This window comes from Gastrolobium bilobum, unplaced genomic scaffold (genome assembly GCF_033153095.1).
Source record: "Gastrolobium bilobum isolate Gb01-03AN ecotype WA unplaced genomic scaffold, APGP_CSIRO_Gbil_v1 utg5188, whole genome shotgun sequence".
Taxonomy (NCBI): Eukaryota; Viridiplantae; Streptophyta; class Magnoliopsida; order Fabales; family Fabaceae; genus Gastrolobium; species Gastrolobium bilobum.
Genome location: NW_026899969.1, coordinates 472,704 through 544,792, shown reverse-complemented (window position 1 = coordinate 544,792; position 72,089 = coordinate 472,704). Strand labels below are relative to the sequence as shown.

At 32.6% G+C, this 72,089-nt stretch overlaps 4 protein-coding genes across 5 annotated transcripts in view; 2 read left to right on the top strand and 2 right to left on the bottom strand.

Annotated features, from left to right (window-relative positions):
* Nucleotides 1-16,934: 16,934 nt before the first annotated feature.
* Nucleotides 16,935-25,958, bottom strand: LOC133294546 (uncharacterized). The gene is made up of 3 exons (XM_061493234.1): nt 25,717-25,958; nt 25,482-25,587; nt 16,935-17,242 (listed from the first exon to the last, which is right to left on the bottom strand). The coding sequence occupies exons 1-3, from the start codon at nt 25,888-25,890 to the stop codon at nt 17,160-17,162; spliced, it is 363 nt and encodes a 120-aa protein (XP_061349218.1). The 5' UTR covers nt 25,891-25,958; the 3' UTR covers nt 16,935-17,159.
* Nucleotides 25,959-35,798: 9,840 nt separating this feature from the next.
* On the top strand, nt 35,799-44,613 carry LOC133294444 (peroxisomal fatty acid beta-oxidation multifunctional protein MFP2). Of its 2 annotated transcripts, none has more exons than XM_061493096.1 (18): nt 35,799-36,014; nt 37,574-37,645; nt 38,329-38,391; nt 38,482-38,541; nt 38,629-38,696; nt 38,777-38,858; nt 39,513-39,568; nt 39,876-40,178; nt 40,263-40,349; nt 41,233-41,407; nt 41,525-41,646; nt 41,752-41,915; nt 41,996-42,250; nt 42,330-42,451; nt 42,595-42,716; nt 42,835-42,983; nt 43,059-43,197; nt 44,150-44,613. In XM_061493096.1, exons 1-18 carry the CDS (start codon nt 35,912-35,914, stop codon nt 44,183-44,185), a joined length of 2,178 nt encoding a protein of 725 aa, XP_061349080.1. In that variant the 5' UTR covers nt 35,799-35,911; the 3' UTR covers nt 44,186-44,613. The 2 variants fall into 2 exon arrangements, with proteins under 2 accessions (XP_061349080.1, XP_061349079.1); XM_061493095.1 differs by having other exon boundaries at nt 38,329-38,394; nt 38,488-38,541.
* A 16,195-nt stretch (nt 44,614-60,808) lies between these two features.
* On the top strand, nt 60,809-62,817 carry LOC133294551 (uncharacterized). The gene has a single exon (XM_061493240.1). The coding sequence runs from the start codon at nt 60,903-60,905 to the stop codon at nt 62,235-62,237; it is 1,335 nt and encodes a 444-aa protein (XP_061349224.1). The 5' UTR covers nt 60,809-60,902; the 3' UTR covers nt 62,238-62,817.
* Nucleotides 62,818-71,984: 9,167 nt separating this feature from the next.
* The window catches only part of LOC133294560 (late embryogenesis abundant protein Lea5-like), a 1,264-nt gene continuing 1,159 nt past the window's right edge, over nt 71,985-72,089 (bottom strand). The window contains exon 2 of the mRNA XM_061493250.1: nt 71,985-72,089. This exon is cut by the window's right edge and continues 337 nt beyond it. The gene's annotated coding sequence lies outside the window, so the exon portion shown is untranslated.

Here is a 72,089-nt window from a genome sequence, read left to right as displayed (position 1 = left end):
GTGTCAGTTAAGAATAACAAACAATAATTCTCCATGCTTGGAATCTGATTTTCAGCCTCATTCAACAAAAGAGTTTTTAAAAGAGACAGGGGATCCAGAGATTTTATTTTTCTATGAAGATTTATTCTAATCTATAAAAAAAAAAAAAAAAAAAAAACATGAACAGTAATTTGTGTTTACATCCCAAAGTTTTAATACAAGAAAACTAAAGTATTCATTTTATTTTATATGAATTCTTTTTTTCTTTAGGATCCATATCACGATAATGAAAAAGATTTTCGCATATTTGCAAAGACCGATCAATAATATCAAGATCACATGAATCGGCCCTGGTTGACTTATTAATGAAATGTCTTAATAAATTACAAAGTTTGATTTAGTCAATAATTTAATTAGATGAATAATTAGAACTATAGTATTAAGTTTTTTCATAACAATGAATAAGTTGAATTTCCTTTTTAAAGGAGGGATGTAAAAAACTAATGAATTTCATTTATTATATTAAAATTAGAAAAGTGAATTCTTACCCAAAAAAAAGGAAATTATAACAAATTCATAATTATTTTGTTATGTATATATACAAACGTAATATTAATCTTTAGTTTTTAAATCAATGGTTAATATTTTTTACTTTTTCATTTATAGTTCATGATATTTATAAATAATTTTTATAATAATAAAACGCCAAAACATTTTCAATTGAGTTATATTTTTTTTTTAAGTTTTCAAAAAGAAAAAAACAGGGCTTATTATTTTTTATTTTTCAATATGGAACCGTCATAGTAATAACAGGATACTGCTCATATATCACGCATGATTGGTGAGACGACTGAAAAAATCTCATGAGTTCAACCATCAATTTATTGGCTGCCTTGAACTTGATTAATTGCAGCATCTCGCCTCAATACTATACAAAGTTACAAACATGGAACGTAGGTTCCTCCCTCCGATTCCCATTCCAAATTAAGTAACTATAGCAAATCAAAATGAACCAATTTTATTATATTCTTAATGGTATCTTTAATTAAATTTATATACAAAATTCAATGATTATTTTCATGGATAAAACACCATCTCAGTGAAGAAAATTACTTTTGAATTTCAATCTTCGTTCTTGTCTATATGTTTGATCCTGAGTGATCAAGGGTTGATATTGGATATGTGGACTGACAATACCTATGGAGGAGGTAGTTGCTGAAGTGACAGATCATTGTATATAGATAATTTCATACCTAAGAGTGGACTTAGGCCGGATCATGTGTCCAATTCTAAAGCATATTGTCTTAATCCATAACACTACAAGAAATTTACCTTACATTTAATACAAGGAAAGTTATATCCCCTATACTATTATTAACCTTCAAAATCTGTAATTTATTTGGTTATAAACTTAGCTAAGAAAAGATTGAACGAAGATCAAAATGCCACATTATTCATAAAAAATTATCTAAATGTCACGGATCGGAACTTTTTTTCTAAAATGCTATGTCATCCAACTCGTTACAACACCTCGCGAGTTACATGTGGCTACAGGTTCATGGTCACGTAAGCTGTTACACAGTGAAACGAGATTACATGGCAGACAGTTTCTGCCATAGCATGCCACGCGACATAAAACGCTAGGTAGCTTGGGGTGTTACGTGTCTGACAAGTGTCAAACTCGCTATGCTGCTAACATGTTATTTTTTTTTTTTTGATAACATTAAGGGGCGAAGCCCCAAACAAAAACAAACTAACAACCAGAAACAAAAAATAACTATCCAGGGTCTATATCCCTACAAGAGGAGATTCCCTGAAGATCGTGATCAAATAACTGAGCAAGGTGAAACGGCATAACTCTATGACTCCAGAATCCAGTATCTTTGTGAAGAGCAGACTTGGCTAACCAATCAGCACAGGAATTAGCTTCTCTTGGAATATGAGAAAGCGTTACCTCCCAATCCTGACCGATGAGTGCTTGTATCTTAGCCACTATACGAGGCTGACAAGCTGCATTGCAATCAGCAAGCAAAGAGAATACTTCAGAAGCATCTCCTTCTAGTTCCACCTTCTTAAATCCCAGTTGCCAAACCAATTCCAGACCTTTTAGAGTTCCCCAAAGCTCCGCCATTAAAGGAGTGCAAGCACCAATATGATACTCAAAGCCTCACAACCAAGAGCCATCATCAGATCTGATAATCCCACCACAAGCAGCCACCTCAGTATTCCTTTCAACTGCCCCATCAATATTAATCTTCACCCAATTTAACCTTGGAGGTTTCCATAAACTCATACGAGTTGGATGAATGCTAGTAGTAGCCATAGCCTTCCTACCCATGCAGTTACGAACTTCCTCTATATACATAGCAATTATGTGCGTTCCATGGGTTGGATGCTTGAAGTTAGTATCATGGACACTTTTGTTCCTCCATCCCCAAATGAACCAACAAGAGATAAAAAAGACATCACGCCAATCATCTGAATTACTTTGATTCCAAGCTTTTGAGATATTATTTTCAACCCAATCTCTAAGATCCAAGCTGTAGAATAAGCTTTGCCGATTAGCTGAAACCAGAGAATTCCAAACACTTCTAGCATGCTTACAATCTCTTAGAACATGGAGGTTTGTTTCCAACTCACCAGGACATATTTTACAATGACCAGATTCCCCACTCCATCTAGATGTGCGGTCTTTAGTAAGAAGGCGGCCATGCATTATGATCCACATACAAGATTTAACACGTTGAGGCCCATGCCATTTCCATATGGTAGTCCAAGAATTTTTCAACGGCATGAGAGGGAAACCAAGCATGTTATAATACGCGGTTTTAACTAAAGAGCAGCCAACCTTTTGATTTCTCCAAATAATGCGGTCATTTCCATCCGATGCGCTAGGAATGAGAGCAGCTTGGATCCTTGCAACAACTTGATCATTGAGATATTGACGAATATAGGGAAAGTTCCATTGACCAGTATTGCTGTTCACGAAGGCACTAACAGGGAGATTCAACTCCAAACCAGTTGGAGTACGAGTAGCCAGAGAGGCAAGACACTCAGTTAAACCCAACCAATTGTCTGTCCAAAATAATGCATCATTACCGTCTCCAATCTCCCATTGCATTGCTTGAAGAAAAGATGGCCAAACACTACACAGATTTTTCCAGAAGTATGAGTCATATGCTTTATGATTTACTTCCCTCCGAAGATCCAAACCTCTCTTATATTTACTTGTTACAACTCGAACCCACAACGAATCGGGCGAAGTAAGTATCGTCCATGCAAGCTTGTGAAAGAAAGCCATATTTTGGACACGAAGGTTAATCACCCCTAAGCCACCCATGCTCTTAGGCTTGCAAATATTATCCCATGCAACCAGATGAGATCTCCGTTGACCATTTTTATCACCCCAAATAAAGGCACGCTGCAACTTCTCTATTTCATCACAAATGGCTACAGGAAGCAGACTGTGTTGCATTTGAAATATAGGAGTTGCTGAAATAACGGAGTTGGAAAGTTTAATTCGACCGGCAAAAGATAAGACCTGGTTACTCCAACCAGATAACTTGTGCCTAATTCTTGCAACAACATCAGCATAATGGTCTTTGGTTACTCGACCATGTTTCATCATTGACCCAAGATATCTCCCTATATTGTGAGTTTGCTTGAAGCCACACACATTTGTGATATCATCTGCAATGTGAGCATCTGTATTTTTCGAGAAAAAAATACTAGATTTCGGAATACTAACCTTTAGGCCAGACATTGAACTAAAAGTCTCCAAGCAATCCACTATAACTTTGATTTGATCTAGAGAAGCTTCTGCAAACAACATCAAATCATCAGCATCTTCAATCCCCACACATGTTTGATACGTTTTGCTCTTGATCAATGCTCTCTCTTTTTATTGTTGTCACTTTATTATCATCAAAACATACCTTGTATCTACATTCTTATATTATTTGTAGGCAGAGGTAAGGTTATCTCTCTGAAAGTGAGAGAATGTCCACATACCACCCATTCTCCCTTGAGAGATAGTCTAGAAGAATTACCACTAGCCAGTTTCAAGGAGATCGTTCGTGCTACAGCGTAGAGAAGAGCAGTTCGTGAAACGGAATCAAACACAAGTGCACAAATCTGCATGATTCATTTCACTTCAAATCGCAACGGTCATAACGCTTCTTTCGCAAATACAATTGCACCAATATTTTAGTATTATAAAAAAATGAATTAATAGTTCAAGATTAAAAATTAAAAAATAAATTTTTTTTATTCATAAATGCAATATTTATTAAAAAAACACATCATAAAATATATATTATCAAACATATTTTTCTTGTGGAGAAACTCTTGTTAAGTACATAAATAAAAATAAGATAAAGGAAAAAGTGCATGTCATTTTAAAAGATGTAAAGTTGTGTCATTTTAAGAGAGAGAAAGAGATAGATAAAGGAGGAAAGAGAATTGACAAAAAAAATAAAGGTGTAGGTCTCACCTCTTTATGAAAGTGAAAAAATATAAGTTGTGTCATTTAAAAAAAAGATAAACACTTTTCCCTAACATAAAATGGCAAAACAATTATCATTCAAACGGAAACATATATCCAAACAGTCCTCCATAAATGGTACAACAAATGGTCAATCCACCAATTGGGGCTGAATCAATATCCCATATGAGTACTAAAAGTCTAATAGGATTAGCTTTGGCTGGTTGGAGAAAAGTATGTTTAAGAAAACGACAAACCTAAAGTGTTTATCTTCAAACGTTCAACAATGAAGTCCCACACACACAACCCATGCAGCGCTTCACCTAAAAGCTCTCACAAAAGTTAAATGCGACTGGACATTCAGTCATTCTTCCCCTAAACCATGAAAAAGATCACTAGATCGATGGATGGATACCCTCACCCAAAATGCTGCTACCAAACACATTAACACAACCAGACAAAACAGCCTTATAAAAAAAAATGAAAAACTAAATGGAAACTAAAAACAGTGGTACGTGGCGTTTGGATAGCAAAAACAGTCAAATCTTTGCCTATTTGTTACTGCTCCATAGCTGTAGGGGACCCACTCTTTCTCTCTTCGTACTATTCCCTTCTTCAATTCCAATTCCTTTTCCTTCTCTTCATTTCCTTTCTGCTATTTATGTTATTTCCTCGAAGATTTTTCGTTCACCACCAACTTTTTTAGAGACCTAGAGAGCGAACAATTAAAGAGTGACAGAGAAAGCAGAGAATGAATGATGGTTGGTCTGAGTGTAGTGCTGGAAGCCCAGAAGACTCCTCGAGTGATTAATAAAACCACCATGATGCTTTGCAGCAACAACAACAACAAACTATCCCATTCTTCTGCGGTTTCTTCCTTGGCTTCTTCCCATAATTCTCCTTTTCAGGCACCAACTTTTCTAGAACAATGCTTTCTCTGCAAGAAGAGGCTCTTACCCGGGAAAGACATCTATATGTACAAGTGAGTCCTTCGAACCAAAAATAAGCTTGCCCTACTCGTTTTTCTCCATGCCCAAATCTTCTAATGTTTTGTTCCTTCTTCATTTATCTGATCCTGACAAAAAAATCCAGATCTTTTATTCTTGTTCGTTGATGTCAAAAAAAGGTTATTGAACGTTGTATTTTTCATTTTTTTTCAATTTTTTTTTTTTGGGGTGTTGGAAAAATGAAATATGTGAAGAGGGGACAGGGCATTCTGTAGTGTGGATTGCAGGTGCAAGCAGATTTTCATGGATGAGGAAGAGGCTATTCAGAAAGCGAACTGTTCTTTAGCTGCCATGAAACCCTCGAGGAGCAAGAAACCGAGTTGGGGGTTTTGACACTTTTCCTTATTGATACAAAGACACCAAAAATGGGAAGATTGTTTTTTTTTTTTTTTTGGCAACCACATTCCAGTTTTACCCATGTTGTCTTTTGTAATGACCTCATAGTCCTTGCTCTTCTGCTTCCTAGTATGAAGCCAAAATGTCCTTTCGACTTTTTAAATTTTTTTTTTGGGTGCAACCTGTGCGAAAAAGCTGCGAGCATTGTCCATGGTGGCTCTTGCATTGCTTTCACATTATTGACCTGATCCCACGGAGAAATAGTTGATATTTTGTTTTGTTTTGTTTTTTCCCCTGTTAACGGTTGGAAGGGTATTTGTGGTATTTTAGGGTCGCGACTCGCTTTGTTGAGATGTGATTTATTCCTCAATTATTATTACCACCATTGGTTAAAAAATATGGTATAACCTACCAAGAAAAAAAAAATGGTATAAGGGAGTATTCGAAAGGGGGAATATTTAATAGTGATAGTTTTATTTATTCATGTTTGATATAAGATTTTTGAAAAAAAAAAATAGAAATCTAATTTTTTCTTAATTTTATTTTGTGTCAAAATTTTCTTTCAAAATGTCATCCATCTTGGAATCTTAGATGTTAGGAAAATTTATATATTTTTTTTAAATAAAATTTCAGTAATATTTTGACCTATTAAATAATTTTTAATAATATTTTGTAAAAATAAATTTTCTATTATATTTCTGGGAATTATTAAAAAAATTATCTATCAAACACACCTAAATGATAATTAAAATTGCGACGGTGATGGTTCTTGGAAGTTATCGTGCGCGATGCTCATGCACCACCCTGCCTTGGCATTGGGGCTTGTGGCAGAAACAGTGGTTTTTGTTTTTAACCAAAATGACAATGCCCGACACTGATCAAGTTTTCATATGTGACGCGCGTTAGTGGAGCTGTCTGGTTAATACAAAACTGTTTTTGCATTTCTTGTACGTATAAAATTAACTTTGTGCATATTTTTTATTTTTATTTAATGGTTTATTCTGTTAAAGAATTAAACAAGGGTTCCAAATTTCTATAGTTGCTGTATCATTTTTTCTGATGTAACAGATATAGAAAAAATGAGTCCTGTTGATTTTGTTAGAATTCATATGTGTATCTTGAATTTTCATGTGTTGTTGTAAAAAAAAATTTCTACAACAACGGAACAAATATAAAAGTCATTAAATAAATATGTAAAGAGAAAAACTAGTTACATGTGATAAATTTCTTTACTACACACCTTTCGATAAACGCATCATCTTTTTTTTTTTTTTTCAGGTGGTCGAGTCCACAAACTTGTCTCTATGATATGAGATAACTTATCTCCTTTAACATGAGATTAATAAAACTCACATGTAAAATTAGTTTTATACTATGTACTAACATGCATGTTAATCCATTGTTCTACTTCTTATAGGATGACACGACAGTAAATTGACGCGTGGTCAATTTGAAGAACCTTATAATATTTATTTGTATCTTAGGAATAATAATGAGAAAAGGAGATAAACTTATGGGAAATATTAATCTTCTGTCACATGAAACAACAAGTTTCTCCTACACACTTAAAAAGATATGGGTCTCACTTTAATATTTTCTTTTTCTTTTTTCGTGCAATGGGACCCACACAAAATTGTGAGTGCAACATGAGATAACATATCTCCTGTTGCATAAGAAAATATAATCCCTAAACTTATATTATATTATATTTTTAAATTTGAATATAATTTAAAAGAGGTAGGATCCTTTGACACCAGTGTCAAATTTGAAGTTTGACACCTTATCTGAGAGCCGTTAGATCAAAAAAGATCAATGGGGTCACATGTTTACAAATCGGAGTCGTTGATCTTTTTTGATCTAACGGCTCTCAGATGAGGTGTCAAATTTCAAATTTGACACTGGTGTCAAAGGATCCTACTTTAATTTAAAATAAGAATTTAATAAACTTGAAGGGGGCGATGGTCTTTCTAATCCCTCATTAAATCCTTAGGGCCTGTTTGGTGTGACGTGTAAGATCTGATAATATAAGCTTATACTATATGTTATGATATTTTCAGTTGATTGGTGTGATCATCATATAGTATAAGCTTATACAACAGAATTCCTTAATACATCAAAACGGTGTATAACTTAATACAACCTAAGGGGAATGGATTAGACCTGATAAGAGGTTAGTGTATTAACATTGTTGCAATTCTCAAAAATTAATATATTATTTTAATATTAATATATTAAAATAAAAAATTAATTTTTCAATATATTAATTTTTAAAATATTGAATATTTTTATTTTTATAAAAATTAATTTATTTTTTGGACACACTTATCAATAACTTTTTATAAAAATTAATATCATATGACATTTTTTGAAGAATTATATAAATTCTTTATTAAAGGATATTTTTATTAAAAATATTTATTTTTATCCTATATAGTATTATACAGTGCATTATCAAATACTAAATGATATCATCTTATACAATATATTATTTTATACAATACCTTGCCAAACGCTGGATAGTATTAAAATTCAATCAGGTCTTATACAATCAAGCCTTATACTATCAAGTCTTATGCTATCAGGCCTTATCCTATACTATGCATCAAACATACCCTCTTATGCTATCAGGCCTTATCCTAAGGCATGTTTGATGCATAGTATAAGATTAGGCCTGATAGCATAAGACTTGATAATATAAGACCTGATTGAATTTTAATACTATCCAGCGTTTGGCATGATATTGTATAAAATAATATAGTGTATAAGATAATATCATCTAGTATTTGATAATGCACTGTATAATACTATATAGAATAAAAATAAATATTTTTAAAAAATATACTTTAATAAAGAATTTATATAATTCTTCAAAAAATGTCATATGATATTAATTTTTATAAAAAATTATTGATCAGTGTGTCCCAAAATTAATTAATTTTTATAAAAATAAAAATATTCAATATTTTAAAAAATTAATATATCGAAAAATTGATTTTTATTTATTATATTAATATTAAAATAATATATAATTTTTTGAGAATTGCACTGATCAACAATTTTAATACACTAATCCCTTATCAGGCCTAATCCCTTTCCCTTAGGGCATGTTTGGTGTATAGTATAGGATAAGGTATGATAGTATAAGACCTGATAGTATAAGGCCTGATTGTATAAAACCTGATTGAATTTTAATACTATCCAGCGTTTGGCACGGTATTGTATAAAATAATATATTATATAAGATAATATCATCTAGTATTTGGTAATGCACTATATATATATGATAAAAATAAATATTTTTAATAAAAATATCCTTTAATAAAGAATTTATATAATTATTCAAAAAATATCATATGATATTAATTTTTATAAAATTTTATTGATCAGTGTGTCCAAAATATAATTTTTTTTATAAAAATAAAAAAAATTAATATATTGAAAAATTGATTTTAATTTTAATAGATTAATATTTAAATAATATATTAATTTTTGAGAATTACATTGGTCAACGATGTTAATACATCAATCTCTTATCAGGCCTTATCCCTCTTCCTTAGGCCGGATTAAGTTATACATCGTTTTGATGTATTAAGGAATTATGCTGTATAAGCTTATACTATACGATGGTCACACCAAACAACTGAAAATGTCATAGCATATAGTATAAACTTATACTATCATGCCTTATACGTCACACCAAACAGGCCTTTAGACCGGATTAAGTTATACATCATTCTGATATATTAAGGGATTTTGTTGTATAAACTTATACTATATATAGTCACACCAAACAACTGAAAATATCATAACGTATAGTATAAACTTATAATATCATGTTTTGTATGTGACCCCAAAGAAGCCCTTGTGTATTTGTTGGCTTCAATACCTTTATCCAGAATGGCAAGTTGGCAATGCCATGGTCGGTTGTCCCTTAGCCTGATAAAATATTACCAGTGCCATTGTGCCAATAGAATGTGTTGATTCGACTCCAACTTTAAGATGTTTGGATCGCAATGTTGGAGACTGAGCAAAATCTGAAACTCTTGCTTGTTCCGGGTAAAGTTAAAAGAATATTTTTGTTGAAATTTGTCTGACATTTGTGGATTTGAGGACTGTATAATTCCATTTCAATGAAAAAAATGACAAAAATATATTTAATTTAGATAGTTACCCATTCAGTTTAAAGTAAACAGAATATATTCTTCCACTTAATTAAAATAAAATAGTCCATAGAAAATGACCTTCTTATTTATGAATTTGACTTCTTTTAAAATAAGAACTGTATTTTAGAAAATAAAATATAAAGTTATAACTGAATTAAAAAATTGCAGTTAAAATTATAATAAGATATATATAGAGAGGCGGGTTATATTCACAATATTTTTTTCTTACGACTTCCTACCATTGTTTTGTTATGTTGAGTCAAAATTTAATCAATGACTTTTACTTACGTGACTTTATAACTGTTGATTTATTTTGTTCAAAGATGACAAAAATAATTGTAAGATAACAAAATTATAAATATAACTTCCTTTATATATAAATACATATAGAGAAAATTGTATGTCATTTTAAAATATGTAAAGTTATGTTATTTTAAGAGAGAGAAAAAGATAGATAAAAGAGGAGAGAGAGTTGACAAAAAAACAAAGGTGTGGGTCCCACCTCTTTGCGAGAGTGAAATGATATAAGTTGTGTCGTTTAAAATGATAAATACTTTTTCCATATATATATATATATATATATATATAATAAATTATAAAATTAATTTTTTACTTTATCTTTAAAATGTATCCCTCACTTTTAAAGAAATTAAATCTAATATTCATATACTTCATTTATCAAGCGTTATCTGTTTGACTTTTTTTTATTATATTTTATAAATGACGGCAACTTATGATCTCTTATAGCTTAGTATATCTATTCGATAATATAATATAAGAAGAAAGCTTTGGATCAAAGGGCACGTACGGCTTAAAATTTTTACATCAAAAGATTCAAAACAAGCAAGTGAGCATTAAGCAACCTCTTCTCAAATTGATGAGTCCGCGTAACGTTGTAACAAAATCAAACATCACTGGCATTTAATAATGTTTATAAAATGAATATTTTTAGTGACGAAACAATATTTGATTGAGTAATAATTTTTAAAAAATTACGTTTAGAATGTATTAATAGTAAAATATTATCTTTCATGCTTCGTTTGAGTCTTCGTTTATATCTTAAAAAGCATTGTGAATAATCAGCTTTTTTTATTTTAATTTAATCGTTTGACTGTCAAGACTCAAATCAGTATTGCTTTCATTTAAATGAGATATTGTTTCCTAATTGAATTCGAAAAAAAATGTTAAAAAGATAGTTTCTGGACATATAAATAGTTTAATACTGAACGCTCTAATTCAGCTTTTAAATTTAAATTGTAACCATATGAGTGTACGGTTGTCAATGTTAACACTGCAATACAAATATACTTAACACGTACAAATTTAGAAACGGGTCAAAACATTTTATACAAATATGATTTACTTATTTTGTTGATTAACATGGCATGACATAAATATTTCGTCAATTTTAAACTGTGTTACTTATTATTTGGATTTGACATAATATGCAATGATACAAATAATCTTTAAAAAAATTAATGCAGATCAATTTCGTGTTTGCTGTTTGACATATAACTTGACACGAATTTTTTCGTGCAATTTTTATCATCACAATTATGATGCGGATTTAAAAATCAATTCACCTGAAGAAGAATTTCTCGGAGTCTTGTCGAAAATTATTACCTCTATATAAATGATTGAAATTGTGAATGAGTGAGAAAGATAGAACTGAATTTTTTTTCTTAGTCCAAATTTCAGAGTATATGGGAAAAAACAACTAAATTAATCAAATAATTTTTTTTTTTGTTTTGGATATTTGAATAATGGGAAAAACAATTCTTCTGTTAATAGAAAAACCAATTGTAGGAGAATTGTTTTCCTTTACATTGATCTATCGAAATCCCCATCCTTCCTTATTCCTTTTTCTTTTTTTTAGGTAGTGGCGAGACAATTGATTTGTATATGTAGCATGAGATTATAATTCTCCTACAATAGAAGAATTATAAATCCCTTGAATAATATATTATAATAAAGTGTTCATTTTTTCTTCAGTCAATGTAGATAAGTTATTTATATTGAGTTCAAAATGAGGTTATTTTGAGACGAAAATCAAGATATTTTTGTAATTATAATTTATTTTAAGATATAATAATCTTTTTTATTATAATTTTTTAATCTTTAAACTCAAAACGACGTTACTTTGGGAGTGAATGTAGATAATTTATCTATATTCACCGTAGAAACATTAAAACCTATAATAAAACTAAAATGTAATACATGTATAGCACCGAATTAAATGAATTAATCAAATATTGTAATTACCTATGCCTAATATAATTAATCAAATATAATAATTAATAGCAATTTAATTCCATAATCATAATTACTATTATTTTAAATTTTGATAATTATAAATTACAAAAGATTCATACTAATGATCCTATATAAGTTTTCTCAGCTATATATCTTTCATTCATTTACGTTGGTTTATTTATGTACAATTTTATCTTTTTCATTTTAGTTCGATTCATCTTTCTTTGATTGAGAGTTTCATCTTTTTTGATCTCTTTATCTTCAGTTTTTGAGGTAAGTGTTTTTTTTTTGTAATTTTTTTTTTCAATTTCACATTTACACATGGGCAAATTTTTTTTTAATTATTGCATTTTAATTAAATAATTATGCATTTATTGCTGTTTAGAGAATAATTACAAATGTATTGCACAATGTGACGCCCCTTTTAGGCGTCACATGTGACACCCACATTCAGACGTCACACCCTCAAAAAGAAATGCCTCAATGGAACATCACATGTGACGTCAAAAAAGACGTAAGATGTTCTTATTAGTTATTACCCAGCTTTTATTACAATTCAAATAGTTATTCATCACTTATGCATGAACCGTCCAGGAACCTCGGCATTTGTGATAAAAGTAGCAAGTAGCAAGAATCCACTCAAATCCAGGAACCAAAATAATAATCTCACCATCCATCTCCTCGGCATTTGTGATAATTTTATTATTTTTTTGTTTAATTATTTTTTCTGTGTTTTCGACAGTTATATTTTTGTAATTTGTTATTTAAAGAGTTTACAAAAAAAATAAAACTAAAATATAATTTATTATAATCAAGCAAAAGTATATACTTATAATGAACAATTTAAAATCAATAAAAAAATGAAAAGGAAGTATTGTTTAAATATATTATGGGTCTCGACTTCTCCTACGTTGAAAGACAAAATTTAAATCGCAAGCGCAGTTTATTTTGTGATTGGGACTCCGGAAAATACTTGAATATTGCTGGTGATCTTAATAACTTATGATTTAAAAACAGCTGAAGTAATTATTTATTTATTTACACTTTAGCGATCCCTCTATGTATTAATAAAGTTCTATATATCTTGCTTACCAAAAAAAAAAAATTCTATATATCTTTTACCAAAAAAAAGTTCTATATTTATATTTTAGGTTTCTTTGCAGAATTAATGGATATTAGAAATTTAAATTTAATTTAATCTTTTTTTAAATTATTGAATATTAAATATAAAAGTAAAGTCCCTTTTGGATCTCTAACAAAAAAATTCTATTTTCATTTTAGTCCCTTACAAAAATTTTTAAAAAAAATCAACTTTTGGCCCATCTACAATTCTAGTTCTTTGAAAATATAATCACTTAAGAATTTAACGAAGATCCAATTTAATCTCTAAAAAAAGATTAATATGAACTTTTTTTTGTAAAGAATAAAAGTGGAAATCGTACTTTGTTAGGGACTCAAAAGAGACTTTATTCTAAATATAATATATATTTCATAAATTAAAAATATTATTTAATATCAAAACATGTCAAAATCTTAATAGAAATGTGTCAAAACATTATTTAATGTATCGGAGTGTGGTAATATCAGTATCAATGCAACGTAACTTCCGTGTCCAAATTACGAAAACAATGTATATATTTAAAATAATAATTAAAAAAAAACTTTCTTGAAGGAGTGCAGGATATTCTTAATTTCTATTATAAAATAATAAAATTTAACCCCTGTATAAGGATTATAAACACAGTTTTATAAACTAATAGTGGATAAGGAAGAATTTATTACAAATGCCGAGGAGATGGACGGTGAGATTATTATTTGAGTAAATATTTCTTTTGGTCCTGAGCAAATTTTACGATATTCGTTTTAGTCCCTAGCAAATAAAAAGGCCCATCGTGGTTCCTATAAAATTTAAAATGGATCCATTTTAATCTTTTTAAGGACTAATATGGGTCTTTTTTGAATTTGTGAGGGACCACGATTTCAACTAAATTGGTCCATTTTGAATTTTTTAGGGACCACGATGAGCCTTTTTATTTGCTAAGAACTAAATCGGACATCGTAAAATTTGTTGAGTACCAAAAAAAAATATTTACTGTTATTATTTTTGATTCCTGGATTTTAGTGGATTCTTGCTACTTGCTACCTTTTATCACAAATGCCGAGGTTCCTGGACGGTTCATGCATTTCTATAGGCAATGAATAACTATTTGAATCGTAATAAAAGCTGGGTAATAAGAATATGTTTTGGGAGTCACATGATGCGTCTGTCTTTGAGGGTGTGACGTCTGAACGTGGGCGTCACATGTGACGTCCAAAAGGAACGTCACATTGTGCAATACATCTGTAATTATTTTTCAAACAACAATAAATACGTAATTACTTAATTAAAATGCAATAATTAAATTTTTTTGCCTTTACACATACCCTCTCATTTAAAAACTTTTGTTCATTATACTAGGAGAAGAAAATTGCTAAACCTGTCATAGGAGACACCAGACCCCACCCGCGGTTGCATAAAAATACTTTGAGGAAGGGTATCTGGGTATGTTTTCCTTTTCTATTAACTATTTTCAATAATAAGTGTCTTTGTGATTTTCTTTCAGGACATAGCTATACTACCACATTAAAGAATTTTGAGCGGAATTTGGACATTATTTTAAACGACAAGAACGACACATCTACTATTAATCATTTAGATCACAAAATGTCACCTTTCCTATAACTGACTAAATAATTTTTTTTTTTTAAAAAAAAAAAGACTTCAAAACTATACGCTTTCTTTTTATTTAACAGATAGTTTTTTTTTTTAGTTTTGTCAAGTTGACCGGTATACTTCATGCTAGGGTCATTTTACCAAAAAAATAAAAATAAAAATGAATGAACTTAAATGTTGCTTATTTCTAAGTTCTTTATCGAGAATCATGGAATGAGATGGATGTATAACTTTTATTTAAAATTATACCACCCGTTTTTTAAAGGAACCCATCAATCATTTGAGTTGAGTTTAAGAAACTATTTAAGATTGTATTTGCCTTTAAATATATTAGTGAAAGATTTTCATATTTAAAATATCATATAACTTAATTATATGATGCTTGAAAAGTATGCAGATCATGAAAACGATTTATGTATGTGTCATTAAACTATACTCAAATGATTGATAGATTCTTTGAAAAATGGTTGGTACAATTTCAAATAAAAATTATATATCCATCTCATTAAATGATTATCAACAAACAACTCAGAAATAAGCAACATTTAAGATCATGCATTTGTTATTGGTGAAATGTCCGTAGCACAACGTATACCGGTCTACTTCGCAAGTGCCAGCGGCCCACCGCCGGCAACAACGCACTCTGGAATCACATTGCTCAAACGCTACATATTATTCAAAATAGGTGTTTGGAAAGGTGCACATGTAAATATTCAATTTCAAGATTCAAACTCCAATGCATAGAATAGCCAGAGTCAGGAATAAGAACCATGGAATATTATAATTGTACTATCATATGTGCCAGTTTAGTTCTTGATAGTTACAGCTGGGAACCACAGAAAGAGCACCAACCATATAGAGACAATTAAACATTGTAATAGGAATAAATAGGATTTGCCAATTCTTTGTCTTTATTATCTGCATGAGTCCTTAATTTCACCTCTTTTTCAAAATTTAGAAGTAGGAATTCACTTTACTTTTTCCTACCTCTTTTTTTCTTTTTCTTTTTCTTTTTCACAACATATACATATGGCCATGTGAATGATTTTAGTGAATCATTTCCACACCCACCATCATTTACTCCTTTTTTCTGCCATTGATTCGAAAGGCAGCCTTCTCAAATTAATGAACGAGAAGCGACGTGTTTTGTTCCTTATTTTTTCTTTTTACCGTAGGCCACCCCCAATTTAAACCCTAAAAACTGATGCTAGCAGCAAAGCTGTGTCCTTAATGAAGTAATTATCAGAATGAGAGAATACTAATGATCTCATAGCAGAGTAAAAAGGGAAAAATGAAATCTGATTAATAAAGTAAGAGTAATCAGCTTATATATAAGCTGCATTACATGAGTAAAACAGAAAAGAGCTAATGAACCTATTAACCAACTAACTAACTTGCCAGCTAGGCAACTAACTAACTAAGTAACAAACTTACAGATAACCACGAAATTAAATACAGGAGTAACAATTTGACTCAGTCATATCTATTTGAATAAATAGATATATAATAGTAATGGTTCCATAAAGATCGTCAACAACACCACAGCAAAGGCAACAAATGATAAATTCTACTTTCAAGTTATATGCTGCCAGTACTAAGAAATCAAAGAGCAGCGAGGAACTTTAACATTCTTGGATACTAAGTTAGTTGCTTCTTTAGCCTTAATTATTATTACAATTCTTATATCGACAACCAATTATTTGGTAGAATTATACCAAGCCAAAAGCATACTAGAACTTCTCTACCAAGCAGCAAAAGCACCATAACGAGCTTTTCAAGCAGTTAACACCACACATTTTCACTAATAGACCCTTTGCAACATCACATTTATCAAACAAGGATTAAGGAGAAACCACTCTTCGAGACCTAGCTAGTGTCCCATGTTAATTTGACACAATGAACACACAAAGCTTTTATGATCTGAAAAAACCAAATATTTGACATGATAATACACTCGGAACAAAGATAAACTTCAAGAAATAGCAAACAAAAATTCTCAAAACAAACAAATGATATAGAACACAAGGGGAAACACAAAGATTAAGAATATGATTCATATCCAAACTTGAGAACCAGTTTCCATGACATTGGATATACAAACACAAGAATGTCCTGCAAAGAGTTTGCGTTGCCAGTGGATTTAATACATACAAGAGTTAATATAGCAGCATAATCACAAGACAACTCCTGTAGCTGTTAACCTTTTTGTCACCATCAGATTATGGCTAGCCAGACTTAAAAAGTAAAACTGCTTTCTGATCCAAATAAAAATAGACAAAGTGGTTTGTTTCATGAGTCACATATGAACCTGCAAAATGAAAGAAAAGTCCATGAACACGCTTCAATTATAATCTGTGTTTGTCATTGTAAACATTACAACACTAACAAGAAGAATATCATAGGCTAATCTAATACACCTTGAGTTGGTTTAGAATCGTTTGTGCATTCTTAATGCCTGCGTCGTTTTAGGATTTTTCGTTCTTTTTTAATTCCAGTGGCATTTTCATAATTTTGTGCCTTTCATTTTAGTTGCCATTTAAAACTCATTAACACCATATAAAAGGGTGTTTAGGATTCCAATGACGGTGGTTGAATGCCCGAGGGTCAATGTACTTCAACATGAAAATAACAAAGACAATTATATCCATTCATATTACTAATTCTAACCTCTAAAAATAGAAAACATGAGTAAAGTTCAGGAGAAAAAGAAGTCACATTTTGACAAACCAGAAGGATATTATAATGTGGCATGTGAACATTTCAGACCTATCTATATCTTTCATCTATTATACAATTTGCAATAAATTTCTCAAGGCCTGTCCAGGATGGCATCAAAAGACAACATTTAAATCCCTTCTTTTCAAGTGTAAATTATTTAAAATAATGAATACATATGATTATCATTATTGATCTTTGCGGCTTCAAAATACCAGGGCTCCAGAGGACACCTTATAAAAAAAATGACATACCCAGTTTCGCTACATTGGAGAATTATTGGATTGGCTTATTCATAATATGATAAGCCCCAGCCCAATAGGGTGTACAAGAGAGACAAAAATAGAAAAGTTTGGGCTCCAACTTATGCTGATCCAAGCCCAAATTATGCGGCCAATGATGATCCAAACCCAAGCCTCACTACCTATGCTACTCCAAGCTCAACAAATGATGACTCAGCAAGTTTGTTACAACTGAATGGAGGGGCACAGCACAATGGAGGTTAAGTAATGGGAGTGGGAACGTGCATGGGGTATCTGGAATTTGGAAATAGAGAATGGTCCTTGGGAGAGCTTCAGCACCTCTCGAATGTGCTGGGATTTTATAGTTACTACACTAAGCTTTAGTTGATTTCTGTAATAGCCTTATTTTTCTACCATTAAATACTGTAGTTCCATTTCTTCTTGTAATTCAGTTTCTTCAGTCAATATATAAGAAAATCCAGATTCTTCTGGGCCCAAATAGCTGTGTTTTATTATTATTCTTCCGTATTCTTGGTGGTCCGTATCAAACTGGTATCAGAGCTCTGATCTAGGAGCTCTGTGGGATGGTAGTCACAAGAAACATGGAGAACCGAATCGAATTGATGGAAGAACGGCTGCGCAGAAACGAAGTTCAAAACGATGAAATACTCAGGAGGATGGACGCGAGTGAGACGGGAGTTGTGGAGATCATCCGGAGGTTAGATGAAATGGCGGAACGATGGAGAAGTGGCTCTCATGAAGAGCATGATGGTTCCAACAGGGAAGCACCAGGAAGGAGGTTCAACACGGTTCCTCCCATGTCCAGAAGGCTAGACATCCCTTTATTCTGTGGCGATGACGCGTATGGGTGGATTAATAAAGTAGAGAGGTACTTCAGCATCAATGGAATAGCCGAGGGAGAGAAATTGGCAGCGGTGATGGTGACGCTAGAAGGGGAAGCTTTGCAATGGTACCTTTGGTGGGAGATAAACAACCCCAGTGCGAATTGGGAGTTTTTTCGTAGGGAGTTGTTGAGCCGGTTTCAGCCTGATGCTCTTGACAACCCTTACAGAGCTCTCTATACCCTTAAGCAAACGGGAACGGTGGCTGAGTTTCGAACTGAGTTCGAAAGGGTAATTGGAGCGTTGCGTTTCGAGGATGAAGAGTTGTTGAAGGGGGCGTGGCTTAACGGAGTTCGGAGCAGCGTTAGGGAGGAACTGATGATGAACCCAGGTATAAGCCTGACTGAGATGATGAAATATGCCCTGAAGATCGAGAGGAGAAACGACGCATGGAGGGAAGAAGAGGTTGGCGCAGGGAGAAGGCTCGGTTGGACTGGGCCTGGAAAAGGAGGTCAAGCCCAACGCGGTTGGGCCAGCTCCAATCGAAATGGCAGCTGGGGTGGTTCGGGTTCACATAACCCATCCAACCCGGGTCGGGTTAATAACTCACCAAATTCATTTAATCAGAACAATCCAGATCCCCAAATTTCTAGGGCACCAAATGACGACGGACAGAGAGAGTCGACCACGAAAATACCTGGCACCGACAGTGGGGGTCCGATGACGGAGAGTCAAGGGAGCAACAACCGTCGTCTCTCACAGGCGGAGATGAGGGATCGTCATATGAAGGGTCTTTGCTTCAAGTGCAACGAGAAGTGGAACCCCAACCATCGGTGCAAATTTCGACAACTTCATGTGCTGATAGTCGACGAAGAAGATGATGACAAGGTAGAAGACCATGAGGCGGTAGCGACGATGATCGTTGGTGAAGTCAGGGGTGAAGGAGACAAGGACGTGGCCCTACAACTTTCCATGCATAGTTTGTTGGGTATCACTTCGAGCCAGACGCTCAAGGTGTGGGGAAAAATTCTGGGAACGGACGTCACAGTGATGGTCGACTGTGGAGCGTCAAGCAATTTTGTACGAAGGGAGGTGGCAGAGAGATTGGGTCTGCCCATAACAGAGACCACTGCTTACAACGTGGTGGTGGGTGACGGCCACAAGATCAGCTGTCAAGGGGTCTGTAAGGGGGTGGATATTCTGCTTCAGGGTTCACTGGTTACTCAAGACTTTTACCTTTTCGAATTGGGGAGCTCTGATGTCGTGTTGGGGTTGGAATGGTTGACCCAATTAGGAGAAATTAAGGCCAATTTTAAGGAGCTAACACTGAAGTTTGTTCGAGAAGGTCGTGAAGTTACAATCAGGGGAGACCCAGCACTATCCCGTTCTGTGGTCTCTTTGAAATCCATTGTAAAGGCTCTCCAAGACCATGGCCAAGGATTCTACCTGAAGACTGATGACAGAGAAGATGAAAGGAGCAACATTTAGTGGGTGGAGCTAGAGAGGCTGCTTGCAGAATTTGAGGATATATTCCAAAAGCCAAGGGGACTGCCACCGAGCAGGAGTCATGACCATGCCATCAATTTGAAGTCAGGAAGTCAGGTGCCCAACATACGGCCATACAGGTATCCCCATTACCAAAAATCCGAAATTGAAAGTCTTGTTGCCGAGTTGCTTAGTGATGGCATGATAAGGCATAGCACTAGTCCTTACTCCAGCCCAATGATTTTAGTTAAAAAAAAAGATGGGAGTTGGAGGGTGTGTGTAGACTATAGGGCCCTGAATAAGCTGATTATCCCTGATAAATTCCCTATTCCGGTGGTTGATGAGTTGTTGGACGAGCTTGGGGGCTCCTCCATTTTTTCTAAACTTGATCTGAAGTCTGGGTTTCACCAGATCAGAATGCGTGAAGAAGATATACCCAAGACAGCGTTTAGGACGCATCAAGGGCATTACGAGTACTTGGTGATGCCCTTTGGGTTAACAAACGCCCCATCCACATTTCAAGCCCTGATGAATGACGTATTGGGCCCATTTCTGAGAAAATTTGTACTGGTATTTTTTGACGACATACTCATATACAGCCAGAACCGCGAAGAGCACGTGGAACATTTGATTCAGGTTTTTAAGGTGCTGCGGATTAATTCCTTAGTGTGCAACAAAAAAAAATGTAGTTTTGGCAGGGACCACATGGAGTACTTGGGGCATATCATATCGGCTGAAGGGGTAAGTGCTGACCCTAGTAAGATTGACGCCATGACAAGATGGCCAGCACCCAAAAATATCAAAGGTTTGAGAGGTTTTTTGGGCCTCACAGGTTACTACAGGAGGTTTGTGCAAGATTATGGAAAAGTTGCAAAACCTCTGACGGATTTATTAAAGAAAGATGCCTTTCAGTGGGGTGAGGCAGCAACGCACTCTTTTGAAGAGCTCAAGAAGAAGATGGTTACTGTTCCGGTTTTGGCATTGCCAGATTTCTCTCAGCCCTTCACTGTGACCACTGATGCTTCAGGCAAAGGCATTGGGGCCGTCTTAATGCAAGGCAATAGACCAGTGGCCTTTTTGAGTCAAGGTTTTTCTCCAAGGGCACAGGCAAAGTCCATTTATGAAAAGGAGTTAATGGCTATAGTATTCGCAGTACAGAAATGGAAGCATTATCTGATGGGGAGGCATTTTATAATTAAATCTGACCAAAAGAGTTTGAAGTTTCTCACTGATCAAAAAGTTTTAAATGAAGACCAGCAAAAGTGGGCTGTGAAGCTACTCGGATTTGATTTTGAAATTCAATATCATCCGGGTAAGGAGAATCACGTTGCTGATGCCCTTTCTAGGCAAATGCATATGGCCAGCATCACCAGGTTACAACTGCCCGAGTTACAAGAGCTGGAGCAAGAGTTACAAGTTGACAACAAATTGAGGGCTATTTTACAAGACTTACTGGTTGGTAGCACTGCTCATCAAGGGTTTAAATTGAAGGAGGGCAGACTGTTCTACAATGATAGGCTGGTTGTCTCTAAAACTTCCAAACTCATCCCTATTTTGCTTCAAGAATTCCATGACTCGAGTTTTGGAGGACATTCGGGTTTTTTCAGAACCTACAAGCGGCTGGCTAACTTGGTTTATTGGGAGGGGATGAAACGAACCATCAAGGATTACGTGGCTGCTTGTATAGTTTGCCAACAAAGCAAGGCCCAAAATCTGACCCCCGCCGGCCTTTTGCAGCCATTGCCCATCCCTGTGAAGGTATGGTCTGATATCTCTATGGACTTTATTGGGGGGCTGCCCAAAGCCATGGGTTTTGATACAATCTTTGTGGTTGTGGACCGTCTAACAAAATATGCCCATTTTTTGCCCCTCACGCACCCATACACAGCAAAGGAGGTCGTTGAATTATTCATCAAAGAGGTAGTGAGGCTTCATGGATTCCCACTGACTATTGTTTCTGATCGTGACAGGGTTTTTCTTAGTGCTTTTTGGACTGAATTGTTCAAAAGTGCAGGTACTAAACTACATTACAGTACCGCTTACCACCCGCAAACGAATGGTCAAACGGAAGTGGTTAACCGGTGCTTAGAGGTATACTTGCAATGCTTCTGCAGTCCTAAACCCAAGCAATGGCCCAAATGGATCGCATGGGCTGAATTCTGGTATAATACTACCTACAAAGATGCCACAGGCATGACCCCTTTCAAGGCTTTATACGGTACCGACCCTCCTCATCTGCTCCGGTGTGATAGCTACTCCTCTGCAGTAGATGCTATTTCTCGTTCCCTGTCCGAGAGGGATACTGTTTTGCAAGATTTAAAACAGAATTTGGTTCGGGCCCAAAACAGAATGACAATTCATGCCAACCAACATAGGAGAGACGTTCATTTCAGCCCAGGTGACCTAGTTTATCTACGGTTACAACCTTATAGACTCAAGACTATTGCTAGGCGAGTTAATGAAAAACTTAGCCCAAGATACTATGGTCCGTACCCTATTGTGGAGAGGATTGGGGAGGCTGCCTACCGACTCCAATTACCTCCAGGATGCCAGGTCCATCCAGTATTCCATGTATCTCTTCTTAAGCCGGCAGTTACACCTGTTACGAACGCTCAGCCCTTGCCTTCCATGCTGACAGAAGGGTGGGAGCTCATAGTGGAACCTGAAAAGTTGGTTCAATGGAGGCGATCCAACAAGGGCAAGCTGGAAGTTCTGCTCAAATGGTGTCATTTACCCGAGTTTGAAAATACTTGGGAGTCCTTTGATGTCATCCACCAACAGTTCCCTCACTTCCACCTTGAGGACAAGGTACTTAAATTGGGGGGGAGTATTGATAAGCCCCAGCCCAATAGGGTGTACAAGAGAGACAAAAATAGAAAAGTTTGGGCTCCAACTTATGCTGATCCAAGCCCAAATTATGCGGCCAATGATGATCCAAACCCAAGCCTCACTACCTATGCTACTCCAAGCTCAACAAATGATGACTCAGCAAGTTTGTTACAACTGAATGGAGGGGCACAACACAATGGAGGTTAAGTAATGGGAGTGGGAACGTGCATGGGGTATCTGGAATTTGGAAATAGAGAATGGTCCTTGGGAGAGCTTCAGCACCTCTCGAATGTGCTGGGATTTTATAGTTACTACACTAAGCTTTAGTTGATTTCTGTAATAGCCTTATTTTTCTACCATTAAATACTGTAGTTCCATTTCTTCTTGTAATTCAGTTTCTTCAGTCAATATATAAGAAAATCCAGATTCTTCTGGGCCCAAATAGCTGTGTTTTATTATTATTCTTCCGTATTCTTGGTGGTCCGTATCATAATATTATCAGACTCCTAAGTTCAGCAAATAGCTCCATTGATCTAAGTCACTACTCATGCTATTGCATGTTTAAGAATAGTTCAGGCCGTGTGTGCACAATGGAAGGAGTATAAATTACCAAGGCAGATTTTGGATTTTGAAACTTAATACACACACTATTAAAGAAGTAAAGAGATTCAGAATGGACTTTCTTTTCCACATAAAAATCAAAAAGCATATTGGTTAATGCTGAATAGTACATCACTCTTGGAAAATATATGAAAAGTACGAATCCTACTGTCTTAGATGCATTATTTTTCATTTAGCAAATCAACACACCGAGTTGTTCTAGTCCGCAATGTTGAATGTACACTTTGAGTGATATATTACACTTTTATTTGTTTTCAACATCACCTTTATTCCAAAGTCCAAACTAGTTGGGGTTGTCGGTTGATGAACCCAAATAAAACACTTTTATTTGTTTTCATGAAACAAATTTAAACGAGGTGAAAACATAAAAACAGTAATTACTATCCCTGAAAGTAAAGAGCTCTCCATTCTGCTTCAATATCAATATCAACTAATTGTCTAATTAATGTCCCTAAAAGCTCAAAAGCTGAAAATCATAAAGAGGCCACAAACTAACTCAACCTTAAATCTTTATCATACTCACTTGTATGCATTACCATGATGTTTGCACTTTGGATATTCTCATAAAGTTGTAAACAACAAAATGTTGTATGTTGCAAAGGAACAATCTGGAAAACAGTTAACTGGTTCGGTGTAGTTATCATAGAAACTACTAAATTTGATAATAACACTCGTAAAAGTTCTTCAACTGATCAACTCCTTCCCCAAAAAACCAGCTATAGCCCTAGCACACCCAACTAACGTAATTGAAAATTAACAAGCTAAATGTTCTTTATTCACTAAGGGAGAAACCAAACAGGACTTATATATATATATATATATATATATATATATATATATATATATACTTCAAAGGAGCCTCTCTACTTTAGCATGATAAACTGACAAAACTAGATACTCTTCGAAGAGGAAAAAATACGAAAGACCCCTGCAATGCAAGAACCACAGGTGGTCCTATGATCAAACTCAGCTGCACCATTTTCAAATGTCAGCCTTGAGGTTTTCACTCTTGAATTCCTGATCTCCAAGTAGAAATAACTTGAAAAGCCTAGAACTCACTAAAGTCATTATTAATCTAAACAACAGATCATATGTTTTCCTCCTTTGTCGATACAGAAAACCAGCCAAGCAGAATTCCTCCAACATGATAGACCTTCCATGTATCGACTTCACATTTGAGTTTAATAGGGAACTATTATCAATTTTGATTTGAGGGTCAAAAACTTACATAGCGTTGTTCCCATGTAAAAGGTAAGTATAAAGAAGTTGATGTTATATTTAATCGTTCTCTCCACCAGCAACTATTGATTCAAGACAACAATTTCCAGACTAACAAAGAAGATAAAGGATCATGTACTATAGCTTAAGAGGTCCCATTAAAGAGTTAGTGGAACTCAAAATCACTGTCATCTCAGTAAATAAGTAACTAAGAAGCAAATTGTCAAAGTAAGCCAGATAAGGTAACACCTGCCTACGGTGAAATCATTCACACAGAATATACTACATAAAGATTAAAGAAGGCAATAATGTCTATGAAACCAAATGCAACCCAAAAAATAAAAAAATTCTAGGTTTTCAACATTACATCCAACTTACAACCATGAAAAAAAGCAAATAGCATTTGCAGCACCAAATCAATAATTTGAAGTAAACAAGGACTAAATTAAGCTTAGATCTACTCCATTTAAAGCAAATAAGAATCCCATGTCCATGCGACCATGCCCCAGCCAGAGTAACTACTAAGGAGAAATTAAGATTAGAAAATAAAAAATATCTGAGTGAACCCAAATGGGAAAGTGGAGAAAAAGAGTACCAAAATTGCGACCAACGATGCAATGCCAAGTGGGTCCATGCCTCTTATCGAACTCCTTCTTTATATTCTCGGCAACATCTTTCTCTACATTGTGCCTCTCAAAGGCCTGATTGTGTAGAAAAAAAAAAAAAAAAAAAGGAAACATCAATTATAAGTGGAAAAAAATTAAATTAAGAAAAAGAAGAAAGAAAAGAAAAGAAAAGAAAAGAAAAGAAATGGATGGGATGGGACTAACGGCTACGGCGATATCAACGGCCTCCTTTTGCATGTCGGGGAGCATATCAGCACTCTTGATTATCACTTTCTTCGTAGGAACTGGTGAGCCTGATAGTGATGATGCCTTTCGATCTTCGAAGTTGGGTTTCGCCATTACAGCACCTCCAATGTTCTTTTTCGGGTCCTCGCTCATATCTCTCTCTCTCTCTCTCTCTGTATGAGCTTAAACTTAGATTTTAAGGTTTTACCTTTCACTGACTTGATGTTAAGTTGGTAGCGTGGCTTTATTGATGGATCACACACACTCTCTGCTTTCACCGTGTATGTATGGAACATGTCGGTAAAAACAGGGATACATTCTTTATTTAACTTTTTCAGATTTCAGATACAGAACAATGTTTTAAAAATCATCCTGAAAATTATATTAGCAGAATTTAATTTCTGATTATTTGTAAATAATTAAAAAAAGAAAACTTATCAATTAATCTGGTTAATAATTTTAAGAGAAATATGTGTATCATTGGAGGTGAAGTTGTGTCGTAAAAGAAAGAAATAGATCGTGGGAAGAAAGTGGATAAGCAAAAATCTTTTTGTGATAGTGGATAAGTTGTGTCATTTAAATTTTTAAAAGGACAATAACTTTACTCTAATTTTAAAGTATGAATTGAACTAATTAATTAAATAATATAATAAAGGGATTTCCACGCAACAAATAAAATTAACAAATAAATAACTTCATTAGCTCTGAAACAATTGATAGATAATTAAGACTTTCTGCGTCATTGACGAAGCAACAATACAATTAATTTTATAGATATCTCAATTCACTGATGCTCGTGAACTGCTGGATGTGAGAATTTTTATTATATATACACAAACTTAAGTTAGGAATCGATTTTAGCATCAACTTAATTTATTTGGACTAATGATGTAAGACTTTGTACAAACAATTTGAGTTGTTGATAAAAGTTGTTCCTACCTTAAATTCATGCGTGTATGGTGAAAAAGTTCTCACATTGAGTAGTTGCTGAGCACCAACAAATTAAAATGTCTACAAAACTATGGTGATACGCCAGCTCTTGGTTTTTTATACGGACTTTTTTATTCGTTGGAAAGTAAATGTTGTTGTTCTACACGTCTAGATTTTGCAAAATAAATAATGAATCCAAATTAATAGAAATTATTTTTTCTCAATAAGACTATTTTTTATGTTACTTTTGTGTGTTAATTGAAATTTTTTTTTCATACATCTGTGCTAATTGAAACTAAGTATATGCTTTTATACATCAAATTTAAAAAAAAATCTCTTATTTACTTTTTAAAATATTTTTGTTTATATTTTTGCAGAATTTAATTTTTTATTAATTTTGCATATTTTTAAAAAATTCAAATTTTCAAATATTTGTAATTTTTATTTTTATTTTTTTTGGTACATGTAATTTATTTTTTAAAATCATAGACAAATTGATTACGTTATTGTACGCATTTTTTTATTAACTATCCTAATTAAATTTATGTTTAATAAAATTTCAAACAGAAAACTTTTCGTATATTACACAATATACTTGTAAATGTTTTAAATGAACTTATAAACTTTCTACATAATAAGATTGATTCAAGTGGTATATATTTGATTTCGCTTAAGCAAGATTTTGCGTTCAAATTCTTGTAAATGCAAAAAAAATTCTTTGAGAAAGTTAGCCTCATAATTATGTGAATATTCCTGACTCGAATATGATTGCTTCCTGAAAATGATACTTATAGTTTATCTAAAAAAAACTTAAGAATTTTCTTGTGAATTTGGTGTTTGTAGAAAAATTCACCTTACGCATAGGTGGGTTGAGGGAAAGGCGAGTATGGGTGGCCGCCCCTTCCTAAATTTTAATTTAATTTAATTTAATTTTATATATAAAAAAATATTTTTTAATGATAATAGGTTAACATCTCCTTAAAAAATATTTATAATATTAGTATCTCGTATTTGTCTTAATAATATTTCTAATTTTGAAATTTTATTTCCGCTCCCTATTATAAAGAATCATGGATCTGATCTTGCGAGTGAGCTAACCTTTATTTCAAGTAATTAAAATAAATTTATTTGGGTTTTTTTATGTGACAGCATCATATATCATTAATAAAATAAAGAATCTAGATATGAGAAGGAGAAGTTTCTTGAATATTGGAAATGAAAAGAAAATTAAATGCAAGTGTTATCGCAATTTGGCTTGACTGGTGTTTTGTCAGTCAATAAATATTAGTTTATGTCGATGGGAAATATTAATTAATATTAATTTAATAATTATAATTTATTTTAGTTTGTATATTACTAAATCACTTATAATTTTTATTTTATAAATGACTAAGAATTAGTATTTATTGAATGCAGAGGAACTTGTTCACAAAGAACAACAACTTATACATTTTAAACAGCGTATATAATGTATTTTATTGGTGGCTTCTTTGTCTAGGTACATATTATTTACTTTCTTATGGGATAAAGATATTCTTTACCTTCTTAGATAGATGATTATTTATAGGGAAATAATTATTTCATGTTGCATAAGATAATTATCTTATGTAACAGAGACAAAATAGTAAGATTCATTATTTATTTATTTTTCAAAAGGGTTATATTTATCTACTTTTACATAAGATAACTACATTTCCTACACACACAAGCTAGGTGGGTCCCATTTCTTTTTTTTTCTCTCTCCTCTTACTTATGGATCCCACTTACAATCTTGTTTCTACAACATAAGATAAGCATTTTCCTACAACATAAGAAAATTATTTCCCTTTTCAAAAAAGCAGTGGACTCTGCTATCTTGTCTCTGTTATCTCATACAACATGAGATTAATAGATTCCTTATTTATACGAAGGGAATGAGATTTTGGTGGACAAGAATTAAATCACATGACAAATCCTATGAATATAGCAAAGAGGGTTCGTGATACCCTAAAATTGGAAAATAAAAATGCGAGGAGAAATCGTGGCATTAAGTCATTAACCATTCTCAAATATAAATATGTCTCTCATCAACCTCATTTTAATCTCTCATCAACCTCATTTTAATTAACTTAAAAAACATATGTTTGAACAAACACATATTGAGCTGAAAGGACTGGTTTTGAATATGTTGTGGTTTTATCTTTATCTTTTTTATTTTCATTCCTGGGTTGAAATAATTTTTTTAAATAAAATAGGGAAATACTTATCTCATGTAACAGAGACAAAATAGTAGGTTCTACTATTTTTTCTTTTTTCGAAAAAGTAGTGGATCCCACTATCTTGTCTCTGTTGCATTAGATAATTATCTCATGCAACATGAGATTAATAGATCCCAATAAAATAAAATAATACCCCCATAAAAATTTGATATTTTTCAAAGAGATTATTTTGTTAGATATAAATCCATGACTTTTCTATCACACAAGAATTATTTTATCAATTACCACAAATAAATAAAAGATTTCAAAAAAAAATATATCATCTTACAAAATAAGCCATCACTGACATTGAGAATTTCTTAATTTTATTTATTTTTTATTGAACGAATCATATTGGTTTAATTTATTTAATTTATTTTACTGGAATTGTGTTTTTCCAATGAGCATGAAAAATATTAGTGAAAGTTAATTAACATTTGAATAATGTTATTTATACATTGTTTTTTACATTGTTTATGCATCACCTGTTTTATTTTTCTCTATATATATGATAGCAAATACTCAAATACTACACATAACCTATGAATGTGTTTGAAATCTCAAATGATAGGATAGGATAACCAACAACCAAAAATATTATTTATGCAAGACGAAAGTCAAATATAGGGGTGTTCAAACCAATTCAAATCGTGGTAACCAAATTGAAAAATCAAAAATTAAAATTAAAAATACTAATTTTAATTGGATTGGATCGAATTTCTGTTTGATTGAAAAAACTGATCTAATCCAAATCGATCCAATATATTAATTTCCTTTTACTTACTTGAGCCTTTTTCCAATCATAGTCCAAAAAATTTAAAACTCAAGACCCGTTAACCCATCAACTAAACCCAAGAAATACATATGATTAATAATTTATACATTTTTCATTTCAAAGGCAAAAAAATTAAAATATTACTATTTTAATAAATAATTACGAATATATAACTGTTTCGAAACTATCTACGGATCTATTGCACTCATTCATGTCCAAATTAGGCGTGACTATTCACGTCCAAATTAGGCGTGACTCCCAAGGCATTCACCCCTAAATTAGGAGTGACTCGTATGGTGTTGACACGTGGCACAAAATATTAATAGTTTAACCGTAAAATATCATAATGCCATAACTTTTGACTCGGGTATCCGAATCAGCTAATTCTTTTTTTGATTCCACATAACTTTTATCTCTCACAATGACATGGGTATAAATTATTAAATTATTTACGTATAAATTTCACTCATTCACGTAAATACGTATTTGGTTCCACGCAAATACGCCCAAATTTGAATTTTGAATTTAATGTTATGGTACCATTATTGGGCGTGAATGAGTGAAATATATTCGTAATTAGATTCAAAATGGCAACTTATTCGTAATTATTTATTAAAAAAGTAATATTTTAATTTTTTTGCCTCTACCAAGTGTTTGAAAAAAAATAGTGTACAATGTTATTTATTTAATTATTAAAATATATACAAATTGATATAATATTTTACCAAGTGTTTAGAATATTTATTTAATTTTTTTATTAATACAGATTTTTCATATTATTTTTGAGTTTAAATCACAAATTAAATCTTTATTTTGTTTTTCTTATTAATAATAATATTTTAATTTTTTTTGGTAATACACTATATAATACAATTATTGCAAATTTGAATTGTGTTTGTGAGAGATAAAATATACCAAATGAGATGTCATTGTGTAGATCTCGAAAAGTTATGTGGAATCAAAAAAAAATTACCTAATTCGGATACCCGAGTCAAAAGTTATGGCTTTCCAAAGTTTTGCGGTTCGTAAGTTGACTTTTTTTGCCAGGTGTCAACACCAGATGATTCACGCCTAAATTAGGCGTGAATGTCTCGGGAGTCACGCCTAATTTGGGTGTGAATAGTGACACCTAATTCGGGCGTGAATGAGTGCAATAAATTCGTAGATAGTTTCGAAACAGCTATGTATTCGTAATTATTTATTAAAATAGTAATATTTTATTTTTTTTGCCTCATTTCAAAACATATCTCAAAACTATGAAAAACATTATATGTTCATTTTTTAATGTTACGTGAAAATTATGATTTCAAATGTTGTGGTCGATGAATCGCATAATGCTTCCGCGCGTTCACCTCGGTGGAGATCAGGGATCAAGGAAAAAAAAAAGATATCGAGAGATCAAAAGGATGTGTCCGGATCGCATAGGAAGAGAGAAAGGGTGTGGGAGGAAGTGAGGAGAGAGAAAGGAAAAAAAAGATTATTTTATTTCGCAATTATGGACCGTTGGATTATATTGTAATCCAACGGTGATGAAAGGGTAGGCAAAAGATAGGCAAGAAGGGAGTAGGTAGAATAACCTATCCCGAGTGATATAGAATTTTTCTTTTGCTGAAATATATATAGAGAGAGAGAAGTGCTGAAACAGCAATATAAGTAGGGGTGTAAATGGGCTGGGCTGGGCTGGGCTTTGGCCATCCTGGCCCAAGCCTACGTAAAAAAAAATCTAGCCTATCTGGCCTACTGGCCTATTAAAGGCTTTATTTGTAGGCCAAGCCCGGCCCATTTTCAAAAATAAGAAAGCCTGACATGGCCTACAGGCCTTGTAGGCTTCCCACTATATATACTAAGCAAAAAAAATAAATTGTATAGAGCAAAGAAAGTTTCATTCATCCATGCACTAGTACTTCTCATAAGAAAAAGATGACAAACAAGAAAGAGTCAACATAATACCTCAGCTCTAGAATGTATATCATAGAGGAATAAAGTCAAAGAAATGAGAAAAATAAGAAAAATACAATTACTGGATGCTGAAATAAAGTCTACAAGAGAATGTCATTCATTTAAAAATCTTTAAACCACCATCAAGACAAGGGAAAGAAGAGTATTATTGAAAGATCTTCATCAGTAACATCATAATCCAGCAAGGTACCCATTGCTCCATGGTATTAAGCTGCAACAGCATGTAAAATTTGGAGACATTAGACAAGTTTTTCTTTCATAAAATAAAATAGCACAAAAAGTAAGAGATATTGGTATTTAGTACTTTGTGTCTTTGCTACATAAAATAAATATTATTTTATTATTTTATTTTCATAAATTAAATAGGCCAGCCTACAAGGCTGTAGGCCGGGCTTGACAAAATTGGCCTATGGCCTATTTATTAAAAAAGCTTTTTTATAAGCCTAAGTCTACTCTACTTTTCTGAAAGGCCGAGCCTGGGCTGGGCTTAATGTAGGCCGGGCCGTAGGCTGGGCTGGGCCAGCCTGGCCCATTTACACCCCTAAATATAAGTAACGAAAATAAAATTAACCAACAAAGCTCAACACAATTGATTGATAATTAAGTTTCTTAAACATGTTAACAGGATTTTGTTGATAGAGATAAAAGGAAGAGTGACCATTTTGCCACACTTGGCAAAAACATTTACCACACTGCCACGCCAACAGTAAATTTTGCCAAAATGCCACGCGACATATTTCACTACACTGTGTAGCGAAATATGTTTGCAAGTAATTCGCTACACAGTGTAGCGAAATATGCCATGTCAGGATGCACAGTCAGCAAAGAATGACACGTGTCAAGCAGGCAAAATTCAAGCATAATTCGCTACACAGTGTAGCGAATTTCTGCCTGCTTGACACGTGTCATTTTTTTTTGCTGACTGTGCATTCTGACATGACATATTTCGCTACACTGTGTAACGAAATATGCCGCGTGGCATTTTGATAAAATTTACTGTTGACATGATTGTTTGATAAATTTTTTTGCCAAACGTGACAAAATAATACTATTCCGAGATAAAAGAGGCTCCTTGAAACAGATTTCGTGGTAAAAGATTTTGTTGATAGAGATAAAACAGGTTCCTTGAGTTATATTAAAAAAAACAAAAAAAACAGGGCTATGATTACCAAAAAAGAAAAAAACAGCAAAGCTATAGTCCAAACTCCAAACGCAAGTAGAGTTGGACAAGAAATGATGACGGGCATCCCAATCCATAACAACTTTGTTGGGAAGCGTGAACTTTGGAAATATCAATTTTGCAAGTTGTATGTAGCTCAGATCTCATCCATTCTACTTTTTGTAACATTCTAATAATATTATTTAAAATGTAAAAAATAATATATATATATATATATATATATATATATATATAATATTTTTTATTATTGTATAAATATATTTTTTGTCTCATTTATAAAAAAATTGAGTAAATTTTATCAAAAAGATTTCTCCAAAAAATACAGAATTAACTTTTTTTGTACTTGTATTTATTGAAATATATAAATAAAGAACACAATTCATTTATTTTTATGTAAATATGTAAAAGATATTTTTACAGCAAAAATAAAATATTTTTTCATATATAAGAAAGTTTGTACATATCTTTATTCAATTAAATTTACATATTATTTAAAAAATATTTACTTTCAGCTTAAAAAAAAACACTTGTAAACCTACTGTCATTTTATTTAAAATAACATAAAATTATGTCATTTAAATGATAAATATTTTTATCTATAATAAATCAGGAATTTGTGCATGAATAAAATTTAGGACTGACCAGGTTTGGGTTAACGAATTATTAATCCATGTCAATTTTATTTAGAATATATTTCAGTTGAGTCGTTGATGCTATTATTTATTTATATAATTAAATTGTAAATTATCAATCTTGAATAATTATGCAATTAGTTTATATTAAAAATTCATTTATTCAAAATAGAATATTTAAAAACAATTACAAATTAATATATATTATTATACAATAATAAATATTTCTCTTTAAAATAATATTTTAATAATTTTAACAATATGTCATAATATAAAAAAATGTTTTTCTTCATTTAAACCGTGGTCCAATATTTTTTTGGGATACATTAATTCATGATATAAAGTTTCTCAAATTTCAGTTTTATCCAAACATTTAATATTTACAGCTACAAACAAATATTAATAATTCCATCTAAAAAATTGTTAGCATTACATATATGATTGTTGCTAAATTGATAATTGTACTGGTAATTGTACAAAAAGCAATTTGTTCACATAAGAACAAAATGAACTTTTTTTTGGTAAATAAATGGAAATCTATACACACAGAGAGTGTGCAACTTTAGAGGTGTAAATGAGTTAGGTCGGCTTACAGGGGCCTAGCTTATATTAAGTCAAGTTTGACCTATTACAAATAATAAAATAAAATAGGTCTAGGCTTTAAAAAAAAACTTATTTAGAAAACAGATCATAGGTTTTTTTTTGTACAAATCGGACTTATAAGCCTAATAGACCGGCCTATATGATAGTATTTATTTTAAAAAAAAAATTATTAATTTAATAATTTTGAATAATAAAGTAACATTATTTTAATTGTTCTTTTAATTAGTGAATGTTTAATAGACTTAAACAGATTTAGATCAAAACTTTTATTTTTTATTTTTTAATATAAAACAAATCAGAGTTATAATTTGAGACGTACAGACTACCGCCTAGGCCAGATCCAATATTCACAGCGTAATCTATTTAATTCAAAACTCAAAGTGCAGTCCATTTATCCCTACCTGCGGTTAGGGCCGGCAAAATGGGCTGAGCCCGCCGGGCTGGCCCGCCCCGCCTGCCAAATGGGGTGGGCTGGGTTGAGTCTTTCAACCCACCAGCCCGCCCAACCCGCCCCGCCAAACCCGCCAGCCCATATGGGTCAGCCCGCCACGGGGCGGGCTAGCCCGCCAAGTCATTTTTTTTTTAGGTTACCCAATTGTTATGTAGCTCCGTATCTTAGATTTCTCTGCTTGCAAGTGGCTTTTTTGAATTGTTGTGGACTGCTCATACAACACTTTGTTACTTGTTTTGTTATTCTATTTTATCCTGATATGATTTTATTTTTTTATTATTATTTTTGGATTGAAAGATGCATATTTATATGCAGATTATTAAACACTGATCTTCTTGGTTTCATAAGCACATTAGGATTTTATACAGATTTTTGTATGCTTTTATGCAGATTTTTTTATGTGATTTTATGCAGAATTTAATTTTTTGTATTTTATTTTTATATTTTTTTTATTTTATGCGGGCTGGCCCGTAGCCCGCCAGCCCACTCATAAAACGGGCCGGGTTACTCAATTCAACCCATTTTGTCAAAACGGGCCGGGACGGGCCAGCCCATTTTGGGCGGGCTAGTGGCGGGCCGGGGCGGGCCGGCCCATATTGCCAGCCCTACCTGCGGTGAAGCGCGAGTAGAGTTGAGGAGCTAAGTATGGGTAATGGCGGTAGGATATACACAAGACAAAATCATATACATTATCCATGGGGCATTTGTTTCATGAAATTTTTTTGGAATAGTAGAGAAATGAGATAGATAGAAAAATAATTGAAAAGATAGATAAAGTGAGATAGGTAGAGAAATGTAAAAAAAAGTTGTTTGGTGGGGAAAAATATTACTGGGAAAATTAGGTAACTTTATAAAATCAACGGTGCATTAAAAGTCAGATAATCGATTTTTCGAAAAATCCCACCTTCAAATTGGGTTTCTAAACAGTACGAATATTTATGTTTCTCATAAATCCAGACAAATTGGATAGATGGGTTTTTGATGAAAAACGTTGAAACAAACATGGTGTTTCTAAAAACCATACTTGAGAAACATAGATTTCAGCTGAAAAGCTCCCAACCAAACACCACCTAAATATCTTTCTGCAGGTAATTTTAAATATAAATATAATATATAAATTATAAATATTTTAATTAAGAAAAAAAATTTAATTCAATTAATAAAATAAATAACGTATAAAAACTTTTACTAGAATAGGCATAATTTAATGTAGTGAAGTGAATATAATTAAATAATTCCTATAAATATAATATGATATACAACTCCCTTGTTTATAGCGAAGTTATGGTTACAAAGTCACTGTGACATAGTCGTTCACGACACCTTCTCTTCCTTGGAAGTTCAATCTTTGAAAACCAAAACAATCGCATTCCACTTCCATTACCATTGCTTGCTGCTGTTATCATAATGGGTAGCAGAGGGAAGGGACGCACGCTTATGGAGGTTGGACCTGATGGAGTTGCCATCATCACCATCATCAACCCTCCTGTCAATTCTCTCTCCGTTGATGGTACAACCCTTCTTCGATCTGCTTCTTTACTCCATTTTTCGATCTTCTAATTTTCCTCGAATACTGAATCTAAGGATCGATAATTGAAGAAAGATAATCAGGATTATTATTATTATTTTTAAATGAAAAAAAACAAAAACAAAAACATTGTTGATGTTTCTGAGGTGAAATTTACCTATGTTTAAATATTTCCTAATGGAAATTCTGATGGTCATGAACTGGATTGGAATTATGCAGTGACATAAAGGATTATTAGCTACCCAATTAATAGATGACTTGATGTTAAGTCCAACACTGACCCCCTTTTTCTTGCCTGTAGCAACGAAAGCAAGAAGCATTTTTGTTTGTCCATTTCTTTCTTTTTGCTCTTATTTATAAAATAAGGGTGTAAATGAGTTGAGTTATTTGTGAATTATTCGAGTTCAACTCGTCAAATGCTTGATCAAACTCATTTGTTTTACTAAACAAACAAGCTCAAGTTTGACATTAGGCTTGATTATTTAAATAAGTCAAGGTCAAGCCTTATAGGATCGACGTTACACTAATAATAAGTATATAAAGGGATATATATTGTAATAATTTAGGCTTTAATGTTTCTACAGTGAATGTAGATAGATAAGTTACCTACATTTGCTCCTAAAACGACGTCGTTTTGGATTGAAAAATTAAAAAATTATAATGAAAAAACTATTATAACCTTGCAATAAATTATAATTATAAAAATACCTTGATTTCCGCCTCAAAACGACGTCGTTTTGGACTCAATGTAGATAAGTTATTTACATTGACCGTAGAAAAAGCGAACCCATTTATTTATATATTTTTATTACTCATTGGATTGTAGTTCTACGTAGAGAATTATGATTACCTAACTTTTAAGCTCAAAGATTCTTTTACTCCATTTTCTTCCGATTTTTACCTCATCTTCTAGCATAAAAATGTCTACTAAATACTAAGTTAATTAACTTAAAAGTACTTGAAGAACAGATTTGATAAAGACAGAAAATAATCAGGCTAGAAACTAGCTAAACAAGCTAAGCTCAATATTCATGTTTTTAAAGAAGCCAAGTCCAGGCTTTAAATTTGGCTTGTTTAAATAAATGAGTCAAGCATTAGCATCATCTTTTTTTTTTTTTGCAAGCCAAGCTTGAACTTTAAGTGCTCGGCTTGGCTTGGCTCGTTTACATCCCCATGTATAATTCTATTATTTGATGAATGAGGGGGATGACACAGAGGATGTAGAGTTGAATGCGTGTATCTCACACTTTATTTCTACTATTATCTGATCATGGCTAGTAAACTGTAGTTCATTTCAATTTGTTCTGTCCTTAATTGCTACTGAAGCTAAATTTGGAATACATTGTGGCTTTCACTTTCCCGTTACCAAATATTTGAGCAGGTGTAGTGTGGAAATTCAGGATAATACCACAGTATGCTGTTAAACCTGAATGTATCACTGTCCAGATTTTTCAGTATCTTTCTCTATTTTCTTCGTACATTGTTTTTCTATTACTTAAGATTACCCTATGTTGCTTATCTGCCTTCCTCTCTCTCTCTAGTATTGCGCAGTTTAAAGGAGAGTTTTGATCAGGCTTTACAGAGGGATGATGTCAAGGCAATTGTTGTTACAGGTATTGCAACATGCTTTTGAATTGAGCAGCTTTTATGCTTGGAGATTGTTCAAATAATTAGGAAGAGACAGCACTTAAGCTTATTCAATTTAACAATATAGGCTTTGTAATTTGGTAGGATTTGATGCTGAAAGCAATAGCATGGTTTGGTAGTGGACAATTGAAAATAAATAAATTTCTGAGAAGTGAGAACCTGGTTCAAAGGGAAACTTTTGCTAATGTAAATCTAAAGCCTTTGAATTAAGAAAAGGAGAATGTGATAATTATCCACCACTTGAGCATATAACCTTATACACAAATCTCCACCCTCCATGACCACTTGAGCAATGAACAAGTCGCAACTTAGGATCTTATCTAATTACATATTTACCCTCGATCGAATTCAGAATTCCTTGACCCAACCTCAGTTCATAGTTGTTTTGACTAGTCCTATTATACAAACGTTAACGACCTAGATATCTTTCAAACCTGATAGAGTAGTCTTCCTCAACTATACCAACTCCTACGATATGATTGTGACATTTTGATAAAGACTAAAATTTCAAAATGTAAAGAACTAAGAGAAGGAAAAGAGAGAAAAGAATATGAAACATAAGGCTAGTTTTGGGCTTCACCAAAGGTGGTTCCTGGCCATCTGGCTTACAGCTGCAGCATCATTGTTGAATCTTATGTTACTTTATTAGGTGCAAAGGGAAAATTTTCTGGAGGTTTTGATATTACTTCATTTGGTGGTGCTCAAGAGGCAAAAGGTACTTTCATTTTTTTATTTTTTATTTTTGGGGTCTTTCTATTATAGTTATGTTCATACTCATTTTCTAACTCTTCCCCCTCGCCCTATATAGAGCGTCCAAAACCTGGTTGGATATCAGTAGAAATCATCACTGATACTATAGAAGGTACTTTTTTTATTTTTTATTTTATTCTCTATTTGCAATTAATTTGTCATTTTGTGCAATGCTGACTCTATTCACTTTATCTTTCAGCGGCAAGGAAACCTTCAGTTGCTGCCATTGATGGCCTTGCCTTGGGTGGGGGATTAGAGGTTGCAATGGTATGCATTACTAATTGTTTAGGAAAAGTGACTTTTCTTCATAGTTTTCTACAAAATATCACCAATTCTATCTTGTTTAGGCATGCAATGCACGGATATCAACCCCAACTGCTCAACTAGGTTTGCCTGAACTTCAGCTTGGAATAATTCCTGGATTTGGAGGTAGTAGATTGGACTAATTTTTCTCTATTTTCATCAAGTTTACTTATATTTTGTGTACGAATTTCAATTGAGTGCATCGAGAAGAAAATGAAGAAAAACTTGAAATGAAATCTCACCACTCAGGCATCATTTATGCTATTTTACCAATATTCGAAATGATTAGTAGGGATATTTTTCTGGTCCAATGCATCAGAAAGAGTTAAGTACTAAGTTAAATATGAAAAATCAGGGTGAATTTTTGGTGTGCGTGTCATGATTACCTTCAACAAATGTATGATTTATTTTCCATTCATTACTTCTTTTGGTTTGTAGTGTATCTCTATACATTTGACCTTTTTTTGTGCATATCCTGTTTTGTAAATGTATTTGTAATCATTGTTATTGGACGAGGACATGAGTTACAGAGTAAACTTGTTTGAAGCCTTAGTTTTAGCAACATGCTTTTGATGAGTTTGTTAGTTAACAGAAAGTTCATACCAGAGGTCATGGTTTAATAACTTAATTCTTGTGTTAGGTAGGCCTAGAATAATTAAAAAAAAAATGTAATAAAACAAGAGAGAAGTTAGACCATGAGTAGGACTGCGTGTCTCTTGACTATTTGTTCTTATTCCTTTTTTTTTACTTTATTATTGTTAACCGCATAATTTGTCTTAGGAACACAGCGACTTCCTCGTCTTGTTGGTCTGACAAAGGCACTTGAGATTATGCTGGTATACTACATTTTATGCTTCCTTTTCATAAATTTGCTATTCTGTTCAATGTGAAGAACTGAACTGAAAAGCTGGTGTATTCAAACTCCAGTTTGGTGATCATTCAAACAGCATATTGACAGTTCTATGTTTAAATTTTATTAGACAGGACATAAGCAGATTTTTGGTTCAGTTCTCCACTTTGAGTGGAATTGCATTTTTCTTTTTATGGAAAATATTTGAGAGTTGTGACTTAAACATGCTTTTCCAGTGAATTTCAATTAATTTCTTTACTACTTGCTTTTTTAAAAATAAAAATAAAATAAAGACTTCAAAGCCAGTTCAAGGGAAGGAAGCTTTTGGCTTGGGGCTTGTAGATGGTGTGGTTTCACCTGATCAGTTGGTGAACACTGCACGCAAGTGGGCTCTGGATATCTTGGACCGCCGACGACCATGGGTTTATAGTCTTTACAAGACTGACAAAATAGAACCTCTAGGGGAAGCAAGAGAGATACTGAAATTTGCACGAGCTCAGGCTCGAAAACAGGCTCCTAATCTCAACCATCCTTTGGTTTGCATTGATGTTATTGAAGCGGGAATAGTTTCTGGTCCTCGTGCAGGACTCTGGAAGGTTGTCATCTTTCTCCAGTATACTTCTTTTCCCTTCATATAGCTGTTGCAGAAATGTATATGACATTGTGTTTGATCTTTGAAGGAAGCTGAAGCATTTGAAGAACTGGTACAGTCAGATACTTGCAAAAGCTTAGTTCACATATTTTTTGCTCAAAGAGGAACATCTAAGGTTTGTTTCTGTTTTGTGTTTTAATTTTACCCCTATTTCACCCCCCCCCCCCCCCCATTCGATTGAGAAGATATCTCTGCAAGACTATATTATTTATTAATCGAAAAAGAAAGCTTTCATATTGTAGCTTAAAAACGTAGTTTAAACTTTTACATGGTTCTTAGTTGCTCTTCTATGTTTTTAAGTTCTCAGTTTGGCTTCTTATTGAGCTATGGTTACACAAATGCCAGATTTTATATATAGGGAATATACATGGGACTGAGTCCATGACTGCTACACTAACCCCAGTCCATCCCAACCATGTGAGCTTAGCCCAAGTGACTATATAGGAGAATTATGGCCAAGGACTGAATTTGGCCTTTATTTCCTCTGAAGGACCTTTTATAAGCTGTTTGATAATTAGATAGAGAGGACTGAAATGTTGTTTTCTGTAAAAACTGAGGTTATTCGAATAATCAGATTTACAACAGAGTATTTGTAGTTTAACAAGATATCTTCATACCGTTGCTACTTTGTAGTTTGGCTGGGCAACTTTATTAGTTTTTCACTTAATGGTTCCGATGCTTAGGCTTGATGTCAAGATATTGGTATTTCATTTTAAAATGTTCATGTTTGTTCTATTTCTGTAATTTTTTATAGAATTTCAGACATTGAAATTTGTGAATCCTTACCCATCTTGAATCTGTGCCAATAATGCATATTTTAAATTTGAGCAGTAGTGTTTTCTGGCTTGAGGTTTTAAATTTTTTTTTAGTGTGTTTCCTCAAAAGGTAATATGGTGACAAATAAGATTGTGAACCCGCATTAGCTAGCCTAATTCAGTACTTGCTTTTTGTATAAATTCTATAGATATGAATTTCCCAATACCTCTTGGCATGAACAGGTACCTGGGGTTACTGATCGTGGTCTGGCTCCAAGACACATGAAAAAGGTCGCTATCCTTGGTGGTGGACTAATGGGCTCTGGAATAGCAACAGCTTTAGTTCTTAGTAACTATCCTGTCATCTTGAAGGAAGTAAATCAGAAGTTCTTGGATGCTGGTATCAATCGGATTAAAGGTGAGAACAAATTCTTGTAAATTGGTTCTAAGTTCTAACTAGTCACTACTCACACTTCACCTTCGATTAAGAAATAAGTGATGCTATTCTCATGTAGTTTTTTCCCTCTTTGTGCAGCAAATTTACAGAGCCGTATCAAGAAAGGTAAAATGACCCAGGAAAAATTTGAAAACGCTATCACTCTTGTCAAAGGTTCCCTTGACTATGAAAGCTTTAGAGATGTGGACATGGTGATAGAGGTGCTATAATGAACTCCAATATAAATTTGCTAATTGACTGTCATGGTTGTATGTTATCCAAAGATTAGGATAACCATAAACTGTTGGCATTTGATGTCTGGACAGGCTGTTATTGAGAATGTTTCCTTAAAGCAACAAATCTTTGCTGATCTTGAAAAGTATTGTCCACCTAATTGTATACTTGCAAGTAACACTTCCACAATTGACTTGAACCTGATTGGAGAGAAGACCAAGTCTCAGGATCGAATTATTGGAGCCCATTTCTTCAGGTGGTATCCTGTATTTGGAAACTATAATTTTTTTCCTTGCTGTATCTTTCTGACTGAAAACTTGACTTGCGCTTCTGCAGTCCTGCACATGTTATGCCACTTCTGGAAATTGTACGTACCAAGCAGACATCTCCCCAAGTAATAGTTGACTTGCTAGATGTTTCAAAAAAGATAAAGAAAACTCCAGTGGTGGTTGGAAACTGTACAGGATTCGCTGTCAATCGGATGTTCTTCCCATATACACAAGCAGCTCTCTTGCTTGTTGAACGTGGCACTGATGTTTATCAAATTGATAAAGTAATAACCAAATTTGGAATGCCCATGGGGCCTTTGAGGTAATGATGCTTGAATAAGTTCTTGATATCCACAACCACTTCTTGAAGGGTTTAATTTGTCACTTATTTACTAATACAGATTGGCTGACCTCGTTGGTTTTGGCGTGGCGGTTGCAACTGGCTCGCAATTTGTTCAGAATTTTCCAGAGCGAACTTATAAATCAATGCTTATTCCAATTTTGCAAGAGGATAAGAGAGCAGGTAATGATTAACTCTACATCTGTTGGAATTCCGATGAGATATCTATGTGGAATATAATTACTTAACAATGAAATGCCCATGCCATGGTGTGTTTCTACTAAATAATTCACTTACAATCTTTGTTCAAAATATGCTTCTAACAGGCGAAACAACTCGCAGAGGGTTTTATTTGTATGACGATAGACGCAAGGCTAGTCCTGATCCTGAATTGAAGAACTATATTGAGAAGGCTAGGAGAATTTCCGGGGTCTCCATTGATCCCAAGGTCGTTTTAGCCTTCCTAATACATATCATGCTTATTGGCTTGTGAGGAAAAAAAATTTGAAGTTGATTTTTATGTTTGATTCCACTGGATCTTATGTTTTGGATCTGAACCTTGGCAGCTTGTCAAGTTACCAGAAAAGGACATCATAGAGATGATCTTCTTTCCTGTGGTGAATGAGGCTTGTCGGGTCCTTGATGAAGGTATTGCAATCAAAGCAGCAGATCTTGATATTTCAGCTGTCATGGGCATGGGTTTTCCACCTTACAGGTTTGTCTTGTTAGTTATTTTGCATAGTTCCCAAAACTTTGTACTTGTTCTAAATTTTGGGACTGATTTCATCAGGGGGGGTATCATATTCTGGGCTGACTCTCTTGGATCCAAATACATATACTCAAGATTGGAGAAATGGTCAGAATTGTATGGAGAATTCTTCAAGCCTTGTGCCTACTTGGCTGCAAGGGCTGCCAAAGGGATTCCTCTGGTGAGTAACCTAGAGCTCATTTGTTTCCATTTCATTTATGCATAAATATTTGTCTTGTTAGGATGCGTTCTAGGATTGTTTAGCCAACTATATTATCAATTTGGTCATTTGCATTGGGGTGGGATTGTCTTCAAATGGTTCTTTCCCACGGTAGATCTTGCTGGAATATTAGGCTCATTTTTAACTCAAGCAAAGATCGATCTTTCAGTAAGTTAATTTTTAGAGACAAGGAGCACTTCAGTAACACATTGCACCTGTACCCAGAAAATCAGGATCTTCTAATGGAATTTGTCTTGTTACAACTATGCTTGGTGCTGTCGTTCTGTATTACACTAATGATTGGAATAGAGGCTAAAATAATTAGCTCCTTTATTTTAATAACTGCTTTAAACTATTAGCAATTATAATATACATTGACCAAGTTCCTCTGAAAACAAGCCTTAATTTGTCTTATTATCCAGGTATTGAATGATTGAATCCTTAAGTCATTTTATGCACTTTAGGATTGACTTAACTAGCACTGCTATTCATTTAGTACTTTTCGTTGGAGAACAATATTCCTTAATTCATTCTGGCCTAACCTTTTCATCTTGGCAGTGTACTAATTTTCTGACTACGGAAATGAGAGTTTTTTTCATAAAAAGGGTAGATCACATGCAAAGATTTATTTTTACGACATCTTCGTTCTATGTATGATGGATCTACATTTTAGTTTAAAACTATAATTATGCTTAAAGTGAGGCCTTTTGACAAACAACGAAGACAACCTCAGAAAATAAGGAGTTTGGGGGATTTAAACATGGATGTTACTGCCTGCTTCTTGAACTCAAGAAGCTTTCGTTGTCCTAGTACTCAAATTGTATTACTTTCCCAATAGATAATTCTGATTGTAGCATTCCATCATGTGCCATTGGTATTGCCCTCTAATGGATGTTGTACTGCTCTTTTGCAGAGTGCCTCGGTGGAGCAAGTGAAGTCACGGTTATAAGATACAAATAACTCATTACATGTTTACATGATTGAATTTTCTTTTCCCAGTTATTCCTCCTTTCGGATGGAACATAGTTGAGACTTGAGAAAGAGCCAACTAATGCATGATGAGAAAATATTTGAGTAGAGTAGAGTAGAGTTGTTTGGTCAAAATAAAAGTATATCAGGTTCAGGTATATGGGTTTCTTCCTTAGAGCCCTTGTCTGTGTTTGTTGTTACTAGCACCATGACAAAGTAGAGTTGGCTTAAATGGTTATGGGTAGTAAATGGTGTATAATTTCTTTTTATGTTCCTTTTGAGTTCACTGCTGCAGTGCTGCTGACTACCGTTAATAGCAATAATGGTAGTTGAATTAAGCCAACATTAATATTAAAGTAATTGCACACGGCAACGCTTTACGTATTTTTGGCTCATGTATTAGCTTTTGCTCTCTCTTTTTTCTTAAAAAAAAAGAGAGTATCTTTCTTCATTCAAATCCATTTTCCGCTTTCTTTCTAAATAATCTTTGGTTTATTATCCACTCTCGACCATTGGATATTGTGTTCCCTCCCTGTTAACCTACTTTTTTTTATCATTGGGCAAAATTGAACTAGATTCAGTCACTGTTAATATATGATATGAGAACTTTTGATAGGGTACGATGTATTTATTGGTAATATGAGGATTTTTAACAGGGTATTAATTGGATATGGATGTTTTTGATTGGATATGTTCTGAAAGACCTAAGTACATTGACTTTGTTACATTTTAGTTTAAGAGGCATTCAATTTTTTTTTTCTCTTTTTATATTTTTTAAATTATGTTTTTTATTTCAGATACTTTGGATTTTAATTTTTAAATTTAAAAAATTAAAAAACAGAAATAAATAATTAACTTTCTTTCTAAGAAACTTGAGTCAGAAGCTAAACTGTAAAAGATTATTCGATATAAAAGTAAAAAGAAAATCTGTGTGGTTGTGATCGAATTTTACTGGTGATACTTAGCCAGTAAATTATTTAGGAAAACAAATGTAAGCTTAATTAAATAACAAAAGTTATCCTTCTTGTTAAACTTATTTGTACCGAGAAAATAATAAGTGTGTAATTTACAGCTGCATCAACAGCTACATGAAAATTCAGTAAAATTTATTTACAAATTTATATTGGGGAAGGATATACTTATTATTAAAAAAAATTATCATCTTATAACCAACTTAATCACTGTTGATTTTCGTTAATCTAATGGTTATAATTTATCGAAAATTATTATGTCGCATTTATTAATTAATTATTAATTTTCAATAAATTATAACTATTAGATTGATGAAAATCAACGGTGATTAAATTGATTATAAAAATAATAAAAAAATTTGGTGATAAATATATCAAGCCCTATTTATATTAGGTATAAATAAACTAAAGAAAATAACCAAAGGATATCTTGGACTGAAATATTCCCCGCGAGCAGTGATTGTGATTGAGTTGTGCACTTGTGCGGGTTAAGTTGCCAATGCCAAGAAACATATCTAAATGAAATGCATGTTTCTCTTTGTTGCATTTATTGGTAAACTTTTAATGTGGTTCATTGGTTTCCCAAAGGTACAACTGGTCCCTATATTCGCGCTTTTAGCGTGGCTACACTTAATTTTCAGACAGTCAATTTAATAACCCATCGCCAAGTTGCGCTTTCATCATAAATTTTTTTTTCTTTGCGAAGTGTTTTTTGTGTGACTATTTTTTAAGAATGTAATTCTGATTTATTGGTCATTGTAATTTTTTATTATCATAATCAGTGTTTAAAAACTCGGCCCGGCCATCGACTCGGGCAAGGTCAGGGGTCACGAGTTCAACCGGAGGGTCACAAGGTCACTACGCTGACCCGGTTTTATATATTAAAAAATATAAATATATATATCTTATATGAAAATATTAAAAATAAATCGCTCATCATCAAAGATTCAAAATATACTTAACATAATTAACTAATTACAACCACAAGTCAATATTACACAACCTAATTAAAGTACAAAACTCATATTCTAATGGGGTCACTACGCTCACCCGGTTCTGCCTCTTTTGAGAAGGTCCCTAACAAAGAAAAATTTAAAGGAAGTAAGAAAGAGTTTTTGTTTTCCATCGACGACTGTAAGGATTTCATTTGAATGGGTAAAATTCTTACTTTTTCTAGAAGATTCACAGCAGCGAGGTGAAGATTGAAGACGTCTAGGTCGCTGGGAGAGAAGATAATGATTAGATTTAGGTTTACAAGCATTTTTATTTTATTTTTTTAATAAAACGATGTTGTTTTATGGAATTTTTTTTTTTAAAAAAAATGCAGTGACCCCCTTTGACCCCTCTGACCCGGGAGTCATTGAAACCCGGCCGAATTTTGGAGGTCGGAGGGGTCGATATGCATATAAGGTTCAACTTGTGACCCCAACCCTCAGAGGAGAGGGGTCAGGGTTGACCCGGGTCAACCCGGGAGGCGGGGTGGAATTTTAAAACACCGATCATAATACAATTGTACATTATTAAATTATTACATAATTTAAATTTGATCATCTATCGATGTGAATATATATATATATATATATATATATATAATATTTGTATATATAATATTAGTATAAATTAAATTTAAAAATATTGAATATGCCAAGAGTATAGAAAAAAAAAAATGCGAGTAGAAGCAATCTTAGGCGTTTTACATAGGAGTATGTATGATTCCGTTTGATTAGGAGTTAAGGTAAAACAAAAAGAAAGGATTTGATTTTTAAAAACTTTTTTAGTCCTATACCAAAAAAAAAAAAAAAAAAAACTCTTTAGTCTACATGAATCTAACAAATTCGATCAAGACTGGATAAGTTCGGTTAGGGCTGACAAGTTAAAATATAAAAAAGTCACGAAGTTTTATGTTTTTATAAGTTTTAATGCTTAGTTATTATTATTTTTAATTTAGAATTATAAATTTCCCATCACTGAAAGATAAAATACTGATTTTTTTTTTTATGATTCGAGACAGTAATTAAATTAATGTCAAATGTTAATAATACATTTTATTAATATTTAGCTTATTTTTTCAGTTCTTTGAACAATATACTTTTCTTAAATTACAAAATTTTATTTTAAATATTAAATCAATCTATTGAAAAAATGACACATATCAAATTGTTTAATTAGTTATGCATATATTTTTATAATTTAAAAAAATTAATCTATACTTTTTAAGTTTTACTTGAATTAATTAAAAATATCCGTATATTTTAGGATGCTTACTCATTATATACAAATGCTTTCTTGAAAACTATATAAGTAATACTTTTTTCATTGTACAAATTATGAAATTAACTGATACGGACCAATGATTGTTTTGGACGTGTACTACGCTATGCCGCAAAACATTTTGTGGTTCCAAGCATGCGATGTGAGGCATGATGTTCCCCTAATCTGTTTGTTTGCACTTGTTTATTCAACTCAACAAATGTCAAAATCAATGTAGAATAACAGTATACTTCTCCCTTTGTTATAACATATAATACTGACTTTGAAAGTACCTTATTAATTCTTTGCATTATACAGTAATGAAAACTTCCTCCTTTCTTTACCTTTGGTAGACAAGTTTGGCTTTTTCACCCTTTTACCCCTTATTAATTAATTAATAACCATTTTGTCCCTGATTCGAAACTATTTATCAATCTGCCCCTCTTTAGTCGACTACTTTGCATTTTTAATCGACTAAATCTCCCTATTTAGTCGACTAAATCTTCATATTTTACAAAAAAAAAAATAAGTCAGTATGATTTTAATCGATTAAGTAGAGAGATTTAGTCGATTAGATCTCCCAACAACCGTTTAGTCGATTAAAAATGCAAGGTAGTCGATTAAAGAGGGGCAGATTGATAGATAGTTTCGAATCAGGGGCAAAATAGTTATTAATTAATTAATAAGGGACAAAAGGGTGAAAAAGCCAGACAAGTTTTGTGTGACTTTTCCGCTCAACTAACATGTTAGAGCTATATTAGTGTCATTTCTAGGAGAAGTATTTCGGGATTGGTGATAAATATCCTAAGTAATAAAAAAAATAAAAACCTTATATTTGATCACTAGAAAGACATTTTAGGATTAGAGTCTAAAATTTTCCACTTCAAATTTTGATAGGAGATTGTCTCATCCTGCTTCCTATATAATACACCATCTATTAAGCTAACTCAGATATCAAAGTGACTCGAGATAGTTGAGTGAGAATACCTTACGAAAATCACAATATAAAAGCTCAATATGAATATGAATGTGAAAATCATTAATGATCTCTCCTTAAACGAAAGTGTCACATTTTTAATGGAAGACATGTGCTTCTGAAGACTGAAAGTTCTCTCTGGATGATGATTTTCTTGAACTTCCTCATATCCTATGTTATAGTAAAAAAAAATTAAATATACCTAATAAAATCACTTTAAATAAAATGTGTTCGATTTTTTATGCCATAAAAAGATTATGGTAAAATTTGAGGGTTTATTATTTTTTATGTTTGTGTGAGATTTATGAAATATTATTTGGATTTTGGAAGGATGGTACTGATATTAACGGCTAGGAAGTAGGAAGATAGGATCAAGTGACACAGTGACCTTGTTTTCTAAGCATCTGGGACTTGAATATAAGAGAAAGGTAGGGACTGCGAGATGAAACTTGAAAGATTGAATAGAAGAAAAAAAACAAAAACAAAACAAAACATGGATGGTGACGCATGACATGAGTGAGAGTAACCTTTCAATCAAATAAAATGTGGATTTGGGAAGACAGCATTAGAATCAAATAAAGAGAAAGGGAAGAGAATCCAAACCAAACTGTCCAACATGTGTTTGGTTAAGCGAATAAAATGGCCCATCTAACCACATTTCCACTTGGCTTCACAGGCGATTCTGCGTGGATCTCCATGATACCCATTTCATTTTATTAATGAATTCTTTAATTATTTTAACTTTTTACTTTTAAAACAAAATTGCTGGATAATTATTGAAATTTTGTTTCAAGTTATAAAGATAAATATGTGAATTTTTTTTAATTTTTTTTTTTTATAAAAGATGAACTCCATATATTTATTTTTGTGATATAAAATAATACATCTCCAACAACGTAAGAATATTTTTTTTCATAATTATTTGGTTCAATATTGTAATCTAACGGTTGCATTCACTAACCAGAAGATTCCTCTTTTAGGATATCACTTCAACGACCGGGGGCCATTTTGACCGATAATCATAAACATAATATACTCTTTTGAAAAAAAGAAAAGATTATTACGTGAACGAGAGATTAATATAAATTATTAATTAATATTATTATCAAGATATAAAAACAATAGTATATGTACAGTAGAAATGAAAAATGAGCAAATGTCTATTACTCCATCTGCTTTTCTACTTGTCCTTTTAGATAAAATATGTTCCTTTTTATTTGTCATTTTAAAAAAGGATTTAGTGTGTATCCTTTTAAAAGGATGTAAGTTATATTTTTTTTAGTTTTTTACTTTATATACTCTCGTTAGTACATAATTATAACATTAAAATTTATTTATTTTTCTTTTCATGTCAACTGATATAACTGAAGAGAGAAAAAAAAAAGCAATTTTTCATGTTAACTGTGTACTATCGGGAGTACATAAGTAAAAAAATTAAAAAGTACACAACTTACATCTTTTTAAAGCACAAATAATTTGTCCTTTAAAAAATTACTGAAGCATTTATTTTATTTTTTTCTTGTACAGTTTTCTTAAACAATAGATAACAAAGAATAAATATGGTAAAATCTAAAACATTTCATATTTCATAATTATCTTTGAGCAAAACACACAAGTAAACAAGAAAAAAAAATAGAGTAATGTATTTGTTTGGACTTGTAAGGTTATAATTTTGAGATTAATGTTTTTTTATGTTTTAGGAGATAATTTTATCTCCTACACATATAAAAATATGTGAAACTCACATGAGCCCCACACACTTTTATATATGTGTAGAAAAATAAAATTATCTCCTACAACATGAGAAACATTAATCCATATAATTTTACTTAACCTATATCTTAAATTGAGGAAAAAAATAATGAGATGCAATTTGACATTGTTTGCTCATTTTATTGTATTTACTCTTTTATATGGATCACAATATATACATTATAAACTATTACGGGAACAAGATTCAATCATTTTTTATATATAATTAAGAGGAGGTTATTCTTACAACCTATATGTTTTACAACCTTTTTTTCTCACCGTTAGATTAATTCTGAATCGACGGTTTACAATTTTTTCTTCTCTCTCCTCAATTTTACCTGCTCTCATGTTCCTTCAATGACATATTAAGTGTCAAATGTCTTTCTTTGAGCCTAAATTCAAAGTCTTCTTTTTTGAATAACTCGTAGCGAGCATCTATTGCTTAGCTATATTTCTCCACAAATTCCCTTAAAGTTGTGCCAGATGTAATAAAATCATCAAAGAATGAAATGATACTTTTGCTACATTGAGTAGTGTTCGTACCAGCAAAGAAAGTGGAACAGTTAAAAATTGGTACCCAATAAGATCTAATTGTATAAAGTAAATTTAACCATTCATTTTCAGTAAGACCATACTAAAGAAAAAAGACTTTGCCATCTATCTTCAAACTCTTGAGTGCTCTTGGAGCTCAAAATATAGTCATTGGGATGCCTCTTAAATGACGTGTGCTCATGGTATAGATGAGACAACTTTTTTGGGAACTTTTTCATGGATATGCCACAAACAAAATCGGTGTTTGGTGTTTGGGAAAACTTTGGATACTAAATTAGTAATCGCTAAGTCCTCAAAGTTTAATAACACGAGTACATATGTAGTCACTAATAAGTAGTCAACATTGAGACGATATACAAAACATTACAATAAAATACAATAATTTGTCAGTAATTATGACAACCGGATATTTTCCATTTATTGCACAAAGTCATTCCCCAAAAAGCCATACAAAAGTATCCTCAATCTCATCTATAATAAAGCACATTCGAATAAGAGGGACTACAAATGATTATTTACACCGACAAAGGGTCCAAATGGCATGGAATACTTATTAGTCCTATATTCTGTGTCAAACATGATGACATCCCCAAAAAGCTCATAGGTGTATCTGAATCTTGCATTAATCCAAACAAAACTTACCATCCGATCATCATCATCACACTTTATAGAATAAATGAAATCTATATTGAATAATTGTCGCTTAATACAATAAAGTATGACAGATTGTGCAACCCCAGCGTCATATATATTTCTTCTCATATTTTTCATATGATTATAACAATCTCAACTATCAAATCCTAAATCATAACTTTTGAAGATGGTGGCCACCTTTCGAGTAGGTAAATACGCCTCATTGAATTTTTCTAGCAAGCATTTTGCAACATCGGGCATTTGTTTATGTGATCTCAAATATGGAACACTTTTTGGAGTAACCATCTCATGGTTATGGTTGTTGCGGAAATATGTAATTCTTCACATACTTGAATTTTTATTTCTAGAAGCCTTGAGACAAGCTTCACACCTTATACGTGATGTTGATGTCCGCTTGGTTTGGTGTCGCACATTTTTTTCAATTGTGGATAACCTTCTCTAACACATGTTAAAATCGCATAGTTATTCTTGGGTGTTCGTCCCCGAATTATGAAATCACCCTACCAAATGTTGTATACAAGTCTACTATATCTTTTGTTCAGGAAATGTCATTCCAACCTCAATCAAAACTTGATTATTCTTTGTTGGTGATAATGGAATTGCATTCAAAATATTATTAGGTATGTCTTCTTCTATTTCATCAAGTATGTCATCTCCCATTTCATTATGTTCCATTTCATTCAACAAACCATCTTCACTGAAGTCAGTATAATTTAATGGATTGGCATCCATATTAACCTTCACCAAAGTAAACAGATGAACTACAACATTATTAATTAAGAACTATTGTATTTCTTTGTAGCAAAATTCTTCAATTAAGCATGAATGGTAAATCAATGCTGTCAAGAACATGTAGCCACAAATTATACTTTAAATACCCATAATATACAACGAAATCAACACATAATTGTAAACATTGATAATTTCTTATTGTAAAACATAATAAAAGCTAACAGTCGATTAATCACCCCTTATATAATGAATTAGGTGAGTGAAGCATGATAGGGAAGGGTTTATACACAAATTATTCGATATATTGGAAATGCAGATAGGTGCATACTAGATCATTCACTTTAAATTCATTGAATCCAACAAGAATGAATAAGAAAAATTCACCTAAATCTTAAAAATTCAACCACTAAAAAACTGACTACAAAGTAAAATTGAGAGCGACAAATAGTGATATGGAACTCACAGTGACAAATTAAAATCGAAGCCTTTGCTGATAACCTATGTTTTTCACCCTCTTTTCAGGTTTGTTGCGAGTTCTAGCTTTCGATCATTTTTTTGTTTTTATTTTCCCTTTCAATTGTTTTTTTTTCTTTTGCTGAGACCTAAAGAAGAAGGATCCTGAGAATGAGAAGAATTATTGATAACGAAAATGCAGAGCAAAGCAGCGAACACAGTCACGAGGATTAATCGTCTGTCTTCCCCTTTCACTAAGACCCAAAGAAGAAGGAATGTGAGAGGAGGGGGATATTCTTACTACCAAAAATATCAACTACCAACCCACTACCTCCACAATTACCATTGGATCAAAGAGAGAGAATGCTAAAAAGTTTTTGAAGAAAGAGAAAATGTTGATCCAATGATGATTATGGAGGTAGTGGGTTGGTAGTAAATTTTTCTAATAGTAAGACTATCCTCTCTCATGTTAGAGATGGTAAAATTGAGGAGAGAGAACAAAAATTTGTAAACATTCAATTAAGAATTAATCTAACGGTGAGAAAAAAGGTTGTAAAAGAATGTAAAACTTATAGGTTGTAAGAATAACACTCCTATGTAATTAAACTACTTGTCTCACATTTTTTTTTAGTTTGATTACAATAGTATAACTTACTTAAATTTTATATTTTTTTTCCCTTCCTTCAAGACATTTGGACGCTCATCCTAATAGACAAATAATTGGTCTTGGTCATGGCTCATGTTAGTCATTGCATTTTGTTATGATAGATAAGAGGGGGTCAATTAGGAAGGTCATAACTAGGGGTGTAAATAGGCTGAGCTGGGCTGGGCTGGGCTTTGCCTTAAAAATGTTAAACCCGTGTAAAATACTTTAAGCATTATCTTATATGGTAGCCTTGTATAGGCTTAAATTATAAGTTCGATTGGCCTATATTTAAAAAATAAAAGTCTTAACCCAGACCTGTTAGCCTCGTTAAGCTTATTAGGCATTCAATAATTAAAAAATAATATAACTTTATTATTCAAAATTATTAAAATAATAATTTATTTATTTTATTTAAAATAAATAATATAATATAAGCCGATCTATAAGTTTATAAGTCCAACATACCTAAATAAGCTTTTTTTAAGGCCTAAGCTTATTCTATTTTACTATATATAATAGGCCGAGCCGTAGGTCTTTATTAAGCCGGCTGACTCATTTACACCCCTATAACACTACACGTCCTCTCTTATATCTCTTATTGTGACATACTTTGAAAGTGGGAACATAGTAAATGAGTTATGTAGAAAACTCAAATGACAATAGATAGGCATAACATGATATCTTAACCTAAAATTTTAAAATATTAAGTTCATGACCCTTACTCTTATATAAACTTTATTTAATTTATTCTTAATCAATGTAGGAATTCGTCCCTCTTCACATTTGAATACTCTACACAAATCAACAAATTGGTTACCTTTGAAAAATATATATGTGGTTATACTTATAAGAAAAAAAATTAAAAAAAAGAATGAGAGGTTATTTCAATACAAAAAGTTATCAGTAGAATTCAATTCAAAAAGTTAATCAATTGAGATGACCTTAATTGGTATACTTGTTTCTTAGGTTGTGTTTGGTACAAGAGAAATTTTTTTGTGTCCGGAAATTATGATATCCAGTAATATACAAAGAAATCCAATTTATTGGGAATGATATAAAAAAGTTGTTTGGTAGACATAAATATTACTGGGAATATTTAATAATTTTACTGAGTATATGTTTGGTTGTGAGTAAAATATTACTGGTAATATATATTGATGTGTGTTAGGGGGTATTATTGTCTCAAAAATATGTTAATTGCTTTCCCTTCTCTCAGTAATCATGAAACCGCCTAATTTTTGGTAATCCTAACAGTAATTTTTCTTTGTAAAATGCTTTACCGGTAAAGCTTGGATACCCAGGAATTGATTTTTGATACTTCTACCAAACATGGGAATCAATGTTTACCAAAGAAGGTATACCGGTAATCCTTGTGATACCCTTATACCAAACACCTTGTTAGAGATTTAGGGGCCGTTTGGTTCAAGCTTTCTGTGAATTTTCCCAGCCATCCATATTTGGTATTATGACTTGTCTTCGTTTGGCAGAAGAAAACCAAAAATATACCCATAAAACTTGGTTCCCCAGCCATCAACAAACACATGCAAAAAATCAAGATATTCACTGTGCGATTTAACCACTTAGAACATGGTATTTCCATAAAACCTGCTAAATGAAACCAAGTGGATGAAAATTTTGACAAAACTACCCCTCTTACCAATGAGCAAAGTAACCCTCAAACAACTCCAACATCTGTGAGAAATATCAATTTGTGGGTTGCAGACCACATCACTCTTCGGCGACAGAGTTTGCAGAAATCTATATATAGACCTTGATTCCATCATTGAGTGTCATGATAAATATTTTCATGATAATGTGGGTACTGGTGGGTCTGCAGTGCCAAGTGGTGGTAAGGCAGAGTCTAGTAAGAAAGCTGCATTGGCTAGTTCCAGGAGGAGGGGTGCAGGAAACTTGGATTTGAATGTGGAGTTCAGTAATGAGGTCGAGGAGCCTTCCCGCGGGGCACGTGACCGAGAAAGGAACATAACTAGAAATGCTGAGGATAATATTGAAAATTATGTTGGACATGCTTCAATGACGAGCATCACCTAATTTCACATTCTTTGAGATGAAGTTCAATTCATCAATGGTGTCCATGACACTTGATACTTGTCTCCCATTTTCGAGTATAGGGCTTGATCTTTTCATGTTGGAGTAGCTGATCCCCTTCACCTTTTTTGCCTTCAACAGCCCTTGAAACTTTGTTGGTCCTTATTGAGTTGTAGAGGAAGATTGAAGAGGAAAAGTGTGTTCAAGATATGGAGACGTTGCTTCTGCATATGTTGAAGACACGGAATTGTGCTCTGTAACATTAAAAAATTGAATCAAAGGTTATTTTTGTAATTAATACCAATTTTTCCATCAATATTTTACTTTTAACCAAACATAGACTAAGATAATTTACTCTAATTTCTCCAGTAATATTTTGATCAACCAAACAACTTTTTTTAAATTTTCTTACCAAACTCACTTTCTAACTATTTTCCTATCAATTACATTTCTCTAGTATTCAAAAAATTTCTCCTCAACCAAACGCCTCCTTAGATAAAAGTATAAAACTATAAACAACTCTTTTTTGTGTGTTCTTCTCGGAACACTTGACTTCCTGATGCAAATCCTGGCTTTCTATAAGCCTAACTTTCGAGATTTTAAATTTTTGTATTACTTAAAAAGGTATCAGTGTTTGTGTCTTACGATTGCATGCTTGGTTCATGTCTCCAAACAAAAATTGCATGCTAGGTTCGATTATCGGTGGGGAAATAATTGTTATTTTCTTAAAGTTCTTTTAGGAAACTATAAAAAAGGTAATTATTTCTCTAAAATAAAATAATCCAAATATTCGCGTTAGGAAGCAGTATGAAATGAATTATACCAAACGGTTAAGAATGGGAAAAATTATTGATACATGTCAAGTTGGGTCACGAATTTATTTAGGTGTTTGTTTTTTAAGGATAGGTTATTCTATTTATCATTTTTTTTGTTTACCTTTGCCTATAAGTGGCGGAGCCAGGATGGGAGGGGAGGGGGGCGAAAATTAATTTTTTATTTTACATAATATTTTTATTTTTTGTATCTATTGACCTCGTAGGAACTCATTTAGATATATTTATACCAAAATATTAACATTTAACAACATTTGAAACACTGAAAAATGTACTATTGGTCGGGTTCAACAAATATAAAAAGTAGTTTAAAAAGAAATAATTAAAAAAAAAGAGTGTCTTAACTAAAACAATGCTTTTAACTACATTTTAAAAATAAAAAAATAAAAGACGTCAATCAAGTTGTCCCAAAAAAATGAATCTTTTAAATTAGAGCAAACTCATTTACTTTATATGAAACCACTACATAAAGAAAAATACAACCATGCAAATGAAAAGAGAGGAAAAAGGTAGTAAAAAGGTCAAAGTTTTTATTAACCAAAATATAGCATATGAAAATAAAAAAGAAAATGCAGAAAAGGTTACACATAACACATACACATTAGGTGAACTAGAGGTAAATTTCATCTTAGATCTCAAACCAGAACTTTTAAAAGAAGCACATTTAACTGTAACAACAGTACTATGTTTGGCCTTCAACTGTATTAATTTTTTGTTTTCAATTTTTTTGGGGTGGGGGGAGGGGGGCGGCCGCCCACCCTAGCCTCCCCCTGTCTTCGCCCCTGTTGCTTACATCCTCTAACACCGTTAGATCAGAATCTCAAGAGGAGAGAGAAAGATAAATCTTATTTAAGATTCTGATCTAATGATGTTTTAGAGCAGGCAGAAAAAATAATAGGTAGAATAACTTATCTCTTGTTTTGATGCGTCATTTTTATAAAATAACTATTTGTAAAAAAACATTCTATAAAATATAGTAATAATAAAGAGAATGATTAATTTATTGTAAAAGTCATTCTACGCATTATAGTTATGCCAGTGGCGGACTTAGTGCAACTAAGTGCACACACAATTTTTTTTTTAAAAAAAAATATATATTTTACGTTATCAACAAAAATTATAGGATCCAATTTAATCTCTTAAAAAAAAAGTTGACTCGTGATCCCTTTAAATTTTAAAATAAACCTATGTTAGTCTTTTTGAGGGATTAATGTGGGTCTTTTTAAATTTCAGAGATCATGATTTTGATTATCTGGATCTATTTTTGAATTCTGAGGGATCATGAGTAGATTTTTTTTTTCCTAAGAGATTAAATTGAGGCCCGTAATTTTTGTTGATGACCCAAAATGTTGTATTGTAACAGTTTAATTGACTCTTGATTACTTTTTTTATATTAAATTCTTTATTTTTTTTTTGTAAATGTGCAGACATTAATTTTTTTTTAGGTGCGCTATTGAGTTATGCCACGAGTTTTTATAAAAGTCACAGCTTAACACATATCCATGCTTAGCAATACAAGTGATATTAATCGCTCGACATCAACACCTCAAAATAAAATTATTGTTTCCCCTTCCCCTTACATAAGAGATAAGAAACTTTTTTGCTTGAGTTTGTTTCTTTCTCAGCAAAGTAACAAATCTATACACTTTCGATGAATGCTAGTTTAATTGTATGATTAGCTAGCTAGCAATCTTCTTTTTCGTGTCTCCTCGTGCCCATGAAATGAAATATGCATATGCAACCTCCATACCCTACAAATTTTTGGTGTGGACCTTTTTCGCTGCTGCAAATGTATATTCCTACTTTATAAGATGGCTTTTTGAACATTGCACGATCAAGTAGAACAACTGTCTTTCTATCAATTTTTTTTTATTGATGTATAGATATTAGAAACTGTAAATTTTTAGAAACCAATCGATAATTTTCTTCCCTAATTACATACAAAGGAATATTGAGTTTGTGATGGACAAAATATAGCATCTCAATTATTTTATTAGAGGATTTATCGGAAGGTTAATGTCATTTGCTATTCGAACTTTATTTCTTTTTTAGAGAATAATATAAATTATTATAAAGGACATCATTCAAGAGTAACATCTTAAAATTTTGGGTTGAAATAGTTATATAATATCAAAATTTCGATATCACGAGTTCGATCCTCACCACTTTCATTTTCTAGTAGAATTAAAATAAGCACAAAATAAACCAAAAATTGGGTCGATGTACAATATTCACCCTTCAAGCTAAAAGAACTCTTACATTAGAGCGTGTGTTAGAGAATAATATAAATCATATAAAGATCATCACCTAACACTTTAAAGTTTTGAGTTAAAATAATTCTTTACACTTTTAAACATAATTCCAGTGTGAGGTCAAGAAGATTAAAACTAAATAGAAAACATTTAGCCATGTGCATATGTTGGAGTAACTATTTCACAAATTATAATGTAAATGAAAAAACCAATTGCAACCTGTAGATATATATCAGTAGCTGTTGATCTGACAACTGATCGAGTATTATTTACTAACCTAGCTTAATAAATCTTTATAAAATTTCTCATATTTGTCTGTATGCGCCCGCATTGAAGTTCCCTGAATTGTTTTTATAATTCAGTACGCGGATGAGGTGCTAATCACCACACCCACCCGGGGCTACATGTCCAAAACAAAAAAGTTAATCATCTCAATTAGTGTGATGGACGTTATGATCTATGGTGTTATGAGACTTTGCATGATTTGCATAGATGTTGTATCAGCAAGGAAAGTGAAGAAGGGCAAACAAAATTATGGATGTCGTGGGATATGGAAGTCCACAATTGATTAGTGGAGTTGATCTTCATGCAATTATGGATTTCTTATTGTCCCATTCTTCTCATCAGGCTTGATAATGCGAAATTTCTTGTGGCACATAACTTTAAAGTAGGGTCGAGACATTATCTTCTCATAATTATCATCACACAGTACCAAAAAAGCAAAAACTCCTTAATTTGATGATTATGACGATGATGTCCTTTCCTTTGTCTTTGGCTTTTGGATTTTTGTTGAAATTTCAAGCAGTTGAACAATTAGTGGGCAGTCAATTGACTTGTAAGTTCATTCACTACCAGTCCAACTGATCTTCTATCTCAACTTTCGTTACTTCATATCAACTAAAAATAAAAAAGTTTGTTACTGTAATAAAATTGAAAGGAAGAGAGAGAGGATAAGAGAAAGTAGGAAAATTCCAGAGAGAATGAAAATGTCTTCAGTTTCATTATTGAGAGTTACGGAGGAAACTCCTATTTATAGAAAAGAGTTTGCACAATATCCATGTATGTATAAACAACACTTATGTATAATACGCGTATGAATAATAATCACGTATACAAGTGATTACACTATTGGGAGCTGAAACATCCATAAATTTATTTCACAACAGATACAACGTTTTATTGAATTATTACTTCTTACGTAATTCTATTGTCGTTACTTTCAAGTTTGTGTATCCAAAAAAAAAAAAAAACATTGCCAAGTTTGTTTTTAATATTTTTTTTAAAATCTTATGAATCAACAATTATATAAATGAAAATAATATGATAAAAGAATAAAAGGTGAATACATTGGAGGCATGAATGATGACTTCGAGAACTGAAAAGCAAGCAATAAAAAGGAATTATAATAAGGAAAAACTCTCCATGAGGTTAAAAGATGTAAAGTTGTGTCATTTTAAGTGAGAGAAAGAGATAGATAAAGGAGGAGAGAGAGGACAAAAAAATATAAAGATGTAGGTCTCACCTCTCGGTGATAATGAAAGGATATAAGTTGTCATCTAACAAACCAAATACTTTTTCCTTATAATAATAAAGCATTAATTTAGGACGTTTATTAGTTTGAATATTTATAGGGAAATAGTTTTTTTTATTTTACATGAAATTATTTTTTATATTATACTCACAATTAAAAGGTGAATTTTATTTTAATTTTTTTTTTCTTACTTTTTTATGGATCTCACTCATGTAATGTATTGTAAGCAAGTGTAACATAAAATGAGGAAAAAAATTTATGTAAAATATGACAAAATTAATCCCCATATTTATATGTCTATGACTATAACTGAGGTGCTAGTGTAGTCCAAGTTTTATAATGAGATAAAAAAGGAAGAGGTTTTGTGTAGCAATGCAGAGAGACTCTGAGAAGGAATCTCTGGGCGGAGAGAAAAGGTTTTGTTCTTGGAAATTCTCACGACAAAGGGTGGGGGGAAAAAATGAAGAAAATGAGTCTGCGAAATCTGGAGCGAGGACCGTGTTTCATAGATTCTTCTGTTTGGGCTGGCACTCGGTCACACTCACTGTTGCAAGATAGATAGATAGGTCTGAAATAATACTCATAGACACATAGTGATAGAGGGCTTCGCTTGTCTCTTTCACTCTTTTTTAATACTTTACCAAGTCAGGGTTCCACGTGCTCCTGGGGAGTCTCCCCTGTTCCACCATCCTACGCATCTCTCTCTCTCTGCTCTATTTTCAATGCTTCTTCTTTTATTTCTTTTTTATTTTTCCCACCTTTTCATCTTCACTCAATTACACCCTCTGACTATTTGTTCCCCCCACACTTGTTTGCTTCTTCAACCCCATCTATCCCTCTCTCTGCATCTCTTTGTCTCTTGCTCCCTCACTCTCTTGTGTGTGTGTGTTGGGTGAAAAGCTAAACATAGCTAGCTAGCGAAAGCCTTTCATTCAAGGCGGTAGTGGAGGATAGAGTACAATATATCTATTGCAAAGGAAATCTAGTTACTTTGGCATCAAAATCAAGCATTTGGAAGAAGAAGAAGAAGAAGAAGGAGGATTTGGATGATACACATGGAAGGGATCAAAGGAGGTGGAGGAAAGGTTGGTGTGGGTGAAGATGACATGGGTGATGGAATGCAATGCAGTGACCATCCTTACAGAAACAACCCAGGTGGGATCTGTGCTTTTTGCCTTCAAGAGAAGCTTGGTAAACTTGTTTCCTCTTCTTTCCCTCTCCCTATTCGTGCTTCTTCCTCTTCCTCTTCTTCCCCTTCTTTCAGATCCGACATTGCTACATCTTCCATCACACGCCCCTCTACTTCCATCACTACCACAGCAACCTCAGTTGTTGCTGCTGCTTCTTCTTCTTCTCTTGCCCTCTCTTCGGGTAAAAAGAATGGGAGTGATGATGCTCATTATCATGAATATTATACGAGGAGGACCCGCCTCCCTTTTCTTTTAGCTAAGAAGAAGAAGAAGAAATCCTCTGTGAACTCATCATCTTCTGCTTCAGGTGCAACCTCTGATGTCATTCTCAAGCGCAGCAAATCCACTGCTACACCCAGAAGAGCTCGTTCCTTGGTTGATGCAGATGATGATATGGTCGTTGATGGTTTCAGTCCCAGAAAAAGAAACGGTTTTTGGTCCTTTCTCTACCTTTCTTCATCAAAGTCATCTGCTTCCGGTAAGAAATTGAATTCCAAGAGCTTCAGGGACAGTAATGGTACACCAAGGATGTCAACAATTAACGCATCAGCTACAACTGTTTTGACTACTGCAAAGCCTAAGGACAAGTGCTGTTCCGGTTCTTCTTTGGGAAGAAAGAGTGACATTGTTGTTGAAGAGGAGAACAGTCCCAATAGCCACACCACTGCCTCTGCTTCTTCTTTTGAGCGCAAGGTTTCAAGATCTAGATCTGTTGGATGTGGTAGCAGAAGCTTCTCTGGTGATTTCTTTGAGAGAATCTCTACTGGCTTCGGAGATTGCACTCTCAGGAGGGTCGAGTCTCAACGTGAAGGTAAGCCAAAGGTAGCTGCTAGTGGTGCAGCCATTAACCGTGGCGATCACCACCACCATCACCACTGCATGAAGGAAAGAGTTCGGTGTGGAGGCTTATTTAGTGGGTTTATGATGACTTCGTCTTCATCATCGTCTTCATCTTCCTCTTACTTGGTTTCATCCTCTGCTGATGATGCAATGAATGGGAAATCAACGGCTGTGGCACTCTCTCATAACAGGGTTAGGAGTTGGGGTTGGGCTTTTGCTAGTCCCATGAGAGCCTTTAGCAGCAAACCCTCTTCTAAAGACAATAAGAGGGATATTATTAGAGATGCAAATGATAAGAATGCCACGCCAAACTTATCTGCTATGCCTTCCTTGCTTGCTGTTAGAGGCTGAACACAGAAGCAGCAAAGAAGAAAAGGAAAAGGAATAACCATTTGGGGGCTTTAACTTGGTTTATACACGTTAGTATGTTGTTAATTACTGTCTATTACTGCTTTATTTATCATGTGGGTGGGTCTTGATTTTCCTTCATTAGTAATCTAATACTTTCAAGTTGTTCTTCCAGTTCTTTCATTTTCCATACTTTGTGGATACTTGTGTGTTAATATTAAGGTGGATGGATGGGTTATGTTCATCAGCTGTGGAGTACTCTCCGGAAATACGTTCTGGCACTGTGTAGAGTGTTTGGAGAAAGGGAAATTGGAGAAGAAAATCTCAATACATTCACTGTCATCACGTGGTTTGTTTTAATTGTGACATTGGTTGTATATTTTGTAGCTTCCTTCTTGTAAGTTGTAACTCACACTATCATGTTATGCCAAAGACATGTAATTTTTATTTTTGAAAATCACTATTCACATGCATACACATGTTTGTGTGGTGTAGACACCGTTGCGAATCACTCGTAGCTAGATATTATGCCTTTGTCATTGAACTTATATGTAATTTATTAAGTTGTTAAATGATATTTATATTTTCCCTATTGAATAACTTATGATGATTAATCTTTTGTTGTTTTTAGTTTCCGAACAATTTCTTTTTTGTCATTTGCAAAAGGTTCCTTCACTAGTCAAATACAGCAACATGGTTGGAGCAGAGGTGGTCCCCGTAATTGGCATCAATAACTAGATCTTGTAGTCATATAGAGCGTAGCATTTATTTAAGGTTCTCGTTTGCACCTAATTCGCAGTCCTAGTAATTGTTAATGCCCTTCATCTCTCGAGTGTTCCATATGCACAGCTGTATAGAAAGCCAGTGGTTTCTTGTCATGTGCCTAAGAAAGTGCCTGAAGCTTTAAACTTATGGATTGGCGTAGTGTCAAAGTGCGAATGTATAGTGTCAATGCCTTTTAGAGGTAAAAAAAGTTTTTAAAAATTACAATTTAAATAATAAAATACAGAATTCATGTTATTTTTAAATATGTTATGTAATTAATGTAATAACGCAACTCATATGTGGCAAGCTGTGGTGAGTTGTGTTCAAACTCATACGTAGGGGTGAAAATGGACTGGGCTGGGTCAAGCTTTGGCCTTTTACTGGCCCAAGCCTACGTCAAAAAAAATTCAGCCTATCTGGTCTACTGACCTATTAAAGGCTTTATTTGTAAGTCAAACCCGGCCCATTTTTTAAAATAAGAAAGTCTGACATGGCCTACAGGCCTTGCAGGCTTCCCACTGTAGATACTAAGCAAAAAAAATAATTGTATAGAGCAAAGAAATTTTCATTCATGCATGCACTAGACTTCTCATAAGAAAAAAATGACAAACAAGAAAGAGTCAACATAATACCCCAGCTCTAGAATGTATATCATAGAGGAATAGAGTCAAAGAAATGGAAAAAATAAGAAAAATACAATTACTGGATGCTGAAATAAAGTCTACAAGAGAATATCATTCATCTAAAAATCTTTAAACCACCATCAAGACAAGGGAAAGAAGAGTATTATTGAAATATCTTTATCAGTAACATCATAATCCAACAAGGTACCCATTGCTCCATGGTATTACGTTGCAACATCATGTAAAATTTGGAGACATTAGACAAGTTTTCTTTTCATAAAATAAAATAGCACAAAAAGTAAAAGATATTAGTATTTGGTACTTTGCGTCTTTGCCACATAAAATAAATATTGATATTTTATTTTAATAAATTAAATAGGCCAGCTTACAAGGCGTAGGCCGGGCTAGACAAAATTGGCCTATGACCTATTTATTAAAAAAACTTTTTTATAAGCCTAAGCCTACTCTACTTTTATGAAAGGTCGGGTTTGGGCCGGGTTCAATGTAGGCTGGGCTGGGCCAGCCTGGCCCATTTACACCCCTACTCATACGTAATTAGATCAGTTTAGGCGCAACTTGTTTGGTATAGGAGAAATTTTTTAGTATATGAAAATCATGATTTCCAGTATAATGAGTAATTGAGTTTACTCGGAATGGTATAAAAAAGTTGTTTGGTAGATGCAGTGGCAGACCCAATTAATTTTATTTATGTCTGCACATTTAGGGATGGGGTTCGTGGCAATGCCCTCAAATTTATTTATTTTTTAAATTTTAAATGTATTAAAAAACAAAAAGAATATAAACAAAAAAAGAAAAGAAAAATGGAACTTACCACAAAAACAAAGTATCTTTTGAGTCCTCAACAAAAACTACGGGACCCAATTTAATCACTTAGTAAAAAATTGACTCGTGATCCCTCTGAATTTCAAAATAAACTCATATTTCTTTTTTAGAGACTAATGTAAGTCTTCTTTGAATTTCAGAAGAACCACAATTTCAACTAACCGGATCGATTTTGGAATTCAGAAGGACCAAGAGTCGGCTTTTTGAGAGTCGACTTTTTTTATTCAAGAGATTAAATTAGGCCCTGTAATTTTAATTTTTGCTGAGGACACAAAATATACTCTCTCTTTTTCCCCCAAAAAATTATGTGTGCACTTGCACTAATACATGCCCGCCCTTGCGTAGATGTAAATATTACTGGGAATATTGAATAATTTTATTGAGTATATGTTTGGTTGATAGTAAAATATTACTAGTAATATATGATGAACTTACGAAACTAACTTTTAACTTTTCAAAACACCAAACCTAGGTTTTGATGTAAGCAAGGGTATTTTTGTCTCCCAATTTGCTTTTCAGTTTTCCCTGGTGTTGGATTCCTCAATTACCACATTTTTTGGTAATCTAAAATTTTAGTTTTCTTTGTAAATTTGATTACCGGCAAACGAAGGTACTCGAGAAAGGCATGTTGTTAACTTGTACCAAACATGGCAATTCACGTTTACCAATGTAGCTTTACCAGTCATATTCAAAAATACCTTGTACCAAACGCACCTTAAGGATTTTCGTTTGTCTAATATGAAGGTGCTGTTAGGGGGTATTTGGTTGAGGAGTTTTGTTTTGTTTTTTTCGGAATCGTGATTTCGATGCATATGTTAAAAAAGTAAATTTTCCAGAAATATTATTAAAAAATTATTTGATAGACTAAAATATTTCAAAAATATTGGTTTAAATTTTATGATTTTATATTTGGTGGTTGTCAATAATATTTGAAATATGACTTTATTTTACAAATTAACTTTTGATGAAACCGACTTGTCGATTCAACCTTGGCGAACTGGATGATTGTGACGTTGGGGTTACTGGAGCGAAATAGCATGAAATGGAGAGAAATCCTGTAAAACTGTATTGTGAAAAGGAAAAGAGGAAAAGAGGAATTATCCTGTAAAATAGCATTGTGAAAAGGAAAAGAGGAATTCACTATTTCTCCATTGATTTTTGTCACAAAACGTCATGTTTTGGGTTCAATAGAGATAATTTATCTCCATTGACTAAAGAAATCTTTTACTCATATTTTAATCATGAAAATATTAAAACAATAATTATTTATGTTTTATTAAATTATATAAAATTTTCTTGGTAATTAAGAATTCAAGAATATCACCCATTTATTTAGTGATATTATTCCGTGGGATTTTTATTTATAATTTTAAGGCGCAACTCAAGGGGACTTGATATGGGTCAGTTGCATTAATTTAGGTGTAACCTTTTTTATTGGTTGCATAAAATATTTAAAAATAATAATTTTATAATTTTTTATTTAAATTGCAATTTTTAAATTTTTGACAGCTTTTTAGAATTTAATGCTGTATTTGTTTTGATGATGAATAACGCAAAATCCTGTTTGAGAGAGATATTTTTTATTTTATTTTTTTGTAATAGAGAGAGATATTTTGGCTTGAACGGAATGTGTTGGCAATACTTAAGTAATTCCTGTTTACAAATTTTAATTTTAAAAGTAAATTTTCAGTAAAATATAATACAGATTTAATTTTAATTTTAGTTTAATTGGGACCAATCCTACCTAAATAGATTTGGATATCAGATTTTATTTTCTCTACCCGATGAAACATATTAATATAATTACCTCAATTTAAAAAGGAGATTAATGTAAAACGAAAATATTATTTTAATCACTTTAATATTTTATAAAACATTGATATAAAGTATTAAACATAAAAAATAAAAAAGGTTTTTCTTAGCTCAAATAAACTCAACTCCAATAAACTTAATTGACTCAATTTTCTAAAAACAAAAATAACTCAACCTAATATGTGATTGTTTGATATTAATACGGCATTCTATTATAATATAAAAAAATGTGAAAACGAAGCTAAAAAAAGAATAGAAAGTAAAAAAAGAAAGAAACGATTGTGAAAGATAACAGGTGAAATTAGGTAAGATAAGATTAAAGGAATCATGATGGGGACACGAGCCCTTGATGGGAAAGTACAGAAATGCAATGAGACAGAGGAAAGGTGCTGAGAGGACACTGTTACTGTCATTGGTGGATGCAGATAATTAAGATGTGGACCACCAAACCTGTACTTTTAAGTTTTAACCCACGGCCTCTTGCGATTTTCTGCATTAATTTCCTTGCAAGGCAAGCAGCACGAGGTGTGTGACTGAAACCTTGCTCCTCTTAATACATAAAGAGAAATACATTTGTCATATTATATGATAAATAAATAGTTGTTATATTAAGAAAAAAATAAAATAAATTTATTGAATGATGTGTCCTCTTATTTTTTTAATATTATATAATTTATCTTTTTCTTAACATAACAACTATTCATTTATCATATAACACGACAAATGCATTTTCCATAGATAAATCACAATCGATTAATAGCTAGTAAAAAAAACCATCTCTAGTACGATTTCCAACGACAATGGGTGAAAATTTGAAACCCATTGTGATATATATTTAATAACAATTTTATTTAATTGAAATAATTGATTTATATATAATTTTGTGGGATATGATCCGTTTACGGTATTTTTTTGTAAATTACACTAAGTACGACCGGTCGTACACTGTATGGTTAAAGTATGATCGGTCGTACTTAGTGTAGTTTGTAAACAAAAATTTTTGTAAATATAACATGCCCCTAATTTTATTGCGCAAAAGTGATAATAAAAATAGAAAGATTAAATTAATAGAAATAATAACCTAAAAATATATCAATTTATCAAAATAAATATAAATAAAAGTAAAATATAAAAATAATTGAAGTCATTAAAATTATCTAACTTTTGTCTTGTGCCGTTTTTTAGTATAAACAAGCCAAAAACTATTATAATAAAATTTATATTAATGTTATCTTTATTAAATAACATTTACCACAAAATTGCTTATATTGTATATTAATATGGACTAACAAATAAAACGAAAAATTAGGCCGTTACTCAATCACATGAATTTACCTTTCGCTTGAGATTACTTTAACCCACCTTATATTTACACACAACATTATCTTTGGCTGAAATCTTTTTATAACCTTTTTCCCTTTCCCTACCGCGAAAGAATAGGTACTTATTTACTAAAAAGTATAAAAAGGTAGGAATAAAATAATATTAATTAAAAATAAGTCAATAGAATAAATATAATTTTTTTAGAACTTGATTTACTATTATTGGCATGAGCCAAATTAATCTCAAAGTATACAAATAAAGATGTACTTAAAGAGATAAAAGTGTAGTCACAGAGCATATGGGTCTAGAGGTGGCAAAGTGGACTGTCCGTCCCGCCCTGTCATCAATCCGTTAAAAAATGAGTGAGTTTGTCTCGCCTCGCTTTTGAAAGTGGATTGAAAAACTCAGTCCATCCTGCGTCCTTTGGCGGGTTGGGCAGCTTGGTCCGCTAATCCGAACTTATTTTACACTGACCCGTCTCGGCCCGCCATCAACCCGCCAAAAAATGAGTCCGTCCCTCCCCGTTTTTGAGATGGGTTGAAAAATTCAGCCTACTCCGTTCCGTTTGACGGGTTGAGCGAGTTGGTCCACCGATCCGAGTCCGTTTTACCCGCTCTTGTGTTCAACTTTTTTTTCTTTTTCTTTTTTTCTCTCTCTCACTCTCTGCGGTTGAAGTGCAGCCGATCCAGATCCTTCATTTTACAAGCACAAATGTACAGACGCTGAAAACAAGAGTCTACAAGCTAAAAATTTTGGTTATGCATGTATGGTGGCGGGTTCCCTGTAGTTTATAGTTTTGAGATTCGGGACAAACTTTGCCCCCAAAAAGAAATTTCAGGGCAGACAAACATAGCACCTTTCTTCCTTATGCCCCCTACTACAGGGGGCTACCTTTGTTGGAAATTTCTCTATCGTTTACAACTGTATTTTAATGATTATAACTAACCCCCTTCCCTAAAATTCTAAATGTTCTTAAATTACATGTTCAAATTTCAAAGTAACCTTAATAGGAATATGCTCTGGTGTCATTAAACTTGAAAAAGTTTGACTCTAATAATTCCAGAGGATAAACTCCGAACAACGTTAGAACCAAGCAATTAGCCATCTCAACCGATTAGCAGACCAATTCGAATGGCATGGCCCTACGGTCTTGTCCTCTACGTTTATTTAGTTGAACAAATGCACATCATCGCAACCGAGCTTCTTTCACTTCTATTTAAAAAAAAAAAGCATAATTATTTGAGGTCCCCATGGGTCCACTATTCTTTTGGGTTTTCCGAAATTTGGGCTAAGCAATGGAACGTGGCTTTTCAGATTTCTTCAGGTTGTAGGTCCAATACACAACAGTTATCTCTCATTCAGGGAGATCCTTGTACAAAATGACAAAAGCTTTGCAAAATCTGGAAAGTGAATCATTATAATCTACTACAATTTTTGTATGTCACGTGACGGTGATAAAGTGTGATATTTCCAAGAAATTAAACAACACTATTACTTCGATTATTAAACATGAACACCATAGTTATTATATTAATTAGGTCTTACATTTTTATTTTTAACTCCCAAAAGAAAATAAATATTGTTAGAAACTAAATTATGGGCAGAGAATGATGTCAATTCATATTTTTATTAATTAAAATTAAATAATATTAATAAAAAATATTTGGAATAAATTATAATTAAGATTAATTTTTCTCATATTGTACGGAATAATTTTATTTTATATATATACATAAAAATATCTGAATTTCATATTTTCTCTCTCTCTCCTTCACATAATCCCAACGAAACACGGACTTGCTTTTTTCTTTGAATTGTGCGTGTCGGACACGTGTCCGACACGCGGTCAATATTTTGAGACATGTGATCAACTTTGGACACGCTTCGACACGCAGTCAACTTTTTGAGACACGTGGTCAATGCTCGGACACGTTTTTTTTCTTAGTCGTAATTTTATTTTATTAACTAAAAATAAAAAAATTCATTTATAAATCAATTTTTTCTGTTATAAAATTTGACATGAAAAATAAACATTTTTTTTTTTTATATTTATGTTATGAAATTTGAATATTTGATTGATTATATGACTTATTATGGACTGTTATATCTATTAAATATAAATTATATTTTATATATTAAAAATATTATTTAATATCAAAACGTGTCCTAACGTGTCAAAATATGCCATTTTTTAGAATTAATGTGTCAGCGTCTCGTGTTGTGTCGTGTCCCGTGTCAGTGTCCGTGCATCATAGCATAATCCTATATGTATCCCATAATCACCTTAAAGAGTTCAAACTTATGAGAATAATAATCACTAACTTACTTTAAAGAAGTAATTAGAATAATTATAGTAAAAGAAATTATGAATTGTTTATTACCCATCAATTTTATTTGTATCTAACGACGTGCAAGGAGAATGAACTGTTAATGAAAAAGTATAAAAGTTTTAGACTCATATTGGTTTAAATTTATCATTCTCATGTATCAAACATAGGTGTAACATATGGTGTGATGCACATGCACTGTAAAGTCTTTGAATGTCCTTCTACTTTTATTCAATGAGAAAAGAGAATTGTAATATTTGGTAGATAACCTGATATATCCTGACATAACCTACTCCAACCACTTTATTTTCAGAACACGGCCTTTAAGGTTAGCTTAATATTTAAATAAATGGTGCATTGGATGAGGATCATTGGCGCTGGAAGAATTGCAAGACTAATCCCACTTCAAAGGAAAAGTAATTTCTCTCTAACCTTCAAAAAAATTATAAGAATTTGTTTTGGCCATGTTTAAACTCACCAAAACAAATCATTGGGCATTCAATTACTAACTGAATTACGCTCGAGATTGAAAAAAAATAGTAATATAGTTGAGTCCAAAGTCCAAATTCGCCGACTAATGTCTTACCTCACAAATGACAATATGATTACAACATTTCAGTCGTAAGGATTGCAAATACAATACTAATTTTGGACGTATTTCTTGTTTTTTAAGCAATTTTGCACTTATTTCAACTAATAGGGATCAATTCCTCGGTGTTATAATTGGACCACTTGCATTTACAATAAATTACAAAAAATATTGGGTCAATGGATTACGTGTTTAATTGATGAGTTACTGATCATTTATTGAACTGCTGAATTATATAATAATAATAATAATAAATATAAATATAAAATTATAACCATCATAATCATGAAGTTTTTTTTTTTTTTTTTTGGAAAACATCATAAAGTAAAGTTGGTTTAGTAACAAATGTTATAAATTGCATTCTCATGCTTCGGGCTTGAATTTCAACACTTTTCAAGTAATGCCGTTTCAATATCGGTGGAACGCAACGGCGAATTTAGAAAAAAAATTTAATATCTGCACACTTAAAATAGAATAAAAGAATAAAGGAATATTTTTAATAAAATTTAAATATATTAAAGTAAAAAATATAAAAAGAAAAGAAAACTTTAACTTAATATAAAAAAGTAATCCAGAGTTAACTAAACTGTGACAATAAAATATTTTGGATCATCAACAAAAATTACGAGCCTCAATTTAATTTCCTAGAAAAAAAAGTCTACTCGTAATCACTCAGAATTCAAAAATAATCCCAGATAATCAAAATTATGATCTCTAAAATTCAAAAAGATCAACATTAATCCTTCAAAAGGACTAACATGGATCTATTTTAAAATTTAATGGAATCACAAGTCGATTTTTTTAAAGAGAATAAACTGAATCTTGTAATTTTTGTTGATGAATCAAAATATTTTTTTTTTCCCCAAAAATTTGTGTGTGCATTTACACACAGTTGTACACACAGGTCCGTCATTGGTCGAGCCCGATTCAGGTTGGTAAAAAACAATTATCTTCTTTTTAGTCTACATTTGTAAATGGATAATGAAAGATTAATTTGCACCATGTTAAGTTTAGAATATTAATTACTTTAGTAACAATATAATATTTTTCTCAGGTCTTGAACCATTATATGGCTCGGGTCACATACTCACGTACGTGCATAATTTTATAGGATATTAACACCTTAACACGGTGGTTTCTCTCTCTCTAAATTTTAAAACAAATAAAAATAAAATCTAAGATAACAACATATTTACTTTATTGTGAGTTTATTTTATAATAACTTTTAAGGAAAATAATTATTTTATCTTGTATAAAATAATTATCTTATGCAATAAAGATAATTTATCGGAGTTCACTAATTAAAAAAAAAAAAATTGACACTCATATCGATATATGTGTAAAAAACAGATGAATATCCCCTAGTTTTAAGAATCAAATTTGTAGAATTAGAAAGCAATATCAGTTTAGATAGATTGAAACTGATGAGAGCACTACCGTGAACAGAAATATAACAAAAAACATAATAAGAAACAGAACCTAGTTCTCAGTGTTTAGCTTAAAGGTACTTTTATTTTTGGGGTTACATAGGACACTTAACATACTTTAACAAAAGTTCATGTTACCAAACTGA

What these genes read in the sequence shown, in the direction of transcription:
- LOC133294551 (XM_061493240.1), top strand. Translation starts at nt 60,903, where the DNA reads ATGATACACATGGAAGGGATCAAAGGAGGTGGAGGAAAGGTTGGTGTG.
- LOC133294546 (XM_061493234.1), bottom strand. Translation starts at nt 25,890, where the DNA reads ATGAGCGAGGACCCGAAAAAGAACATTGGAGGTGCTGTAATGGCGAAA. An exon ending in CCGTTGATATCGCCGTAGCC is followed by an intron (nt 25,588 to 25,716) that starts GTTAGTCCCATC and finishes CTACACAATCAG; the next exon opens with GCCTTTGAGAGGCACAATGT. An exon ending in CATCGTTGGTCGCAATTTTG is followed by an intron (nt 17,243 to 25,481) that starts GTACTCTTTTTC and finishes TTCATTTTGCAG; the next exon opens with GTTCATATGTGACTCATGAA.
- LOC133294444 (XM_061493096.1), top strand. Translation starts at nt 35,912, where the DNA reads ATGGGTAGCAGAGGGAAGGGACGCACGCTTATGGAGGTTGGACCTGAT. An exon ending in TGGTGGTGCTCAAGAGGCAA is followed by an intron (nt 38,392 to 38,481) that starts AAGGTACTTTCA and finishes CCCCCTCGCCCT; the next exon opens with ATATAGAGCGTCCAAAACCT. An exon ending in GGGTCTCCATTGATCCCAAG is followed by an intron (nt 42,717 to 42,834) that starts GTCGTTTTAGCC and finishes GAACCTTGGCAG; the next exon opens with CTTGTCAAGTTACCAGAAAA.